The 57,437-nt window shown below is 43.9% G+C and overlaps 1 protein-coding gene across 1 annotated transcript; it reads left to right on the top strand.

The window, feature by feature from the left end:
- The first annotated feature begins 20,114 nt into the window (after positions 1-20,114).
- DRGX (dorsal root ganglia homeobox) lies at positions 20,115-56,993 on the top strand. Its single transcript, XM_088139502.1, has 6 exons — positions 20,115-20,374; positions 20,722-20,881; positions 21,054-21,155; positions 24,956-25,128; positions 32,711-32,823; positions 53,997-56,993. The coding sequence occupies exons 1-6, from the start codon at positions 20,115-20,117 to the stop codon at positions 54,266-54,268; spliced, it is 1,080 nt and encodes a 359-aa protein (XP_087995628.1). The 3' UTR covers positions 54,269-56,993.
- Positions 56,994-57,437: the final 444 nt, after the last annotated feature.

Here is a 57,437-nt window from a genome sequence, read left to right as displayed (position 1 = left end):
GAAACAATGCCCCCATCAAGTAATGCAATGTAACATGTAGGATATGTTTGGATCTCTGAATGTAGAATACCAATAATTATATTATAAAAATTAGAATTTTTTTTTTAATCATTTGAGGGTGCTACAGCTCTTAGTTTGACTTCGTGTAGTTTGGTTTTAGTTCATGTCTGCTAAAGCCTAAAAGACGAAGGTGATAAATGTCTGCTTTAGAAAGAGCTTTGCAGCACACACTGTTTTTCTAGGGTGTTTTTTTGCAAGGCACTTCAGTAGCTACCGTAAAGGTAGACAAATGGGAAAAAGAGGTTCAATTAAAACATAATACATGTTTTTGCTAAATATTATATAACCATTTGCTTGCCCACTCTAAGCAAAATATTCATGGCCAAGTTCCAGCCTTCAACAGCACACTGTAAATTACCATTTTTCCATGCACCACTCAACATCATCTCACTATGCCCCATTAAACACTAATAATTAAAACAAAATATATTGGAATTGTTTATCCTGAACTGTGTAAGGAAATGAAGTCCATAATAATGGTGAAGTGGGGGGAAAAACATTCCACCTAAATTTCCACCAGTCCAGCTAGTTAAATGAAGCTATTTATAAGTTTCAGCAATGTAACTCTGTGGCCCAAAGAACAAAAGAAAATATTTTGATTAATTCACAGCCAAGATCTGAGGGACAAACTCTTTCAGACTGGAATGAAAGTTGGAAGGAACCAGTTCAGAAGTCTTTAGGAAAGTACAGAGAGAAAAACGAAAGAGGAAAAAGAGGAAATACATTTAAAAAATTAGGATAGAACTTGACAAGGAGAGGGGAGGGGAGGGGAGAGGAGAAGACAAGACAAGACAAGACTTAGGAAACTTAGGTGTTGGAGGGAAATTGAAAGGGAAGGTGAGAGATGGCCCTCTTGGTAGGGATGCTTTCTAATCCATGGACACGCTAACATTTCTTCTTTCCAGTTGGTCTTTGGCTAACCCTGATAGGTTCACCTCTGTTAGAAACTTCACTTTGCTTTGGCTAATAAAATGGAGGCAGAAACCTGAAAAAAAGTTTTCTATATTTATTGAGCCGATAGAACTTTATAAAGGTCATCTAAAGCTGCTCAACATGGGAAATATTCACCTGTTATCTTCCTTTCAGATAATAGTCCAATGTCTTGACTTGGCATTCAGCTTCGTTAGCAACTCTTCTGTCTTTCTCACATTCCAGAACTCAGGCTCAAAAACCATAACTTTTTTTGAACAGATTTTGAACATATTTGTTTTTCTTATCACCTAATTTACAATACAAAACTGGATTTCAAAGTTATAGAATCACATGGCACAGCTCTCAGAATTATTGTTCCATTGTTTATTTTCTTTTATCTGTTCCCAGGCAGAAATCTCCGTACAAGAAGCTCCAAGCCTCTAAAGCTGGGTTTAGCTGAAATCAAGTCCTATGACAAAAGGGCATTTCTCTTGTTCCAGAAGGACAAAATATCACAAATGATGTTGGTCTTTATTGCATTTTAGAGTCCCAGTGAATTTGTGACAGAGAACTATGGGAGTTATTGAACTTATAAAATAAAATAGGAATAAAATAAAATTGGCTTGTTTTCTGGAGATCATACTTGGTTCCTAACTCCTCAGACGATCTTTCTATAGCCTTGACTTCATCTTATCATTGAATCTCCAGAACCTCATGATGTTCTCTATTTTCCCAACTTAGAGTGCCGAGCAATGCTACAGGCTCTTGTGACATTTCTCCACAATTGGAACTATCATGGATAAAGGTCATGGTTGGAGGAGGCTAATGACAATTTGGTGATCTTTCTATATTAAACCTTAAGGATCATCAAGACATTGGAGGATGAGATACAGAAAAGGCTGAGACATGGAAAGTGCCACAGAAATATGTTTTTGAAAACTGAGAGTGAAGAAAAGTTTCAGAGAACTCTAAGAAGACCCATGGTGATTTTCCATTTCCAAGTAATAAGGGAAAGATTAGTTTGGGAGGCTTTCAGAAACTAAAATATTACCCTGTCCTTCTTCAGCATGTAAGTGAGCTTCTGAGCTATTGCAATAGTTCCATTCTTGCTATCCAACTCAGAACTTCTATCAATTCTAGAAGAAAATCATACTGTCACTAAAGGTATCATCTTTTATTTTTAACACCAATTAATACATTTGGGAACTTTCACTTCTATGTCAATATTTTTGTAGGTAAGGCAGAATTGCTTACAGCATAAGGGCTCTGTATTATTTGTCCCTTGCTTATTAATGTATGAGAAATCTTCTATATTTGGTCTAAGTGAAAGATTAATTGATTTAGCACAGCTTTTAATCTATTTTCATTGGTGGGATTATCATCATGGAATAAATCTCTGTCTAACAAAACACCTTTCTCCTTCCATTCCTTAAACTGCAGGAAAGTATTCAAATGGTAGATCAGAAGATGGTATAAAGAGTATGGTTGAGGGGTCAGAAACTTTCCCCATCACTGCCCCCCCACCCCTTTGTAAGTGAATTATTCCTATAAAAGGGAAATAACACCAGCTGCCTTCCTGTTGAAAAGAACAGAAGGAGAGAACTCCCCAAGGCAATGGAGAGCACCTATTTCAATTGCTGGCCCTGGCCAACCTTGTTGAGGACAATTATCACCATATTCCTCAAATGAAAAGTCTCTAGATGTTACTGTACATTGGGAAAAACTTGTCCCCCTTTTGCAACTAGCTGATTTAGAAAACCTTGCTTTTTTTCAAGTGCATGTAAATTTATCCAACATGCTTTGTCATTTCTTAACTTTAGGCTGTGCTGGAGATAAAGGAATTAAAAAAAAACCCTGTTTAGCATATGCCACCATTTTTATAGAAACCAGTCTGCTCAATAACGCAAAATGCAGTGTCTTCCATTTCTGTACTACCTTCTTTAGTTACTTAATTATTGAATTATAATTCCAAGGCAACATGTATTGAATAATATCTTGATCATAATAATCCTGGTTTAGTTATATTTTGGTTTCGTTAATTTAACTTTTTTCTATGGTTTTCATTAGTTTATGGACTTTTTATTTGTATACTTTTTGTTTATTATATATTCCTTATGTATCATATCTGTACACTGTCAAGAGGCCTTAGGGATTCAGCAGTCTATAAATGTAAATACTACTACTAATAATTCCAAGGACATTACACTTGAAAATGTTGTTACATCAACTGATTAACAAGTTGTTGTTGTTGTTTAGTCATTAAGTCGTGTCCGACTCTTCGTGACCCCATGAACCATATTGCGCCAGGTCTTCCTGTCCTTCACTGCCTCCCTGAGTTTGCTCAGTTTCATGCTCATTGCTTCAGTGATGCTATCTAACCATCTCATCCTCTGCCGTCCTCTTCTCCTTTTGCCTTCAATCTTTCCCAGCATCAGGGTCTTCTCCAAAGAGATCTCTCTTCGCATTAAGTGACCAAAGTATCTGAGCTTGAGCTTCATTATCGATCCTTCCAATGAGCAATCAGAGTTGATTTCCTTTAAGATTGACTGGTTTGACCTCCTAGCAGTCCAGGGGACTCTCAAGAGTCTTCTCCAGCACCACAGTTCAAAGGCATCAATTCTTCGGCGCTCGGCCTTTTTTATGGTCCAGCTCTCACAGCCATACATTACTACTGGAAAAACCATAGCTTTGACTATGCGGATCTTTGTCGGCAAGGTGAGGTCTCTGCTTTTTAATATGCTATCTAGGCTTGCCATAGCTTTCCTCCCAAGGAGCAAGCGTCTTTTAATTTCATGGCTGCAGTCTCTGTCTGCGGTGATCTTGGAGCCCAAATAAATGAAGTCTGTTACTGCTTCCATTTCTACCCCTTCTATTTGCCAGGAATTGATGGGTCCAGATGCCATGATCTTAGTTTTTTTAATGTTGAGTTTCAAGCCAGCTTTTGCACTCTCCTCTTTCACCCTCATCAAGAGGCTCTTTAGTTCTTCTTCACTTTCTGCCATTAGGGTGGTATCGTCCGCATATCTGAGGTTGTTGATGATTCTCCCTGCAATCTTAATTCCGGCTTGTGATTCTTCCAGCCTGGCATTTCTCATGATGTACTCTGCATATAGGTTAAATAAGCAGGGTGACAGTATACAGCCTTGTCGTACACCTTTCCCTATTTTGAACCAATTGGTTGTTCCATGACCGGTTCTAACTGTTGCTTCTTGTCCCGCATACAGATTTCTCAGGAGACAGGTAAGGTGGTCTGGTACCCCCATCTCTTTAAGAATTTGCCACAGTTTGTTGTGATCGACACAATCAAAGGCTTTTGCATAGTCAATGAAGCAGAAGTAGATATTTTTCTGGAACTCTCGTGCTTTCTCCATGATCCAGCAAATGTTGGCGATTTGATCTCTAGTTCCTCTGCCTCTTCGAAACCCAGCTTGTACATCCGGTAGTTCTCGGTTCATGTATTGCTGAAGCCTAGCTTGTAGGATTTTGAGCATAACCTTGCTAGCATGTGAAATGAGTGCAATTGTGCGATAGTTTGAGCATTCTTTGGCATTGCCCTTCTTTGGAATTGGAACATAAACTGACCTTTTCCAATCCCGTGGCCACTGTTGCGTTTTCCAAACTTGCTGGCATATTGAGTGCAGCACTCTAACACCATCATCTTTTAGTATTTTAAATAACTCAGCTGGAATACTGTCATCTCCACTAGCTTTGTTGTTAGCAATGCTTCCTAAGGCCCACTTGACTTCACTCTCTAGGATGTCTGGCTCAAGGTCAGTGACCACACCAGTATGGACATCAGGGACATTAAGATCTTTCTTGTATAATTCTTCTGTGTATTCTTGCCACCTCTTCTTAATCTCTTCTGCTTCTGTTAGGTCCCTGCCTTTTTTGTCCTTTATCATGCCCATCTTTGCACTAAACGTTCCTTTCATATCTCCAATTTTCTTGTAGAGATCTCTAGTCTTCCCCATTCTATTGTTTTCCTCGATTTCTTTGCATTGTTCATTTAAGAAGGCCTTCTTATCTCTCCTTGCTATTCTCTGGAAATCTGCATTCAGTTGCTTATATCTTTCCCTTTCACCCTTGCTTTTCACATTCCTTCTTTCCACAGCTATTTGTAAAGCTTCATCAGACAGCCATTTTGCTTTCTTGCATTTCTTTTTCTTTGGAATGGTTTTAGTTGCTGCCTCCTGTACAATGTTACGGACCTCTGTCCATAGTTCTTCAGGCGCTCTGTCTACCAAATCTAATCCTCTAAATCTATTCATCACCTTCACTGTGTACTCACAAGGAATATGATCTAAGTCATACCTGAGTGGTCTAGTGGTTTTCCCTACATTCTTCAATTTAAGCCTAAATTTTGCAGTAAGAAGCTCATGATCTGAGCCACAGTCAGCTCCTGGTCTTGTTTTTGCTGTCTGTATAGAGCTTCTCCATCTCTGGCTGCAAAGTATATAATCAATCTGGTTTCGGTATTGACCATCTGGTGATGTCCATGTGTAGAGTCATCTCTTGTGTTGTTGGAAAAGAGTGTTTGCTATGACTAGCTTGTTCTCTTGACAGAACACTATTAGCCTTTGCCCTGCTTCATTTTGTACTCCAAGGCCAAACTTGCCTGTTATTCCGATTACTCCTTGACTTCCTACTTTAGCATTCCAATCCCCTATGATGAAAAGGACATCTTTTTTTGGTGCTAGTTCTAGAAGGTGTTGTAGGTCTTCATAGAAGCGGTCAACCTCAGCTTCTTCAGCATCAGTGGTTGGGGCATAGACTTGGATGACTGTGATATTGAATGGTTTGCCTTGGATACGCACTGAGATCATTCTGTCGTTTTTGAGGTTGTACCCCATTACTGCCTTTCCCACTCTCTTATTGACTATGAGTGCAACTCCATTTCTTCTAAGGGTTTCTTGCCCACAGTAGTAGATATAATGGTCACCCGAATTAAATTCACCCATTCCCGTCCATTTCAGTTCGCTGATTCCCAAGATGTCGATGTTCAGTCTTGTCATCTCATGTTTGACCACATCCAGCTTGCCTTGGTTCATAGATCTTACATTCCAGGTACCTATACAATATTGTTCTTTACAGCATCGGACCTTCTTTTCGCTTCCAGATACATCCACAGCTGAACGTCCTTTCGGCTTTGGCCCAGCCGCTTCACTCTTTCTGGAGCTACTTGGAATTGCCCTCCGCTCTTCCCCAGTAGCATATTGGACACCTTCCGACCTGAGGGGCTCATCTTCCGGCGTCTTATCTTTTAGCCTTTTGACATTGTCCATGGGGTTTTCTTGGCAAGGATACTGGAGTGGGTTGCCATTTCCTTCTCCAGTGGACCACATTTTGTCAGAACTCTCTGTCATGACCTGTCCGTCTTGGGTGGCCCTGCACGGTATAGCTCATGGCTTCACTGAGTTACGCAAGCCCCTTCGCCACGACAAGGCAGTGATCCATGAAGGGGGATTAACAAGACATTTATGAAATAAAAGAATTCTAAATATTTACTTTGAAATGGTGAACATATTAAATAATATTAAATAACTGTAGTACTGCTTTTAGAGGACTAGAGAAAAAATTATCATTTGCAAATAGACTAATAGTATTAATGTTTTCATTAATTAGTATTTGCTTAATCTGGGAATCTTCTAATCATCTTAGCTGATTGCTCTAATGAAGCTGCCAAAAATGAGTGACAGTGAAGAACCCTGCCATGTTCCCTGTTTGATGTAAAAAAGCCCCCTCTGAGTTACTATTATTAGCACAGTCTGACACTTTTGAAGTACTGTTTTGCTGACAAATCAGTGCCATAAAGCTACTCTCCAAATTTGATATTTCTGTTAAATGGGGTGCATGTGTAAAATGGCACTATTGATGCATAAAATGACCAAATGGAATTTTACACACGTGGACAGCAGCAAAGAGATTTTGTTCATAACACCCAAAGTCCGAGCTATGTTCCATTAAATTGTGGCTTTGCTATATTACCCATTAGGGCTGCACAGATTGTTAAAGGACACTTTGCTTTAATGAAGGCTTGAATGAAGCACCCCTAAGACCTAAGAGTGGCCACACGCCTGCATTTTGCCTCCCTTCTGAGGCTCCTGGTCAGTGCGTAGAAGCCCAGGAGAAGGCTCTGCGTTTGAGCTGCACATGTGCAGAAGCCTCTTCTGGCTCTGGGAATTGCTGGTTGAGGCTCCAGGCAACGGAGGCCCTGTCTCAACTCCTCATTTTTATGAACACGCTTGTGTTACTTCCATGGCATTTTGCCTCACTGAAGCCAAAGCAACAGCCCCACCAAAGGCCTATTATCAATTTGCAGTTCTTTTAAATCAGCTTGATTTTTATTTAATTTAACACACTGCATATGCTTTACATGCTCTTAGCACCTGTCATTGTAGTTCTCCCATTTCCTTAATAATTGCTAATGGTTCGATTTCTCTTTATCTCTCTCCTTTTTAATTTGAGCATTACTGAACCCAGAAACCTTCTACCACTGCTGTCATTGTATCCCAAACTAGTGCTTTTGGGAATATAAATTGTGGATTCTGTTTGGGAAAAAAAGAAGGAAAATCTTAATCCTACCTCATATAGATTGTTTGAATAGTAAAGGAAGAATTTAGCTTCCAAATATTTTCTTTAAATTTAGTTTAAAATAAGCATGACTGAAATGTCATAATTATTCAATAGTTTTAATAGCATTTCCTTTACAAAAATCCAGGGGTGTCTGTAGGATATGCTAAAAAGAGTAAAGATGGCAGCCAAGATGGTCCACCTGTTTTTTTATGTGCATCGATGGACATTGGCAGACACCCCTGCAGAAGTATCTCAGAGTGGTTTGCCAAATATAAAATACACAGTGACAATAAAAACTGCATTATCAAAAAGAGGGGAAAGTGCAAAAACATTTATGCAGAGAAGCCCTGGCTGGAGAAAGAGTTCTTCAGCATTGGCCTACAGCTAGGTCCCTCATAACTTTCAGGGAGAGCATTCCAGAATTCAGGTGCCATCCATATAGATAAATATATAGATAATTACTGCAAGATGACGCTCTGCAGTTCTAGGTTCATATAATAAAAGCTCTCCTGAGGTGTAACAGCAAAAGCAGTCCGTCAAACATTCTGTTCCCAGGTTGTCTCAGTGTCTAACTACAACCCATCCATTGCTTCAAGAAACTTCTAACAAGGACACAGCCAGGCATCCCACTTCCACCTGGCTGCTGCATTCTTCACTAGCTGCAACTTCCTGACCAAGGTCAAGAAGGGCCTCAAACAGAGCATGGTACAATAATCAAAGCACGAGATTAGCAATGCAGGCTCCAGAGCTGGTATGCTGCCCCTGTCCAGGAAAGGCATCGTTGGCAAACCAATGCTGGCATCAGATATTCCTGGCCACAGAGGTCACACTTGGGTCTCTAGCAATGAATTCAGGACCCCCCCCCCCCAAACTACAAACCTGCTGAGGGAATGCGATCCCATTGAAAACAGGGACATTTCCCGATTTCTGCTTCTGGGACCTACTGACCCATAGATCTTCATTTTCTTAGAATTCAACTTCAGTTTACTGGCCTTCATCCAATCCATCATGCATCCAGGGACCGATTCAGAACATGCACAAGTGAAGAGGAGCCATATAAGATTATTGTACAAGAAGATACTGCTATTGGAACTTACTCTATTAGCTGATTGTTTCTGACCTTACCTAGGACTAATTTTTTTAGGGAATGTGGCATAGCATTCTTCATCATCCCTTTCGTCTACCTTTCTTCTCTATCTACTTGACTCTTCAGTCACTCTGAAAGTTGTATCTTGTACCTGACTAAAAGGTGGAAAATAGAACGCAATGAGATGCTGTAAGAGACAGGCACTGGGGACTCCTCGGCATAGCCAAACCCTAAAGATTTGTTCATTCATTCAATTTATATGGCTGCCCATCCCAAACAAGTGACTCTGGTGGCTACCAACAAATTAAAAAAAGATCTAGCAAAAATGCAAAATAGAGAATCGGCAGCTGACATTTTAAAAAAAATCAGTATAGATACAAACACTTCAATAAAATTAATTCACCAGCTCCAACATATGATGCTAAACATGTGACAGCTATTAAGCAGTGGACCAGCCTGTCTCCTGAAGTGATGAGTGCACTTTCACTGGGGGCTTTCTAGAAAAGACTGGGCAGTCGTTGGTCTCGGACTGTATGGAGATTCCTGCACTGGGCAGGGGGTTGGACTAGATCGGTGGTTCCCAACCTTTTCTATGCCCCACACCTCTAGGAAATGTTTGATTAATGTTCGCATCCCCTACAAAAGTAATATCACATTTGAAGATGAAGAAGTCTAATTTCTAATCCGGGTGAACAAATTGAACTTTAAAAAATAAGCTTTTAACTCAGTGCATAAAATTGTCACACCACCTGAAATTCCATCTCGCACCCCCTGGGGGTGTGGGCACCCCAGGTTGGGAACCCCTGGATTAGATGATCTCCAAGCTCCCTTCCGACTCTATGATTCTGTGATACCTGCCAGAGGTGTGATTGAAGACACATAAGCCTGTCTTTCTATCAGAGTGTCTACTCATTAAATTGAAAGAACTCTCCTTCTCTCTTTCTCTTTCCAATTTAAGTCATAGACCAAAGAACACTAAGAAAGTAGATAAAACAGGTAAAACAAATTGCAGTACCTTAAGAATAAATATAAAAACCAAGAGGAAAAAAGAAAAGTAGTAATAATAATATTAGTAAGAATAATAGACCCTCTAGACCCTCAAAAGCTGATGTGGGAATAGGGGACCCAACAAGTGTCATCAATTGCGATTGCTATGGCACAGAATCTTGCAACTTTCATAGAGATTTCCCAAGGCGAAATGCTTAGTAGGAAAGGCATGATTTCTGGTTGGGCATCAAATAATCAGATTAGCTTTAGGCCCCTGGTGTGGGACAGAGGCATCTCAGAAAAACTTGTGGGATTGACCCAACTTCTGTGACTGAACATACACAGGAGTGTTCTTGATCAGGAATGTACTGACATCCATCACTTCGGAGGGTAGGGTGTCAAATCTCGCCAAAGCAAGCACCCTTCCGTGTGGCACTAAGAAAGTATTAGAAAAATATATGGGGATAAAATAAGGAGTGCTGATAAAGATGTTAGAGGTGAAATGATGTTCTAGCCCTGTCATTTGTGGTTTTTTCTAAACCTAGCATATGAGAGTCTGTAATAAACCAAATCAGCAACTACTTGTTTTTTCCAAGATGAGGACAATTTATCATCCAGGGCAAACTGGGCTAGGGACCATCCCTCAAACACTTGCTTCAGCTGGCAGTCTCATGTGGGTCTCTCACAAGGCAGCTGAGCTCCAACTGGAGTGTTCACCCCTGGAGATGGAGTGGGAGTGGGGATACATAAGCAACATGGATCTTAGGTCCTTAGACTGGATTGCTTCTAACGCAGATTAGACTCTGGATCATACAAGGGGAGGCTTATTGCCTTGGCTTTGAATAGTTTTAGTCCTGCGAGGATGCACTTATTGCATTTCACCTCTGTAACATCTTTATGGCTGGTAAATCTGGTTACAGCATCGGTGGTCTTTGCGCCCATACTGAAAGGTTGCAGATTTAATGTTTCCACTGGTGGAAGATTGGCAAGGCCTAGATATCTGAAGGCTTTGACTTGCTCAGTTTGGATATTGTTGATTTTCCAGTTATGCAGAATGTTAGTACAATGCTTTGTGAATACAACCAGTTCTGGATTTTTTTATTTCCAGCTATTCATCTTGACAGTAGGACATAATGGACATAGGCTTCAGTGCAGGCTCATTTGGGACGCAGATAGAATGACAGCATTATCAGCATACAGAAGAATCAAAATTGGTGTGTGGATCAAAATTGGATGGGAACTGCTTGGAGCTGATCGTAATAGCTTTGTATGTTATTAAGCATCTGCCTGCACAGCTGCAGTATTTCCATCACCACAGATAGAGAAGTGGAATATCTGAACATCTGTTGGACCTATTTTCTATGATTTATTGTAGTCTAATATCTGATACAAATAACCAATATATAAATGAATTGTTTATTACGAATTTTTAGTGAAATTTTATCATGTGGACTTCACACTTTCCATGCATCTGGCAACCCCTATGTTTTATTATATCTACTACTCATGGTATGTTAGCATGATCAGTAAGCTGAGTCATGGCATGTAAAAATTCCCACCACTGTAAGCACTAGCAGTGTGCAGTGTGCAAAGATCAAAAAATATGTTGGTTTTTTAATCAAGATCTCTTGTGGAACCCCCGGCAACATCTTGCAGAACCCTAGAGTTCCATGAAGTTCCTGTGATGGCAAAGGCTGCTTTAGAGCGGTATGTCTCGACCGTGGCAACTTTAAGATGGGTGGACTTCAACTCCCAGATTGAAGTCCACACATCTTAAAGTTGCTCAGGTTGAGGCACACTGCCTTAGAGTCTTTACATCCTTCTTAACTTTCTGCAGAGGAGTATTTATTTCTTGTATAAAGAGATAATTAATCATATGATGATCTCCTGAGGTATCATGACCCTTTAAGAAGGATTCAGAGAAAGTGAAGCAGATTTAAAGAAGGGCAGCTGCAGAGGATCAGAGAAATAAGACCTAAGATGGAAGGAAATAAGAATGTTTTCCCTTGAGAAGAGAAGACTGGGGGATCAGATAGGGGCAACAGGGGTAATTGTATCTGAAGGGATGCCCTATGGACAAAGGCCAAAAATGATCTCCGTTAACCTGGGCGGGGGGAAGAATAATGGAACAAAATGTCACAACAAAAGCAGATGAATATTAAGAAGAGAATAAGGACCATTAAATAGTAGCGCCAATTCCCTAGAAATAGGGTGGCCTCCCTTTCACTGGAGATGTTCAAGCAGAGACTAGAGACCCTTTTCCTGTGGATTATTTACCCTGGATTCCTGCGTTGAGCAGGGGGCTTCAATTCCATTGCCGGGATGTTAGGGTCCTTCCAGCTCTAGGATCCTGACTCTTAGAATATCAAGGCAAGTATAAAGCATAATCTTCACAGGTGTAGCATAAGCCCAGTTCTTTTCTTTTCTGGACGGGTGCAGTGCCATCATCCTGACCAAGGCCTGTGGCTGAAGACACATCACAAGAATCCTTCCTGGCATTGATTCCTCTGCTTCTTTTCTTTTCTCCTATTCCAATTTTATTTTATTTCCTTCTTATATTTATACATTTCTTACTGTTCCACTCTTCATTCCCTCCTCCTGCCGTTCCCCCCCTCCAAAAAAATCATTACAGTACTGCCCATTTGTCTACTAATGGCTTATTTGATCAAGATTCCATTATTTCTATTTTCTCTTATATAACAGCCATATTTTTTGTACTCCACTTTGTGGTCCATTTTTTTTTCCAAATTAGAGTTCTATCTTGTTGATATAAAGTAATAGTCAAAAAATCTTTAACTACATCATCCTAATAAAAACAATTCAATAAACATTTCCTAATAATAAAAGAAATAAACTAAACTCTGTATCCAAAACATGGATGAATCATTAATGATCAGTAGCAATAAATCAGGATCTTGAAGAACTGGACTGGGTAAGGAGGCAAGTCCTCAGTCATAGATGTCAGATGCCAGAACAGTAACTCACTCCTGGCTTGGCAGCAGATTTCTTCCTCTTGATGAGAAGAGTATTAAATAGTGCTTCTTTTTCTCCTTTTGTGTATCTGTAGCACTAATGCCTCCCATTAATTGCTTTTACTATTAGGAAGAATGCAATTTCTAGATCTTAAATGATTTGTCTGTGTGTCTGTGAAATTCATAGCTAAAATTCTTTGACAAATATTAGTTGACCCAGCTGCATTATTTATGAGTCTTACAACATTAATTGGCTTGATCCTAAAGGTACATGTTTTAGGATATGTAATTTTTTTTCCAGGTCATATGCCAAAAAAGTAGTGAGCCAGGGCAACAATTAAATTGTATTTTGTTTACATTTCATAAAAATTAAATATAGTTAATACAATTGCTCTTCAGTCATGTTTTGAATAATTCCCCCTTCTGCCATCTTAAATATTATAACTTGATAACTATATTTGGAGGTGGCTGGGTTGGCAAGTGCCCCCTTGATTTTGAAATAATTTGTACTGATTTTATTGTAAGGGTGTTTTGGATCACAGCTCTGGAGCCTGAGTCTCTCCAGATTCATTCTGGTACAAATACTGTGGATTTAATATGATTTTCCCCCCTATTAAATCAACAGTAGTGCATAGCTTAGGGATGTTTACTCAGAAAAGATCTCACTGTATTTGATGAGATTTACTCTCAAGTCAAGTTGAATAGAGTTGGAGCCTCATATATTTTTTTCTTTGCCTAATCCACTGACAACAACAACAACAATCTGGTGAGGTAGGCTTGTTGGGAGGGAGTAATTGGCCCAAAGTGAAATCCATGGTTGAGAGGGTCCTTGAGGCTGTCTCAGGGTACAATACCTTCTCCTCTACACCTTTCTCAGTGCATGCCTTATTCTGGACAATTTGAGGAAAATAATGGTGGGTTGTTGCATGTTGTTTACCACAACAAATTATCTTCCACTACTAGGCCTCCCTTGCTGTCGTTGTGACTTAGATTTCTTCTGCTGAGTAAGGACTTCTGTGCATTCTTATATCTTCCCCAAAGTTTTCTACAAATATCCAAATAAATGTTACTTGTAGATACGAAAAGGCTCATCTCTAACTTTGTAAGGGAGCAGATATTTTGACTGCCTGTTCCCTTCGATCCTGCCTTTCTTCCCAAGGGATCAGGGGGTGCCAGAAAGCAAAGAAGGGCCGAACAGATCTCGCCAGTGGCATTTTAAATAGATGTGTTTTGTTTACAGCTGGGAAAGTTGTTTGATCACTGTCCTTCCAGAAGGGCCTACAAGATAGGCCACAGTTAGACTACTCTTGTCCTGAAGGTAGCAAAAGCTGGGATATTAAGTGAAAAAGCTGGGGCCATTTTCATTTCAGTGGTTTCATCCTTTTATGGTCATATTTAATACCGTTTACCTACTCTAATGACTATCCCTTACATTTCGGCATCTGTTGGCTGAGAATAAAAATGAGAGTCTCCTCCCTACTTTAGCTTGTAACCAAGGTCTGTTGTGGGCCCGTGCTTGCAGTTGTCTGTTCTCCTTTTCCGGGCTCAGTGGCCCAGGGTCACAGTCTGCCCTTCCCTGCCAGGGGCCGGACTCCCTCAAGCCCGCGGGCCTGCTGGCTCAAGGCCGAGGGCCGTCCTGCCCTGACCCCGGTGGGGCGGTCGAGCGGGAGGGAGGCGGCGAGGAAGCCCGCGCGCAGCCCCTCCGCCTGGCCCCGGGCTCCATCCGGGGCACCCGGGAAGCGCCGCCGCCGCCGCCGGCCAAGCCAGCCGCCCTGATACCCGCGCCTGCCGGGGAAGCAGCCTGCCGATGCCGGCCCTTGCCGTTGTCGGAGCGAGGCTGCTGGGATTCCGCTTTCCCCCCCTTCCCTCCGGCCGCCCCGGAGTCCTCCAAGACCGCCTTTCGCGCGTTTTAATTTGGGGACTTGTTCCATTCGTCATTAAAGCCTCGGCTGTTAAAGCAGAGGGTCATAAAGAATAAAACATAGGATTGATTCCTTCATTAAACTGATGATCCGTATATGAAGCCAATTAACATTATGAGTCTGGTGAACATCAAGTGTAAAAAAGGTTAGAGAAAATGAAGAACAGTCACCTTGGTCTTTAGAGAAAGAAAGAACATCTTTGTGTTATAAATTATAAGCGAGTCCAAGCGGGACAAATCTGCAAATTTGACTAATTGGAAAGTATATTTTACTGTGCACGGATCAAGATAAAATATAAACTCTTTGTTACTAGTTCTGGCCGTCAACGACGCTGCTAAATAATAGGAAAATAAAAGCTGTAATAAGAGCCCTAAATAATGGGAATCATAAACAATAAGCCTCGACCGCTGCGCCAAATTCACTTGGCCGGGGACCGAGTTAGCAAGCGGGAGAATCGGCCGATCTCGCAATGAGACGTCCACATTTGAGCCTCCTGGGGAGGTTTGCTTGCGACTTCTGGGCCCACCTCCACAAGCCTCTTAATGCCCAAGCATCCCCGCCGCAACTGCGCTCTTTGGAGTGGTCCGTTTTCTTGAACCCAAGGCAAGATGGTCCACATTTCCTCCCCCCCCCCCCGCGCCCCATCTTCTGCCAACAAAGGTCAGCTGCGCCCCAAGTAATGCGACGCTTTTCGGCCTCCCTTCCTTTCGCTCCTCTCTCGCCCCCCCCCCCCCCCCAGCGCGCAGGGGTCGGGAGCAGCCCAGGCTGGGTCGGGGGCAGTTCCAGGCACCTTCCTGTGTTGACTGTCCAAACGGGATGCGACTGTCGAGGTGTCCGAAATGCCCCCCTCCTTTCCCGCCCACAACTTGACTATAAGCTGCCCTGAACCCTGGGTCGATCTGCCTGCCCGGAGACCGGGGCTGGGGATTCCTAGACCGCTGCTGGTGGAAGTAGCACCCCCTCTGCAGACGCTGGCCAGACCCAGCCCTTTCCTCCCCGAAGGACGCCTTTGCGGAAGCTTCCTACAGCGCAGTGTTTGTCCGACCACTCCTTGAGCGAGGAAGGGTGTCGAAGGTGCCTTGGGAAGAACGGGGACCCCATCCGAGCCATGGCGCGGCTCCAAGGTTCCTACGGCCAAGCCTTCCAGTTCCGCCCGGTCAGGTCTCCCGGGCCTCTGTCCTTGGTGCTGAATTCGTGGTGCTGAAATCTCGAAAGCAGCCCCCGGCAGAGAGGCCGGAGTGGCTCCGGCCAAGGTAACGGGTGTGAAGGTCGGGGGTAGCTCTAGGCCTCTCCCCCCACCCCGCCCCGCTCCCGGAGTTTGTGATCGGCTTGGAGGAGGTTCTCCTCCATGCTCCCTCAGGGAGGCGATCGCTCTCACTGGCCTGAACGTCCCGAGCCTTGGTAGATCAATGCAGCTCCAGCAGGCTGGAACGGGACCCTAGAGAGGCCTTGCGTTGCTCTGCGCAGAGGAGACAAGCCGGACCGGAGCCCTGCACGGAATACGCTGAACTTGCAGACTCGCCAAGCTACGAAGCCGCGAAGGGCAGAGGCGAGACGCGGAAGCAGCAGCGGAGGCGAGTGAGGCATTTCCTCCTCCCTCTTGACAAGAGCCAGCCTGAAGAGTGCCCTAATGAAGTTATGATTATTTTATTAGGGTTCTTAGGAAAGCATCCTCTTCCCTCCACCCTCTTCAGCGAGAGAAGGAAAAGGCGCTTCTGCTTCCAGGCAAGGGCGCCCGTCCTGGGAGGCGCTGGGGGAAAGGGGGCACCGCGCCTGCACGCGCGCCTCGCTGGGGCCGCTTCGACCGTCCTGGGCTTTGCTGAGCCAAACGGCATCAATTCTGACCGCGTACGCCCTAATTCTGGCGGTCCCGATCCCGAGAAGTCAATTCAAACCTGAACCACCTGCTACTTGTCGGGCCGGTGAGTCAAGAGCAGAATCGCTTTTCCGGTTCAGTTTTTGCAGAAAGCTGCGAGGAGAGAAACCTGCATTCAGGACCAGCTTCCAGATGTGCAAAGGGGGGGGGGATTTTCAAGTCTAGTTTCTTTGACGGCCCTCCGCGGATTCGGAACAAGATTGTTGAGGGAAGAGCTTCTTTCTCATTTCCAAAGCCTCTGGGGTGTTAAATCTTGTTTCTCCAATGTCTCTCTCTTTCCTCTTCTTGTCCTGTGATAGCAGAGTACCCTTTACATTTTGTGTTTGAGAAACCACGGTTTTTACAACACGTTTCATTTTTCTAACTTTTTCAAAAGGGGATTGATCCAAATCAAACAGACTAGACTGAACAGTCAGGTTTATCAACAGTTGTTTGACTTGCATCTTCTAATGCATCTTGAGAGGGTCAAAATACCAACTTTATTTTCAGTGGTGCATAAATTAATTACATGCATTTAATAACCCAAATATCATTAGATCCCCCTTTCACATCGTAAAGGCTTTACGCTAGGGAAGCACTTAATAGGGCAGGGGGCCATCAGCAGCTATTATCTTGGTGTATCGCTATTATGGAACCAATTATGCCCCCGTATCCCGTTTCCCCACTTCTCCGTTGATGTCTTTTCATCCAATCCCGCGCCCCCCGAATTTACATGTTCAGCTGGAGGCTTCAGAGCCTCATTTTCACCCAGGCATCGGGGTTGAGCCATCTCTCTCGCCGCCGAGCGTCTCCAATGCGTTTTAAAAGTAATTGCGAAGGGCCCCACCGCCTCTCATTTGCAGACGGGAAACGAGCTTCAATCCGGAGACCCCTCGCTGCGAACAAAATCAAACCTCGCAACGGAAAGGCGAGGCGGCTCCTAGAAAGCCCACCGAATGGCCCATTAGCGCTCCCGGGAACGAGCGCGCCAGCCAAGCACAAGTGCCAACGCCGCCCCCCGCCATAAGCGGGGGCGGGGTCCGGGAGGGACCCGCGGGCCCGGGAGCCTGGTGCGCGCCGAAGGGGCCTGGGCGAGGACGGGCGCGGAGCGGGCTTCCCCCCTCCCTCCCTCCCTCCCTCCCACGGCTGGTGCTCGGGGTGTTGACTGAGAAATGACGTCGGTTTCCCCCCGCCACACACCACGTGGGTCATTGGGAAGGCCCAGTAGACCTATCCAAGTTCCTCACTCCGTGCAGCGCCGGCAATAATCAGATTAAGGCCAATTACGCGTGAGATTATAAGAGCAAGCGCGGGGAGGCTGAGCGGGCTGGAGACAGCTTTGCAAAGACAGCTGCCCGTTGGCACGGCTCCGTCAAGGCCCCGCGGCTGCCTCGACGCCGGCAGCTGCTGCCGCGCCTCCCCGCGCCGGTTAGTAAGGCCTTTTTCCCGGGTCGCCGCCGGGGCTGGGAATCCCTTTCTCAGGCCGCCAGCAGGGGAGGTCCCGTTCACCCACGAGGCCCGGGGGCGCGGCCGCGGCGGCTCTGCAAGGAGAAGGAAGCGCTCAGTCCCGGCCTCCGCTCCCCGAGGCGCAGGGAAAGCCCCTGGGGACTCCCGGCCCGGGAGAGCCTGGGGCTGGGCGGGCTTCATGAAGCCTTGACCGGCGGCGCCTCGGACTGTTCCGTTTAGGGCAGCCGAACCTGGGCAGGTTGGAGGAGTCCTGCCCCGGGGCCCACCGCGCTTCTTTGGCCGTCGGGACGAGGGAGGCCGAGCCTTCCCGCTCTGCTTCCCTTTCTCCTGCGTCGGCTCGCAGGCAACTTTTTCTGGAACGCGGGCCTGGCAGAGGCGCGCCCTCCCCGGAAGAGGAGTGGGTGCGAAGGGGCGCGGAGTTGCGGGGAGCAGGTCGCCCTTCGGCTCCCGGCGGGGTCTGACTGCCAAGCGAGCCCGCCCCGCCTGAGGAGCGACGCCGTCCTGTCGGCGCCAACCTCCTCCGTTTGTTCCGCAGCTCCAGCCAGCTCGGCCGCCGCCTCCAGCCGCCCAGCCCGGGCCCGTCATGTTCTATTTCCATTGTCCCCCGCCGCTGGAGGGTGAGTGTTCGCTCGCAGTGCAACCGTAAGTAGGCGCGCAACTTTCTCCGGCGGGCCGGCGGGCGAGCGGGCGTGGGGCGGGCGAAGCGCCTCCTGGGCGGCAGCGTGGCTGCCGAGGCCGGGCCTGCAGGCCTGCGCCCGAGGGCCTAGGAAGAGGGGAGACCGGCCGTGCGTGCAACGGCCCCGACCTCCGCCTGGGGCCTGGACGCGGCCGTTGTGGGAGGCGAGCGGGCTTCCCCTTGCAACCGGAGCCGCTTGGCCCGAGGGCAGCCTGCTGGTTCCGTGCCGCCTGTCCGTTGGGGAAGCGCGGCCGAACGGGACCCGCCTGCCGCCTCGGCCCGTAGTTCCGCCTGCCTGGCAGCCCCCGGGCCACCTGCTTTCCGCCGCAGTCGGAGAGCCGCGCGCGAGCGCTGGGCGGCCAGGCCCGGAGGCTCTGGCCGCCTCCTGCCGCCCAGATGTTCCTGTTTCGCCTCTAATCGGGAGACGCCGAAGGTTGGGGGTGGCTCGCCTGGAGGCAACATAAATCTTCCATTCTGGAAACAGGCTGGAAAGGAGCTGGGCCCGAGACGAGGAGGAGGAGGAGGAGGGAAGCCTCCTGTGGGAGAAAGACGATCCACTTTCGGCCCCTCCGGCTTTCTATTAGCGGCAGCCTCCTCCAGATTGATCAGTTTTAAAAATATTGTCGGTTATAAAAATAGGCGGAGGCACAAACAAATGGGTAAATCATCCTACTGATACCCAAGCATTTATCTCCCTTCAAAGAGCCTGGAGAGGCGCTCCTAAAACGCTCCTGATCAGCGCTACCGGCGGGGTCTCCCCCACCAGACGCGCGCGGCGCATCTTCCCCCTGAAGCACCGTCTCCAGGGAAGGGGATGGGGCTGGCAACTGTGGCGCCGGGACTTCTGCTCAGCAGAGGCCGTGGGTCCCAGCGGACGAGCTCCACTGAAAGAAGGGGCGCCGCGGGCCCTGATGTTTCTTCCATCCAGACGAGCTGCCCGCCCAGCTGCTCCCTCCGGCCCTGGAGGGGAGTGGCAAGAAGCTTCCTTGCAGCCGGAGCCTGGGCCGCCGGGCGAGGCCGCGCGTGGCCAGTTCAGCGCATCGCAGGGCCAGTGCGGCGCCAGCCGTCTAAGCAGGCCGCCCGGCGAGGCTTCCGCTGCGCCCCAGGACCTTTTGGCCCTTGACTGACCCTCAAAGAACGGGCCTCCTTCGCGGCAAATGCTCGTCTCTGCAAACGAGGCCGGAAGGCCCGGGAGGCGGCCTCGGAGAACCCACCCGCACCCGCGGCCGCTGCGTTCGCTTCCGCGCGGCCTTCCGAGGGAGGTGCGCCTTAGGCGGCGGCGAAGTCCGTTTGGGAGGAGATCCCCAGAAGACGCGAAAAGGACCCGGATACTGTGCGGTTCGTGGAGCAGCTGCATAGAGACGGCGGGAGGGAGTCCCCGTGGGAATCCGAGAAAATCCCACGGGGGCCGAAAGGTGGCGCGTAACGGGGGCGTTCAAGTGGCGCCTGGAGAGAAGCTCTGCGCGATGGCGCGGTCGGTTTCGTTTAGTCGATCCGCACCGCGGCATCTCCAGGCCTCCGAGGCCTTTTCTCTTAATTCGGGCAAAAGTCAGCCCCCAGCCGGAATTTCCCCTCGGCCCTGCCGGGTGGCTCTGTCTCCTTAATGGTTCTTCGGGGCCAGAGCGCTTTTTCCGCACGAAATAGGGAATGGAGCGGCGCTCGCCTGGACGTGCGTTCCCGGGGAGGCCCCGGGGCTGACCTCGAGGCCCGCTCGGAAACCCGGCTGCGGCGCCGCGGTTCTGTTGGAGGGGAGCAGGCCTCGCCCCCCACCCCTGTTGCGTCCGGCGGTGGCAGCTCGCCCCCCATGGGCCCTTGCCACTGGCCCGTCGTGCCTTCAGGCCGGGCTGGCTCCCCTTCGTCCGAGTAGCATCTGGCCGCCTCTTGTCCGGAGCGCAGCCCGTCTGGCGCAAAGCCAATCCGCCCGGGACAGGATCGCGGAGCTCCGCTTCCTTCCCGGGCGGATTTCATCTCCGCCCTCCGGCTCCCAAGGGCGCCGAGCGCGCCTCGCTCAACGGAGCGGCCGAGTTCCGCGGAGACAGCGCGCAAGCGAGGGCTCTGCTCGCCACCACCTCTCTGGGTCTGGCTCCTTAGCTGGGGACCTAGGCCGCGAAAAGGCGAGGCCTCCCGACCTCGGGGTACAGGCGCTCCGCCAAACGGTAAGCGACAAGTTTGGGAACCTGGCCGGGGGGGCCGTCGGGGCCTGCTAAAAGCTTCCGGCCACCCCGAGCTGGAGCGCGCCTCCCTGCTGACCGGGGCCTCTCTCCTCGATCAGGTGCCACGGCCTTTGGCGGCCCCTCCACGGCGGACTTCGAGGACGGCTTCTTGCGCCGGAAGCAGCGACGGAACCGGACCACCTTCACGCTCCAGCAGGTACCCGAGTCGCGTGGTGCGCCTCTCCCGCCCGGTTTGGGAGTGGGAAGCCCGTCCTTGCCCGAGGAGCCGCTGTGGGCCGGGCCGGGCCGGGCCGGGGCCGGGCGGAACCCAGCGCCCGGGACCGTTCCCCGAGGCCCCCTGCCCGACGCCGCTGCTTGTCTCTCCGCAGCTGGAAGCGCTGGAAGCGGTCTTTGCCCAGACTCACTATCCAGACGTCTTCACGAGGGAAGAGCTGGCCATGAAGATCAACCTGACAGAGGCCCGCGTGCAGGTAAAGGAGGGCTGGCGGCCCGGAGCTGTCCCTTTCCTCCTCTTGCTTCGGCCCCTTTTTCTCTGCATCCTCTCCTTTTCCTCGTGCTGCCTGCAAGGAGGATCCATTTGCACATTTGGCCAAAGAAAATAAATGAAGCCGATCTGTCATTTTCATGATGCACTTTAATAACATCAACATAATGTGGAATATTAGATTAGGTTGATTAATCGGTCATTCATAATTAACCAGTGATAATGTTCTACACTAATTTGTCCGTGTCTCCAAGGTACTAAATTACATCAGTGCACATCCATTTCCTTGCATTGGAGGGTTGGGGAGAAGGGGTGGGGTGGGGTGGGGTGCCGCTGGGGAAGGAGGAGGCAGACACTCCCAACGGCTCTTCCTTGACAGTATGCAAAGCTGCTGTCCGGTGAACCTGATTAGCAAAAAAACAATTTGGTTTGATCTGAATGGAAATGGGGACAAAGAATGAATCTTCCCTAAGAAGGAAGCTCCTCCGGGTTAGTTTCTTGTCAAATGAGGCTCTATGGGATTGATCTTGGTCTTGAACAAGCTTTAGTTAGAAGAGCATATCAATTTCCTCCCCAAGCTTGCACATCTGTGCTCATCTGCTTCCATTAATCATTTTGGGGAACAGTGCAAATACTTTTTTACACACAGAAGATATAGAGAAAAAGATGCCGTCTCTTTTAATCCTGCAGGAAGTTTGCTGGCTTGTCCTGTGTTCTGGGTATCAGGATGATTGAGTATGAAACACGTTAAAATATATTCACGTTTAGCAAAATGCGTTAATAAATAGCTTGTTGAAGAGTAGACTAATTTTATTGCTTTACATTGGATTAGTATGTCTTTGGCCACGATGGAACTGCTAGTTTCTCTCCTGAATGTATCAAGAAGCAACTTCTCTTAATACCAGCAGACATACAGTAATTCCTCCCAGAAACCTTCCTCTGCGTCAGTGCTCTCTCTTTATGAATGCTTTGATGTCGGGTGTATGCGTGTGCGTAAAACATGGCAATGTCTTGTGGCAATATGCCTAGGCTAAAATTGTTTTTTTAATATAATTTTGTTAAAACTTTTAAGAAAGAAGATAAAAGACTGATAGAAACTAATAAAGTAAGAAAAAGAAAAAAGAGATCAAGGAAAGAGCAAAAAGTGTAAAAGTAAAGAGAGAAAATACAAAGCAGTAGCTTCCAATTTTCTTTACAGCAGTTATAAGTACAATTATAGATTCACCTCTTGCTCTGTGGTTACAAAGTAACTCATTTTTTTTTCTATAATGTGTCCTATCTAAACATCAACACCATAAAGTTCATTTTTTTCTGTTTCATGCAAAAAGTCTATAAGGGGTTTCCAGTTAGGAATAAACTAGAATAAGCCAGTTTGGTCTAGTGGTTAAGGCACCAGGCTAGAAACCAGGAGACTTAGGCAGGAAGGCTGGCTGGGTGGCTTTGAGCCAGTTGTCTCTCTCAGCCCAATTCACCTCACAGGGTTGTTGTTGTTGGGAAAATAGGAGGAGGAAGGAGTGTTAGGTATGTTCGCCACCTTGAGTTACTTATAAAAATAATAAAGGTGGGATAAAAAAGCTAAAAAAAAACGTAGATATTGTGTTTTCTCTAATTGCCTAGGCTAAAATTGTGTGCACGCTTCATTGCAAGCCCGATGAGGAAGCTTATCTGTTGTTTCCTGGCCCAGTCTCAGAAAATCTGGGTGAACATAAGGGCTGTGTGTCTTTTCAAGGGTCTGTCAGGCAAGGCAGGAAGGAGGAATGGGGCGTATAGTTTTATATGTGCAGGTGGGTGGAGCAGAGTCTAGGGATGAAGCCACAGGTGTGTCGTCTCTCAGTGCCTAATATATTTTTTTCCTTCAGGGAAACTGGTGATGGAAATGCAGCTGACAGCAAGAACATGGCAGGAAAAGTCCACAGGTTTATCAGTGCAGTGGCCAGTAAAGTTTCAGACCCGGTTGCATTAAGCATGGATAGATTTTCTTTTAAACTGCCTGTTCTGAAATAAAGTGAAGCACATTCAACACCGAAAATGAGCTTCCAGTACATGGGAAGAATTCTCCTTTTCGGTCAGAAGGAGAATCTGTTCTTTGAGGCAGAAAGGTGTAGTTCAGCATTCCCCTTTCTAACAATGGAGCTTGAACAGGTAGAGCCCTGTTAAAAATGGAGCCCGCCCACCCTTACATCCATCTGGCTGTATGTTTTCTCTCAGTGAGAACATTTCCATGTGCAAACAGATCTCAGAAGCGGGAACCAGGTGCGGAATAGCTCCACATCTGCGCATGCGCGCACACACACGTACACTCCTCTTATTTAGTAAGAGCCAAGCTTTTTTTAATGCTCACATATGTTATTTATGGGGCTTTTCCTGCCTGCTGTTTCTGTCTTCTTTTTATGTAGGTGCTTGGGGTTAAGATTATGCAAAGATCTAATTGTAGGAAATATAATAGCACGCCTTTCTTTCCCCAGGGTCATGTTAGTATCTCTTAAAACCCAATGGCTGAGGAGAGATAATGGAATTCACTGCAGTAAATTGGGGATTGTAAACAAATTATTTCTTCTATAATCAGATTATGCAACCATGATTATTAAATCTGAACATGAATCACTGGTCATGTGCAGGGAAATTAAACTGATTATTATTATTTGGACATTGAAATCTCCCTTTTGCCAGTACGTCGGAGGTACATTGGTTTGGAGTTTTCCCTCCCACCATTTTAGCAATTGGTGCCTAAAGACTGTGCTGCAAATTGAGATAAATGGGACAATTATGGAGCATTCAGAACTGGAAGATCATAACTTCTCCCTGAAAGGTGCAAGGGCGAGATAGGGGTGGTGACAATTATAACGTTTAGCCTTGTTGTCGAGTATTATGCAAGCAGACAATAGAGTTAGGGTTTGCTTTCATGCTAGGACATGGGGAGAAGAAGCCCTGTTTACACTATTGCCCTCTGCTCATTCAAATATGATTAATGTGCTGAAAGACCATGCCTTAATCGAAGATGATGTTGTCAAACAAAAACTAAATACGAAAATAAACGACTTCATCAGGCTCTTTCTTCAGAAGCCGGCAAACTGTCATTGCAAAGTCATTAAAATATGATAATGAAAAATAGCTCAATTAAATGTTGTTATAGCTGTGACCTTCATTCAATTAAGGCACAAGGAAGTGTCTGCAATTGGCTTTGCATTTAACTCTCCTAAATTTGGAATGCAGATAAAATCATTATTCAGCCTTTGCTGATACATGCAATTAAAAGCATGCTAAATAAAAATGGAGTGATAATAAGAACAGTGATACTCAGCACACTGTAATCATCTTTTAAATTGTGTGTTTCCTTAGCCATAACTAAGAAAGCCCAATTTTCAATAAACACAATAACACAACCAGGTTAAGCCAAACTCTCAGTTTAAAATAATCACATTCTCATTTGCAGTCCCAGTTCTTTGGAGTAACATGGACAGTGTACAAGAGATTCAAACTACATTAAAGTCTCCTTTTTATAAGCATTTTTAACAATTTTGCAGTAATGGTGGCATTTCCACAATCGCATAAATGCACACACGTACATACATATACGTAAGCATACACACATATGCTGTTTGTTTTCTCCTGTTCTTTGAGGATGATTAGCCTTCAAACTATTGGCATATAAAGATGATCCTCTCCCAGAACCTCAGCCTTTTTAGAAGATTGTCTTTCCAAGTCAAAGAGAAGGCAAATCCACATGTATGATTTTTTTTAATGTTCATACAAGGCTACTCAGTGCTAATCCCCAACCTGATTCAGGTCTGGTTCCAGAACAGAAGAGCTAAATGGAGAAAAACAGAGAGAGGATCTTCTGATCAGGAAGGTTCTAAGGAGACAGTGGCAGAAGTGACACCCCCTGGAAGAAATTTAAACTCTCCCTCCCCCGCTGATCAACCTAGGAATAAGAAGGAGAGCCTGGAGATTCAACAGAGGTAAGCTGCTGCTTCTAGTTCCTCCTGTTTGATTTTATATGTATTCAGAATTACTCATATCTGGAGTGCCATGCAGAACACGAAAGAGTGGGGAGGGGAGCTCCACAAGATATTTCTAGAGTCTTCCTTGGTCCCAAACATCCAATTAAATCTAACAGAAGTGCCAACTAATGTGAACAAATTGATGTCATTTTGATTTGAAAGAGGGAATGTCCTATAACACTGAGAAAGATTTTCAGATGGCTCCAAAACAAGGTCATGCTAAGCAGATAACATTAGGGAAGATAGAACTATATTGGCTGCTTAGCTTGGAAACTTTGGTCCTGGGAACATACAATACTTAGAAGAAAGTGAAAAGAACTTTCCTGTTTCTATGGAACAAGAGAGTGAATAAGGACAAGCAGTGATACCCAGGACAGCACTGATGCAAAGAGACATCTACATGTAAACAGAAGTCAGGGGAAGCTTTTCTTTCCCCAAAGCATACTGCATCCACAGGGTATAGTCAAGGTCAAGATGGCAGCTGCAGTGGTGCGATTGAAGTTCTGCCTGAGACCTGGTGCAGTTCCTGTGTCATTAAATAGTTGTCAGTGAACTGCATGAAAGGTTGTCTTGATTGGCACGCGGAAAGACCATAGGTATGCATACAGAGGAAAAAATGTGAATGATGGCATTCAGAGGCTACATTGAAGGTAGTGGGAAGCTCAGAAAAGCCCAAATGCACCATAAAAAAGTGATCCATAACTAGGTAACATTTTTTTTAGCCGTTCCACCTCTTCAAAACTTGTAGAATAGAAAATCTGAGTGAAAGATTTAAAGACTCTGCATTTTTTAATTATTCTATTTATGTGGCTGAGATAGTGACCAACGTATATTTGAACATCAGGTTTAGAATGATGGGTGTGGTTACAATTTTATAATTATACGAGAACAGTTATTCTTGTATTAAATGGGTGTTATTTCTGAATAAGCACAATTCTGGCATGTTAGGTTTTGTGTATTAACTCAAACTGTTCATTAGATATTTTGGTAAACCATGGTGGCATTTCTAAAGAAAAACATAGTGAAAAAAATAGTATATTTAGGTGAAAGATTTTAAAGTTATCCCTCAGTGTAAACCTTCAAAGGTGATATATACCACAAAATCAGAACTATGGAGGAAAACAATGATGAAAATAAATGAACATTTAAAACAAGAATAGCATTACAGAAAGAACTGACTCCCATGGAATCCTGACTTTGGTAAAGGCCGAGATGAACAGATAAACTCTGTCATGGTGCAATTTGGCAGACGACGGTTCTGGGAAAGGCTTGCGCAGAGTGTGCGGGGGAGCCCTGTCCATCCCATCCTTCAGTTGAGTTGCTCTGACAGGCAGACGTGCACAAGCGTTGATCTTTGACAGCACGCGGGTAAGGATGGGAAATGAAATCCTTCAGGTTCCCCCATTCAAGTAATTAAGACCAAATTAAAAAGGGTTGGTTACTAATTCTGCCTCATCACTTGCCCACTACTGCTGTCATTTGAGCTTCACATGGAAATCAAAGGTTCCGGTATAAAGTACACAAGAATGCTGCACTGTTGGTGTGAAAACATTCAGCTGTTCTGTGTGTTAGTCTTGGTTGTAATGTTGCTTTCTGTTTAGAAGTTGTTTTTTCCAGAAGATTCAAAACATCCGCACAGGAAACTTGGGGGAAGTGGGATGGGGAAGTGTGGGGGTAGATTTAAAAAACTCTCTAGTTATTATGGGAAACAGAAAGCCAAGCTATGATTGTCTAAAATATCGAGTGAATTATAGAATTATCACCCAGATTAGAATGATATAATCACTTATATATTAAACCTCTATCCTTGCGAAATGTGGCTTTCCACTACTGTTTGCTTCACAGCAGAGGATTAAGAAATAAATAAGCTTGGTTGGCATTGTATAGGTTAAGAAAATTTGGGAGGGTTGGACCTCCCCCCCCTTTCTCTGTGCACCCTGCATTGCTTAATTTAGAATAAGGAAGGCAGAGAAAGTTAGCTGCACACTTTGCATTATGCAGCTAAGCAACAAAACAAGCAAAGAATGGCTTTAGAGGAGGATTCAGAAATGGCTATTATAGAGAACCTGCAAAGGATTTAGAAAGAAAAGTAGCAAGAAAATAGAGAAATTACCAATGGAAATTTTAAAAAAGCAGAGAAATGGAAACACCGTTAGTCTGTGGAGAAATAGGTAGTGAACAGAACCGGAATTTGTGGATTTTGTAATTTTGGTTGGTGGCCTTGATTTTCTCCCCTAGCTAATAGTCTTGCCAGACAAAAGAAGGGTTCCTACGAGGAATGTTGCATTTCCCCTTCTAAGACTGAACCTGGCATTCGGTTCCTGCTCCTGCCTCCCAGCCAGGCACTGCAGCTGGCACTGCCGGAGGTCAGACTGGGCCTGGACTGGGAAGCCTAGCAAGAGATGCAGCCGAGGGTTGGTGAGGTAGGGTGGCTTCGCACCTTACCAGCCTGGGAAAAGATTTCAGCCCCGGTCGACCTCCCCTTTGCCTTTTTAAAGTAAAAGAAAGAATAGGACCACATGCTTAACTGCTTTAGCCAGTTTGCAACCAGGATGGCTTTGGGCATCATTTCAGCCCCTCCTCAGGAATGGTCTCCCCATAAGCTGGGGAAGAAAGGAAGTAATCAAAAAGGGCTGTTTTCATAGGGGAGGACAGGGCTGTCTGCAGGGAGGGGGGTGAAAAAAATTAAATGGCGGGCACCACCAAGCAATCAAAGCCACACCCCTTTTTTTGCACATTGAAAAGAGGCAGGGCTTTGACCACTTGATGGTGGCTGCCATCTTGACTTCTTTAGCCCGTCCCCTGGGAGGGCAACCAAGAAAAATAGAGGTGCAGTTTGGTGGAAGCAAGGAGGAGAATGGGATTAAGCTTGGAGACTTGCTTGCCCCCTCCTCAGCCCCCACAGATGCAGTGCTGGGCTGAGCAAGGGGTAAAATAGAGGAAGAAACCTAAAAGGGGCAGCCATATATTTAGTCCACAAGACCTCCAGTGGGCATTATGTCCTTCCCCAGGTAGTATGTTTGATATAACAGCGATAAATTATCTCATCTCACCTCAGTGTCTTTAGGAAGCCAGGAAGCTGAGGAACTGACCACAAACACACAGACTGGATTAAAAAGAAAGAGTCTGTATGAAAGCCTTGGTTACTGTCTGGCAGAAGGCAGAGTTTTTGCTCCCCAACGTACCCTTGACTTCCTAAAGTTGTCCCTCTTCTCCAATTTTGCAGTTACAGAGGATAGCTGCAAAAATGGAGAAGTATTACTTCTTCTCTCCTAGTAAAAATGAGCATTAGGCATGTGCAGATCAACCCAATTGAATTTGAACTGGAGGTTTAAAGAGGGCATGATTTGATTTGAGTTGGTGATTTGAGGGCAAACTGAGCTGCTCTGAGATACAAGATACAATTAAGAAAAAGATTCATCCGCAGCTATAGTGGGGAAGCAGAAAAATGCTTGCAGCTGCTTTAATTTTTGGCAGAATGGGGTGAAAGTACCAGGGCTGGTGGACACCTCAGAGGAAATGTTTTGCAAACTTTTGGTTGGGTAGCTTCAACAATTTGTTTTTGAAATATTCCCGCTCTACCTTTTTTAAGGCAGAGATAGCAAGGAAGAGGAAAAGACAACACAGTAACCTCTGGTTGCCTAAGAGGAGGAGTTGTGCTGAATCAGTGCAGAGCATATCCTGCTACACCATAAAAATAAAGATTTTCAAAAACTTGTTTGAAAAGTAAGCTTTCTTCCTCTTACCTTTCTGAGGTAACAGGCTTGGCATGACACTAAAGAACCAACATTGACATGTCCTTACGGATTGGGGCACAATTTAAAAGTAAAGTTTAATCCCTGAGTCATACTGGATGTGCTGAAAGCTGAATTTGCTCCCAGTTGTGTTAGCAAGACCAGCAGAGAAGTGTATTGTTGTTCCATTATCATAAAAATGTGCAAAGTTAAAGTTTGTGGCTGGCCACATAGACAACACTCAGAGCTCAGCAAGTGAATGAAGCCAAAACAAGGCTATCTTTGCTACCCAAAGAGCTCCGATCAGCAGTGAATTTAATGAGATATTAAACTGATTGGCTTGCTGTTGTGTCAGTATCAAAGAGGCCATCGCAAGAAGTGAAGTTACAGGATTATATATTGCTTCTCACAACCCCAGAAATGGCAGAAAAGCCACTGAATATGCAGAGCTTTCGGCAAGTTACCCGATTCCATGCATGGCACTGAAACAAGTCTCTGCTTTGGTTACCAAATCTGCTTCGATGTGGCAGTTCTCTCAGAGCTTTATTAAGTCCAAGTAACCCTTTGCGGCTTTGCAGCACCCACTTAAAAATGTAATAGGTTGTCCAGTTTTGCAGCCTCTGAGTCACAGATCACAAGCTTTAAATGTTCAAGGACCAAAAATTAGGAATAGTATAGACAGAATATAACATATTATTATCATAATCTGAATTCAGTTGCTGTATCTCTGGTTAATGCTGAAAGTGTGACTCCACTGCTAAGTATGGCTTTAATACGATTTAGCATTCAGGTGAAAAGTGTTTGTCTGATTATGGTCTTTTGAGCTTTTTACTTTATACTGAGTGAACTGCAGTGATGTCCAGGGATTTGTTTCCTCAACAAGGAATGCAAAATCTCCCGTCCATTCTGGCTTAGAACTTCAAAATGTACATTTCTCACTTTTGGCAGGACCTTCCTTGAGCAGAAAATAGGATTAGGCCTGTGATTCTAGGCCATGACAAATGGCAGCATCAGAATACAAAAGACGCTCTGCAGGGTGATGCCCACGACGCTGTCTTCAAACATGAATGAGCTTCAAAACTTCAGGCATGAATGAGAAGGAAAATTACATATGTGTGGCCTCCCTTCTACAATTTTTTTAAAAAAATCTTGCAGACTGAAGATTAATAACATACTCACTGTAGTGAGGCTGGCATCGCTCTGTGATGAAGTATGATGTGTAAAAACTTTTGTTCCCGCTTTAGAGCAGCAGAGATAGTTATTTCCTGCCCTAGTTGCATTCTGAGATTGGGGGAAAATAGGATGGAATTGGGAGAACATTCCCATTTCTGTTTCCAGGTGCAGAGAGAAGTGGGGAAGAGATGGCTGGTGCTCTGACTTCCAACAGGGAGAAGTGCTCAGGGGACCCCCCCCCCCATTGTACACAGATGGATTCTCTGCTTCAGCTGGAGCCCACCTCTGTATCTCTTGCCTTCAGGAATGAGAAATGGGGTTGAGGATTTGGGAGTTGTATTCAGAAGAGAGGTTCTGGGCCCTTTCTCCAAGCAGCCATGATTGTTTCTCTTCTGCCTTTCCTGTAAGAAAGCTTGTGTTTGTGTTGGAGTCCTTTGCTATTGCACAGAAGGAAGAAATTAATAAGGCTCATAATATTCTCTCTCACCCTTCCCATTCTCCTGGGTGAGAACCTCATGGATGGGAAGTGGGAGGCAGGACCAGTCCTTCTTTCTGTAAGGTCCTCTTTATTCTTTTAAAGGTGACCTTGTCTTCTTTGCTGCTCACATCCTTGACAACAGCCACCCATTTTCTTACTTTCCTTGCCATCCATACCTCTTAAGTCGGATGTTCTGCATCTTGTCATCCTGCGCTTCTCACAGGTTCCATCTCCTCTTCTGTGCAAGGCCCATATCCATCGCTCTGTCTGTCCTAGTGTGTTTGTTTGCCTTTGCTGCGTCTGGCAGGCATTTCCCTGACTCACCAAACCACCAGAAGTTCAAGGGGAGAAATTGTCTGGACACTCTGTGCCCCATGGGAGGATGCCAGATGCACCAAGCACATGGATGCCAAGAGAAACAGTTGCCACAAAGCCATGTGTAGTTATCCTAACATAGAAATGGTGGCTTCAAGATACATACAACTAACAGCTGAGAAGAAATCAGAATGAAAGGGACAATTGCATCTTGCAGAGTTAACACAGAACAATAAGTACCTCATATTAAAATTCTATATAGTAGATCCCCTGTGATGGAATGGAATTATGAAGGCCAAACTCAGGGAGGGAAACATGCTCTTTCGTCTCCTGAGGGGCGAGGAAGAGATAAGGGGATGAGGCTGGCACCTCCCTGAGGAATTCACTCTGTTTTGACTGGCTGACTTTGGGAACTGAGGTTTCAGTCTGGGAAGATTCTTGCTAGAGGTTGTAGCTAATAAACATTGCTGAACTGAATCTACATGGTCTCCTGGAGTTCCTTGGGCTAGGCCTGACATCCCCTGAGGAATCAGACAAAATAAGTGAAAGAGTGGATGGACATTTTAATGAATTAATATAAAAATGCACATCTTACCCTTCTAGTATAAACGCGACCACCATCTCTTGTCTAGTTTGCAGTCCACACATTCCAGGTGAAGATGATGCAGTGGAGTTCTTGATACTCTCTGAGCTTGGTAATTTGCTTGCAGATGTTTTGTTACCCAACTCTTGTTAGCCACCCAGAGTCACTGGTCTGAGATGGGCAGCTATATAAACTGAATAAATAAATAAAATAAAACAAACTAGGTAATATCAGCACAAGTGAATGTAGGGTTTGCTGCCTGTTTATATGCAGTAGCTTGCCCCGTCAGTTTTGGTGGGGTGTAGGTTCCTCCTTGGAAGCTTGGTGAAGATGGTGCAGTATAAAAGAGTTAATGAGTCTATAGGTGGGACAATATAAAAGAGATGGGAAGTGTGGATTAAAGTTCAGAGTCAGGATAAGCTCCATATTTATAAGCTGTTTTTAGTTTTTCAATATTTGTTAATTTTAGAGTGATCCTGAAGTTGTGTGAGGCCATTTAGGCTATTGGATCCAACCCCTTGCTCAGTGCAGAATCCAGATTAAAATGTCCCAGACAGATGCTGACCAGCATCTTCTCAAACTCATTCAGTGAAAGGGAACCCACCACCTCTCTAGATCATTGGTGCTACAATCAAATGCTCTTCAGGATATTTCAGGATGGAATCTGCCATCCTGTAAGTTAAATCCATTATTCCATATCCCATACTGCCGAGAAAGCACGAACTTCTGAGTACATCCCCCTGAAAATATATAAATAGGCTGAAAACTAAGCACTAGGTTAGTAGCAACAGACAATCTAAGTAAGAGGAATTAGCAAATCGTCTTCCAAAAGCTTAATGGAATCGGTAAGTTGCCATTTGGCTTTGAAAGAGGCTTGCGTGAACGTCCTCTTGAAGAAGACCTGAGCGTCTGAAGTAATGGGACCCGGGAAAGAGCTTAATTGTTGACTGTAAAGCCCGAGGGGCAATCTAATGGAGAGAGTGCCCTTGGCACTCTGGTTCTAGGCCATTTAGAGTTTAAAGGTCAATACCAGCACCTGGAATGAGATTGCAACACAAACAAACCAGCAGGTTGCTGCCTTAGAACAGGTATTCAATAAGCGTAGCAGTCAATGTCCATCAACAGGCAGGCCACCACCTTCTCAGGCTCTTGATATTTCTGAGGCTGGATGGATAATGCAGAGATCAAGTGAACTACCATCCATTCCTGAATTGCTTGCTTGTAATCTCCCCCCCACCCCGGCCCCCTTTCCTACAGCCTCAGCAGAGCAGTTGGTCCTTCTGGCTCCTTCTTCCCTTCCTGTCTACCAGGGACCCTCCTCAATACAGCGACGTACGCCCAAGCCTTGTCACAAGTAGCATCTCTCAAAGGTAAGAGATTTTATGTATGGCGGGTTTTTTTCCTGTCGTCTCTGGCAATAAACAGCGACCAATTGACTGAGCTGGAGTTCACTAATTGAGTGCCACTGAGTTGGCTGGGATTTCTTGGCAGAGCTGGTGTTTTTGAACATAACGTTTGCTCTTTTGTCCCGGCTGCATGGTTAAATGTTCAGTTTTATTATTATATATTTGGGGCCCAACTCTAAATGAAATTAAATTTTATTAATTTTTAAGATGCAATCTTACTTGAGAGTAGATACAATTAAAATCAATAGAACTTACTTCTGAGTCAACATTTGTGCTGTTACTGTATTTGGCTAAGTGCCTGCATAGAAATGGGTTCTTGGAAACAGAGACCTGATTTGAGATGCAACCGGTTAAACCCTGAGCTGAAAAGGAGAAATCCTATAAAGTCTAGGGGGGACAGCTCAGGTGCTCCAGAGGCGTAGGTGGACTGGATTTGGAATTCTTCAACTATTATTTAAAATATGCTGGGAAAGGGCACAATATCAGCGTTGCACTAAAAAGACTGAGCAGGCCGCTAACTTCTGCCGTCTTCTGTTCCATGGATTCATGTTCTATTACCCATTCTTGCATTTCAGAAATGTATTCTTGTGATGCAAGTTCTCTGGTGCAACTAATTTCCCTGTGTCCTGCTGCCCTCTCTTTGTGCAAAGCTGAATGTGCAGAAGGAACATGAAAGAAAAAGGGCTGTGCTGGCAGAATACAGAACCCGTAGCATCGACAGAAGCTTTGATTTAATAAAACATTAAATCTTGCATCTAAATTTATCCTGCAGTAGGATGAATGTATTGCTTCTTGCCCGGTTTCTGGTGAATGCCTTTCCCCTAACCTCTTTCTTAATTCTCTTCAAAGAGTTTGAAAAACTACCTTTTGTCATTCCTCTAAAGGATTTTCCCAGGGAGCTTTATTTCCATCTTAGAATTCACCTAAATCCTTGCCCTTTTCCCTAACATTTTTGTATAATAGTTCTGTGCAAAAGTCCTCAGACTTCCAGAACCTGTAGATATTTTTTTAAATGACCATGGTAGATGGTGTGGCTAGTCTCAGGCAATTGGGAAAGGTCCCACCAACGTTTAGTCTTTCAGTGTTCTCTCTCTTGTGAATGGGGAAAAAATGAAAGAAAGTAAAAAATAGAAAACTATGGAGCAACAGAGCAAGAAAAGCAAAAAAAATCTGAGAGAATGTGAAGGAAAACATACTGAGGAAAAAATGTGATGATTTTTCAGTAGGAAGATATTTCCTCTCATTCCGCAGTTCTGTTGAATGAAGGAAAAAATCCTTCACTGCTGAAGAATGGGCTGCAGCAGATAATGTTCTCCAGGAGTTCTGGGCAGAAGGCGACCTTCTCCTCTACTCCAACAATGTTCAGTGGGGACTGTGCCCCCCCCGACTTGCACCTCAGGAAAATGCCTGGATGGGGGTGAAGCTTATCAACTGTTTTGTTAAATGGAGTTGGAGTGAGCATTCAGCTCATTTTCATCAGGAGAGAAGTTTTCCCTCTGTTCGGTCAATGGAATAAATTACTCCACTGACATTTTTGTTTAAAAAGTAGCAGGAAGACCACTTTTTGCCAAGGACCAAAAAATGCATAGCCCTGGAGATCCCCCTTCCTCCCCTTACACTTATGTCAGTGTAGCAAAATTCTCGATTGACTTTAATGGAGCTGAAAATGCCTATCCTACTGAGATTCAGTCCGGGCTGGCTGGGTGGGCTGAGAGCTGCCCGCCCTCGGAGCCCCTCCAGCTCTTGGCGAGGAGGGTCCTCTTGCGTCTCTTCCCAGCTGTTTCCCTCTGAGTTGTTTTCCCTTTCCAGCCTGGCAAGTGCAATAGACATTTGCAGCCCACTGCGGAGATCCTCACCCTACAGTCCTTGTTTCTTCTTTTATTTCAACAGGATGTAACAGTCCTAGTAACTTTCTGTGCCTGAGATGTGAACTGTACATTCGATGTAAAGAAGGAGGTTTGCAGAGGTGTCTCCAGGCCTTGGCAGCCGTGAGAGTGTGATCAGGGCTCCACCTGCTTTTTAATGCATGTTGCATTCTCACGGCTGCCATCATGACGTTCTGGACCGTACCTCATAGATGGCTCTGGAGATTTGGGTTTGTAATGCCCAACATTGCCTTATTTGTTTATACGCTGCTTCATGTACGCATGCATAGATAGCCGCAGTGTTTGCCTTTGGAAAGAGTTCAGTTTGTGTATCGATGCTTCTGATGGCGCTGGGACCTGGCAGGAATCAGCTGTGTCTTTGTTTTGCATTTCAGTGCAGGAGTTTTTGTTCCAGAGGCTTGCTCTTGTCTGAAAACAATGGATCCACTATCTGGTTTTTTGCACTTCAGTTCCTGAAGTGTAAAATGTTTGCAGAGCGCTATAGACTAAATTAAATATCCTCATTAAAATGCTTTTTGAAATCCACTTGTAGAAGTCATCCTTCCTTCTCTAAGTTTATATCAAGTTGTGATTTTCAGCTGATAAAATATCAACCGTTTTATCATTGTTAAATATTGGTGTGTTATTTAAAGCTTAGATTAAAGGCACTGCTAAAGGCAAATTCGCTGAGTATTTGTTTGCATAAGTAGCTTGTGGATTTGACTCTGTGTGACACTTGTTTTGCAAAACGAGAGTTATTATATGTGTATTTATACAATGCACCTACAAGGCATAAATATTCTGATTCAGAGATTTGCTTTCATTTGAATGTCTGAATTGAAATGACAAATGGATTCAAAGTGTCAGATCAAATTGGACATTGCGGAATCAATTTGGGTCAGCCTGAGTTGCCTTTAGTACAGGTACAGCTGAACTGAGTCAGCCTGATTCAATTTGATTCAAATTGACTCTGAGGAAGTGAATATAGAACTTCATCCAGGAAATTCTGTCTCTGGCATCTAGTCTCAGTTCTGTGCACTCTGGGGATCAGAGTCCAAACGTTGAGTTCCAGGGTCTGTAACTCTTACCAGCTGTGCTGGCTCCCTCTTACTGTCAGTAGACTTTATTACTGTCCACAACAAGGGAGAAATCCAGAATTTAAGTGCAGCTAAATGATAGATGCCAGCAGTGATAGGAGTTCATGCTGCTTCTAGCTCAAGTCTTTTTTTCTGGGGAGATAAATTAAAAGAAAAATAGAACAAGGTGTTTTTTTTAAAAAATGATTTATACACACAAGTAAATCCCAACATTATGTTCACGTTATGATTTGTTGACACTGTGGTAGAGTATAGGTTGCATCAGCCTTGCAAAGTAGTACATCGTATTATTGCTGGGAGGTAGGAAATGTGATATTAGATACTGTGCAGTGTGCAGGCCAGTGTGGTTATGCACCCACTGGAACAAAGGAAAGAAAGAATGGAGAGAGGGATTTAGACTGTAATTTTACCCAAATTTTCCCGAGACTCGTGGATATTGAATAAAGTTGGTATTTTTAAAATGTAAATATAGATAAAATTACGCTGCAAACTTGCAGGTATATTTGCATTTACCTGGTATTAAGCCCGATTAAGCTCAGTGGTATTTAGCAAGGGCATGTGTAGGGAAGTCAGTGCCCTAGACTTTTTGTCTTAATGATCATGGAGAAGATGGAAGCCCTTAGATGAGGTATATGAGAAACCAGAGCCTTGTTCAAATGTTGAATATTCAATAAGAGTTTTAGAAGTTGATGTTTGTCTTTAGGAGTTAGCTTCCGTTTATTTTGCAACAAGAAATTTCTCAGTGGGAACTGAAAGTATCTTGTCTATTTTAATACTTTAATATTTATGTTAAGAATTTCTTTTTTAACTGAGAGGCCAATAAGGCTGAGAGTTGGAGCCAGGCCAGGATATTGCCATGAATATCATAGATGGCCCACTGCAGGAATCGAAGGTCTTGGGCCAGCCCAGTGCATCTGTCAGTCTCTTTCCTATACTGTCATGACTTGCTTATTTTATTTATTAAAAAAATATTTCTGTATCACTTCCCATTAAAAGAAGTCTCAAAGCAGTTTACAATTGTCTGTATCACTTTTTATAATCCAAAATCCAGAGGCAATGTGTTTCTTAGGAAATGGATGCTTTACAAGAACGTTGAAAACTTTAAGTGTCAACAACTTTCAGGCTAGATCAGTGCTTCTCAACCTCAGCAACTTTAAGATGTGTGGACTTCAACTCCCAGAATTCCCCAGTCAGCATGATGGCAGCCACAACCACACAAACAAAACCCCACCCCCTTTTATGGGCATTGCATATGCAACTCTCATTAGAAAAGGGGTGTATGCAGGGCTTTGACCACAAAATCGTAGCTGCCATCTTGACTTTTTTGACACCCAGGCTCTCCCACAGACACTACCACTCCTACTAGTGAAATAGTTTAATCATTTTAACAGAAGAGGCTACCTAAAAGCTCCCTTTTTAATATCATACCATGAGTTTTTGTTAATACCCTTGACTCTCAACCCCTTCTTTGTCTGGGACGTCCATCTTGTCCCTGGAAAAAGGAGGTGCGTTATCAGTAAAGAACTTCCAAGGGGAAGGTTGAGAAAGGCCTACAGAGTTAAGATTCCTGCCAGGCTTGAAAGCAAGGGTTCCCAAGAAGCAAATACTTTCTGGGCATACCTTCTGCCCTTGATAAGCAGCGGCTGGTGGTAGCTGTTTGTTTTCTTCATGTACACAGGAAGTGCTACATAAAGGAGAAGAAATGTGAAAGACAGTTCTGCCCAGGGACATCAGCAGGGTGGGGTCAAAAAAGTCAACGTGAGAGCTACAACAGTGCAACCGAAACTCCATGACACACATAAAAAGTGGGCAGACACCATCTTGATTATACAGATAGTCCTCGTTTAGCAACCACAATTGGGACTGGCACCTTGGTCATTAGGCAAAGCGGTCACTAAGTGAAACCGTGACTGTGCTTACAATCTGACTTCAGCTTTCCTTTGCTTTACAGACTTGCGAAGGTTGTAAATGTGAGGATTGGTTGCAAAGTTTCCTTTTTATCACTGTCATAAGTGCGAATGGTCGCTAACTGAGGACTAACTGTACTGTCACAGACACCATCTTGACTGTTTCGACCATACACTGCAGGTTCTGCTACAAAGTGTCTGCCTTCCATCCTATGCAAATGACAAAAGATTCAGGCCTGGGGGAGGAAGGGTGATACACGTTGCCTGTTCAGCTCCAGTTCTGGAGTGCCTGGACCAGGACTTTGGCTCTCCAGGTTTTGAGCTAAGCCAGTGCTTAGGTTTGGAAAAAATAACCATATTTCTTAGCCTTTCTAATGAAAGCTAAAATTGCAATATTAGTTGAGTCAGTACTGGGCCCAGTTTCCAGGTTAGGAAAGAGTTAATTTGTGTCCCCACAGAATTTTGAAAGAGCTGGATTAAACAAAACCCTACTACAATATCCTGCTTGCTTAATTCCAACTTTTTGCTTGCAAGGGATCCACTGAAATCCAGAAAAGTCCAGTGAAAATGTGTTCAGGTGAACTCCGTGAGCATTTTTCATTAGCTCGGGCACAGGTCTAATATTCATACCTGTCAATGAGTGTATTTAATCTTATTTTAAAAGCTGAACTGCTTTGGGAGTGGGCAGTTGGGAGCAGTGAGGGATCATGCTTAATCCTTTAACCATCTGCTGTTTTTCTATGTGGATCGCCCCATGGGGCTTCCCTCACTAGAGGATGCTGAAGATTTAATAAATGGATGCTAAAGCTTTACTTCCTTAGCCACAAACTTTATTGAAAGTGGGGTTTCTCTTTGAAAAGACAAGAGGTCCTCAACTCTTGGTGACTACACCCAGTTAGCCTCTCTTCCAAGTACTAATTAACCCAATCCTGCTGCGTTTCTGAGATCAGCTGAGGTGGTCAAATGCTACCATTTCAGGAGCATCTGTGGAAGGGGGCTCAAAAAAATCAAGGTGGCGGGTGTGACTACACAAAGGTTTGTCCCTTTTTAATGTGTGTGCTCCATTTGCTCAGTTGCACCCGCTACCCGTGTCACTTATTTGTGTATTCCGAGTGTGTGTCGATTCGTAATGTATACCTCCTAGTTGGTGGGATGCAGACAACTTCTTGGCCACAGTATGTTGCTAGACATGGATGCAGGTGAGCTTTTTCATGCTGATGCTGCTGCGTTGTTGGCTGAGAACATTTTCAGCAGAAGTTCTCTTGCAAAAAGGAGTCTGGATCTGCAAATTCATAGCTCAAGGTACTTGTGTTTGACAGGAAAAATAGAGTGAGCGGTTGCAAGGTATACATAAATGGTAAAAACCTGGAGCATGGAAATGAATTTGTGTACCTTGGCAGAATGTTTATTACTGGGAAAAAGGATGGAGAAATTTTAAGGCATGCAAAAACTGATAGAAGTGTAGGACATACGTGGTGTGTGGTGAGGAGAGAATGTCAAAAGAAGTGAAATGGCTTTGTATAAGAGCACGTTTCTGCCTGCTCTGTTACAGGGAAGTGACAGAAAGGTCAGGGGAATGTAAAAGTAAATTGAATGCAGTGGAAATGGACTACCAGACGAGTATATTATGAGTGTAATATACCTAACAAGTAGGATCAAGAATACCCCAAAAGTAGGATCAAGAATGAAGGGAGGTGAATGAATGCCAGTGAAATTCAGAAGACAGGGCCCAGCTTGAAGTGGTTTGGTCACATAGAAAACATGAATTGGAATTGAATTGTGAAAGAAATATGTGAAGGGGAAGGCTGAGAAAGTTGTGGTTGGAGGGAGTTAATGAAATAGTGAAAAAGAGAGGTGAGAACTAAGCGCAGTGTATAAAACAGTGCATACACCTTGTGGAAGGAAAGATAGCTTGTACAGATCGAACAATATGGAAGGCATAGTGAATGGTGCTGGAGTCAATAAGATTTAGTGATATTTCATTTTCAGATCTCAAGCCCTTCATCTCCTTAGCTTAGTAGTTCATGCTCCTTTGTGGTGCCCTCTATAACATTGTTACCCTGGAAAGGAATAGGGTGACATGTTAGGTAGGTTTGTATGGCTGTATCGATCCAGGGTTTTTACCCTTCTTTACAAGGGTGCCTGATATACACACATCCAAACTCTTCCAATCAGAGTTGCTGTTATTGCCTAAAGGGAAAATCCCTTACACCAGTGTTTCTCAACTTCAACTCTAAGACGTGTGGACTTCAACTCCCAGAATTCCCTAGCCAGCATGCTGGCTGAGGAATTCTGGGAGTTGAAGTCCACATGTCTTAAAGTTGCTGAGGTTGAGAAACACTGCCTTACACCACTTGTTTTATTTATGCACTATGTGGAGACATGGACTTACCAGTATAAATTAGCAGGCTTAAAAGCAAGTGCCCCGGAGCAGTTCCTTAATGGACAGAGGCAATTCATTAATTGAAAAATCATTAATGGAGGCAAACAAAAACCTTTGGCTTTCAGTTCTCAGTCACTGTGGGAGAATCTCACTCTCCTCACCTGGAAGCCCCTACTATCTAGAGCAAGTTGGAAGGAAAAGAAGAATTCCCCTGCCCAGGGAATGACTTGCATCGTGCCCCCCGCCCCCATTGTGGCAGCGGTGGCTGCTCCCTCTCGTACGTGGCTGCTCCCTGCCCCGCAGAGCAGCCTCTGCCATTGATGGGAAAGTAGCTTTTTGCATTATACATCAAAGCAGCCAGTGAGATCGATCAAGATCCTGCAGGGGTTACTGCTGTGATTGCAGAAGGGCTGGCGGAGGCTTAATTGTGGTGCTTCTAAGGAAGAGAAAGGGCTGAGCTGTAAATTACCCTGGATTAATAGAATTTGTCAACTCATCCAACCCCTTACAGGCAGGAACAAAACAGGGGGCTCTGAGTAATCTGGAAAGGGTGTCGCGCAGGCAAAGCCAAGCAGGACATTCTCTTCTCGACAGAGTTTCTATAGACTATCCCCTAACTCCTCCTTGATGGCAAATTTATGCCTTAGAGAAAGAAAATATTTAACATTGGAAGTCGTTTCATGAATTCGCAGGAATTCCAGACTGTTTTGAATCAACTAACACAGCAAATTTCTTGCTAGTTGATTCAAAGCAGTCTTTATATCTTTGTTAAATTTTTAACTCTTATGGTTACGTGGTTCTGAATATATCCATTTCAGTCAGGGCTGTTCCTAAGCCTTTGAATCAGAGACTTTGTCTTTTTTGTGAGTATTCACAAGTCCAGGTGAACCTACAGAGATATAGAAAGGGAAGTGGTGTCAGTTTAAAAAACGGTTTCATGAAATGAGATGGCTCTTCTAAATACATCTTTTTGTTTTTTGCTTTTGGGGAGAAAGCCAATTGCTATAGTGGTGGAATTAGCTAGCTAATCCTAACTTTAGTGGAAGCAAATTATAAAAATAGTAAGTCACAAGATAACTTCATACATCATGCTAAGCCAGAATGTGGTTGGTTTGATTTTGAACATCATGTTTCAACCCAGCTGTTTGGACCCAGCTGTTGTGGTTTGTTAACTATGGCTCCTGGCTTACTGCAGGCAGACAAACTTTGTTCATATCAGCTAACCCACACATGCCGCACATACCATATAAAATTTATAATACAAAATTAAATTTTAATTAAAAATTGAACACATTTACGTACATGCATGTAATTAAGTAAATAGATAAATACATTTCATGCCCATAATGCTTTCCAGTTCTATTTATTTATCTGCATTTCTTTAATTTGGTACCTTTCATATATTTGGCAGTTACCCTCTTTGGTTTTTTGCATGTCTTTGCCTTATTTATTCTTTTGATGCAAAAAGAAAGGAAAAAAAAACAAAAAAGACAGACACAAAAAACATTCAGCCAGTTTTAAAAAGAAATAATACTTCCTTTTCTTGACATACTAAACAGTATTCACCAGTTTTCCACTGTGCCAAGAGAATGCTAGTGCATTCTGTAATCCCAGATTGAATGTCTGCAATGTCTCTTTCTAACTTTGAATAATTATCTTCTTTGTTATCCCCATGCTTGATATTAATTTGATGCATATCAAATTGATATTAACAGTGATGCATTCCAGAGTTTCAGTATGTAATTCAAAAGCACACGCACATCTTTGTAACACCATAAAACACATTTGTGAATATCAAGCCAAAATGGGATATAAATTGAACAAACTGATATCATATGTTTAAGTATTCCCTCATCCATATTACTCTTCCAGCAAAACAGATTTGGTAAATTTCAGACATTCTTTGAAAAATCCAGTAGACGTGGAAAAGAAGCTTTAGTTGAGTTAGTCTCATCTTAAGATCATACAAGGTATACTTCATATTTTAAAAACATATTGCATTGATTTACTGGTATGGAATATTTTAGCTCCTTATTCCAAAGGTTTAAAAGATAAGTAATATCAACTGTAGTAATAATGTGTATTATAAAAGGTTGATGTAGGTTTGGATGTAACTGAAACACATTCCCATTTGATAATACTTTAGGAGCTGTAGATGTAGCTAAGGCACCAGGGCTAAACTGCAAATTCAGGACGGGTTTTAACTGAATATACCGTCATTTTATAGTTTTAATTCCTCCTGTAATATCCCAAATGGGTTAAAAACTTGATTTGCATTTCATTTCACCCTCAGTGCTGGCCATTTGTGGAAATGAAGCAAGAAAGCCAGGATTAAGAGTATTGTGAAAATAAAAAGATCTCTGATTAAGGTACTGAATTCTGAGCAGGTGAATTCCTTGGAGCTCTGGATCTGTGAACCGAGGGAAGGTCCTGCAGTCATCTTTGGGGCTTTTCCTGTTTGTTTGTTGGGAGCTGAGAGGGAACTAGAAACTTCTTTTCCTCTTAATTTTACTTCAGTTCAGCACTTTCTCCTTGGTGCTTTCTGAGTTCCGTGCTGGAGCATCCACCAAGATTTAACAACTAAGATCAAAAAATAAGAATAAGGGTTTTGGGGTTTTTTTAAAAGAAGGAGTGGAGCATTTTTTTTCCCCTTGCAGCCATAAATATAAGGAAAGGGGGAGATTTTGAAGGAAGTTGGTGAGATGTAGCATAGTTGAGCCAAATTTAGCATTTCAGAAAATAGCCCATTTGGACTTGGATGGAATAAGAGGCAACCTTGAGTGAGAAGTCAGATTTGGAAAAATGAGGCTTTCCTCGTGACTAGAATGGAAAAATCACAGGAAATTTTCAGAGATGAAATGTTCAGGTACGATGTGAGGGGATGGAACTCAGCCAATATCAGGAAAAAAAGTGGGGAATTCTGGAACTAAGTGTACAGTAGATGTCGGTCTAGGATAAAGTTCGATGTGAGTGGCAGGTCCTTCTGAGTTTACCACGTGTGCCTAGTCTCAGACTGATAAGTGCAAGGAGGACGTTCACAGGGAGCAACTGAAAATGAATGATTTCTGTGTCTCCCTACTTGTTCCAAGGAAAATACCTATGAAGACTACAGACTGCGTAGTATATGCTGAAATGCAGAAGGAATCGGACCTAACCTTTATATAATGTGGTTGTAATTGTTTTGGGCATATCGTATCATTTGGACATATGTGCAGGCCAAGTGTTCAACATTGCATTTCCCAAGCATTATGACAGGAGAGCCTCTGATTAACCGGTACCTGAAGTGGAAGTCATGTTTTTTGCAGGTGTCTTTCTCCAGGAGTCACGGGCTGAATTACTTTACAGTCCTCGTCTGTTTTAGCCTGCCTCATAAGGATTCTGCTCTGTTTCATAAAGGCATGGTGCTGATCAGAAGCAGCCTGATTCACCTGGGATTCAGCCACGTACCACTCATTCTCAGTGAATAGGGCACTCAGTGTGGGGTTAACTAGGAATCTCAGTGAAATACGTAGGAACCAGTTTGCCTCCTGCCCCTTTGTGAGTGATATGGAAATTCCTTTAAACCAGAGGTGCACGCTTTCATTGGTTCTTGGGCCATACAGGGCTGGGCCCCAAAACGCATTTCACCCCTTTAAAAAACAACTCTGTAAAGCTTTAAGCACCCCTCTCGCCCCTTAAAATATCCTCAAGCCTTCCCATATATGACTTCTGGGGAGCCAGACAAGGATCCCATTGTCTTGCAGTTTTGCATCCCTGCACCGAACTCCTAGGATGGAGAAATGGGGTAACAGTGAGATACCCCTTAAAATCCAAATCAGTGCCTCAACTGCTCCAGTTTTCCTTTAGTGGTAACTGTGTAAATGGGATCCCTTTGTGAACCAAGCTATAATTCAAGTACCTTGAGTCAAAATGTGCTTTTGGCAGAAATGAGGCAGGACTAATTTAATTTTTCCTGTCAGTCTGTCTGTCGCAGATCAATTAAACTGTCAAGTGGATCAAATATTTCAGACTGTATTTATTACATTAAGTATTTATGTCCAAGCTCTGCCTTTCAAGCATGATGTAATATAGCAACAGTAGGTGCTCTAGATCAATTTTGCAGAATTTGCTCTAACCTAATGGAAAACTAATTGTGTATTTGTAATTTAGAATATAAGAGATGGCAGGTTCTTGGAACGAATGAGCAAAGGCCCAGTTAAGACTGGGGCTCCAAATACTTTTTGCTCTAAGTGTCCCAGGGGAGTTTTGAGAAATTTGTTACAAGGCATACCTGCTTATGAGGTGACCTCCTAGTTGTGGGGGGAGGGGAATGTGGGAAATAGTATGCTGGCTTGTAACGTAATCTCTAGATTAGAGGTCCTAGCTCTCTTAGAATAACGTGAGGACATTTGAGGTAAAACTGGATTTTGGTTGTGTTTGTGGCTTACTGGCCAGAAGTGCCCCACCGACAGTGTTGTTCCCTTACTAGTAGCAAGGAATGCTGTATGTGACAAGGATACAACTAAATCCGGTAGCCTAAATGTCTCTTAACTTCGTAAAAAAAAAAAATTATCTGAAAGTCTCAGTTGACCAAGGCTGTGATGGGTGGTGGAGGTCAATAGTCATGAGCCCATCTGTTTTAAGGCAATAGCAATAAAAGCAGGCCGTGCTGTTCCTGCACTAAAGTGCCTACTTTGTGCATGGGTTCCTTGAGATAGGCTTACATGTAGTGGTAGAACCATACTAGTCAGGCAGTGTGGTTTAGCTATACTTGCTAAACCACATTAATAACCCACCGGACATAAAGATGAGATACAAACTTCGTTTATGCTTTGCCTAAAATGTAGTAGAATTTGATTTTTTTAATGATTTTTCTTATTTTTTTGTCCAACATTAAGAATTTTCTGAAGTGATGCAACCAGTCAATTAACCTGCTTCATAATCAGAAATCAACTCTTGAGAGTATCAAATGCATGTAAATAAAAGCCATCATTACTGTACTATTCTATACGCGGCAAAAAGCAGGAGAGCAGCTGAAAGATTATCCATCACGCCGACCAGAAAGGCACCCCAGTGTTATTATGCCCAGGAGAAAAGAGGATAGATGATATATGGCAACCCTGGGTTATAGTCCAGACGTATCGTCCACACTCCTGATATGTTGGATTTTGGGGGGAAACGTACTAAGGGTAAATTCAAGTTGATGATAGTGGTAGCAGAAGGCATTAAAGGCTGGGGGGGGGGGGGGTTACTGATGTACATATCCAGCATGTAAAGCAGGTTTCCCTTTTTCTTTTCCTCCTGTCCGTCTGTATTACATGGGACCCTTCCCTCTTTTTTAGGATTTTCTCCTGTGCCATGGTAGTTAAAGCCTTGCATTGTGACGATGCTGAGTCTCTAGCATTTTACCTACAGGGCAGAACTGAGGGCTGGAGGGGCTCAGACCAAGTGCTATTAAAGTCAGGGAAAGTATTTATTAGATGTATACCCTGCTTGACTTCCCAGGTGCTCCCAGGAACTAGCAGTAAGAAAAATGAAGATGAAAAAGAATTAGAATTAAACAGGTCAGTTAAACAGTTAAAATGCATTAATGAAAAGAACCCCTTCATGGATCACTGCCTTGTCATGGCAAAGGGGCTTGCGTAACTCAGTGAAGCCATGAGCTATACCGTGCAGGGCCACCCAAGACGGACAGGTCATGACAGAGAGTTCTCACAAAATGTGGTCCACTGGAGAAGGAAATGGCAACCCACTCCAGTATCCTTGCCAAGAAAACCCCATGGACAATGTCAAAAGGCTAAAAGATATGACGCCGGAAGATGAGCCCCTCAGGTCGGAAGGTGTCCAATATGCTACTGGGGAAGAGCGGAGGGCAATTCCAAGTAGCTCCAGAAAGAGTGAAGCGGCTGGGCCAAAGCCGAAAGGACGTTCAGCTGTGGGTGTATCTGGAAGCGAAAAGAAGGTCCGATGCTGTAAAGAACAATATTGTATAGGTACCTGGAATGTAAGATCTATGAACCAAGGCAAGCTGGATGTGGTCAAACATGAGATGACAAGACTGAACATCGACATCTTGGGAATCAGCGAACTGAAATGGACGGGAATGGGTGAATTTAATTCGGGTGACCATTATATCTACTACTGTGGGCAAGAAACCCTTAGAAGAAATGGAGTTGCACTCATAGTCAATAAGAGAGTGGGAAAGGCAGTAATGGGGTACAACCTCAAAAACGACAGAATGATCTCAGTGCGTATCCAAGGCAAACCATTCAATATCACAGTCATCCAAGTCTATGCCCCAACCACTGATGCTGAAGAAGCTGAAGTTGACCGCTTCTATGAAGACCTACAACACCTTCTAGAACTAGCACCAAAAAAAGATGTCCTTTTCATCATAGGGGATTGAAATGCTAAAGTAGGAAGTCAAGGAGTAATCGGAATAACAGGCAAGTTTGGCCTTGGAGTACAAAATGAAGCAGGGCAAAGGCTAATAGAGTTCTGTCAAGAGAACAAGCTAGTCATAGCAAACACTCTTTTCCAACAACACAAGAGACGACTCTACACATGGACATCACCAGATGGTCAATACCAAAACCAGATTGATTATATACTTTGCAGCCAAAGATGGAGAAGCTCTATACAGACAGCAAAAACAAGACCAGGAGCTGACTGTGGCTCAGATCATGAGCTTCTTACTGCAAAATTTAGGCTTAAATTGAAGAATGTAGGGAAAACCACTAGACCACTCAGGTATGACTTAGATCATATTCCTTGTGAGTACACAGTGAAGGTGATGAATAGATTTAGAGGATTAGATTTGGTAGACAGAGTGCCTGAAGAACTATGGACGGAGGTCCGTAACATTGTACAGGAGGCAGCAACTAAAACCATCCCAAAGAAAAAGAAATGCAAGAAAGCAAAATGGCTGTCTGATGAGGCTTTACAAATAGCTGTGGAAAGAAGGAATGCGAAAAGCAAGGGTGAAAGGGAAAGATATAAGCAACTGAATGCAGATTTCCAGAGAATAGCAAGGAGAGATAAGAAGGCCTTCTTAAATGAACAATGCAAAGAAATCGAGGAAAACAATAGAATGGGGAAGACTAGAGATCTCTACAAGAAAATTGGAGATATGAAAGGAACGTTTAGTGCAAAGATGGGCATGATAAAGGACAAAAAAGGCAGGGACCTAACAGAAGCAGAAGAGATTAAGAAGAGGTGGCAAGAATACACAGAAGAACTATACAAGAAAGATCTTAATGTCCCTGATGTCCACGCTGGTGTGATCACTGACCTTGAGCCAGACATCCTAGAGAGTGAAGTCAAGTGGGCCTTAGGAAGCATTGCTAACAACAAAGCTAGTGGAGATGACAGTATTCCAGCTGAGTTATTTAAAATACTAAAAGATGATGGTGTTAAAGTGCTGCACTCAATATGCCAGCAAGTTTGGAAAACGCAACAGTGGCCACGGGATTGGAAAAGGTCAGTTTATGTTCCAATTCCAAAGAAGGGCAATGCCAAAGAATGCTCAAACTATCGCACAATTGCACTCATTTCACATGCTAGCAAGGTTATGCTCAAAATCCTACAAGCTAGGCTTCAGCAGTACGTGAACCGAGAACTACCGGATGTACAAGCTGGGTTTCGAAGAGGCAGAGGAACTAGAGATCAAATCGCCAACATTCGCTGGATCATGGAGAAAGCACGAGAGTTCCAGAAAAATATCTACTTCTGCTTCATTGACTATGCAAAAGCCTTTGATTGTGTGGATCACAATAAACTGTGGCAAATTCTTAAAGAGATGGGAGTACCAGACCACCTTACCTGTCTCCTGAGAAATCTGTATGCGGGACAAGAAGCAACAGTGAGAACCGGTCATGGAACAGCCGATTGGTTCAAAATAGGGAAAGGTGTACGACAAGGCTGTATACCGTCACCCTGCTTATTTAACCTATATGCAGAGTACATCATGAGAAATGCCAGGCTGGAAGAATCACAAGCCGGAATTAAGATTGCAGGGAGAATCATCAACAACCTCAGATATGCGGACGATACCACCCTAATGGCAGAAAGTGAAGAAGAACTAAAGAGCCTCTTGATGAGGGTGAAAGAGGAGAGTGCAAAAGCTGGCTTGAAACTCAACATTAAAAAAACTAAGATCATGGCATCTGGACCCATCAATTCCTGGCAAATAGAAGGGGTAGAAATGGAAGCAGTAACAGACTTCATTTATTTGGGCTCCAGGATCACCGCAGACGGAGACTGCAGCCATGAAATTAAAAGACGCTTGCTCCTTGGGAGGAAAGCTATGGCAAGCCTAGATAGCATATTAAAAAGCAGAGACCTCACCTTGCCGACAAAGATCCGCATAGTCAAAGCTATGGTTTTTCCAGTAGTAATGTATGGCTGTGAGAGCTGGACCATAAAAAAGGCCGAGCGCCGAAGAATTGATGCCTTTGAACTGTGGTGCTGGAGAAGACTCTTGAGAGTCCCCTGGACTGCTAGGAGGTCAAACCAGTCAAGCTTAAAGGTAATCAACCCTGATTGCTCATTGGAAGGATCGATAATGAAGCTCAAGCTCAGATATTTTGGTCACCTAATGCGAAGAGAGATCTCTTTGGAGAAGACCCTGATGCTGGGAAAGATTGAAGGCAAAAGGAGAAGAGGACGGCAGAGGATGAGATGGTTAGATAGCTTCACTGAAGCAATGAGCATGAAACTGAGCAAACTCAGGGAGGCAGTGAAGGACAGGAAGGCCTGGCGCGATATGGTTCATGGGGTCACGAAGAGTCGGACACGACTTAACGACTAAACAACAAATGAAAAGAAGAGAAAGCCCACCTCAGCAAGCCTACCTCCAATGTAAGTGAGACCAAGCAAAGGTACAACTGAAGATACCACAAGGCGGCCCAGTATAGAGTGCATGACAAGCAATGTTAGATGAGGAACGTCCCACCATGGCAAGAATACGTGTGAACCTGTCCACATGCAGCTCTTGATAAATGTGTATAAGATTCATCATTTCCTTAAAGCTGGAGTCCAGAGAATATATAGACCTCAGCAGTCGTTCCATTCCTATTATTTGGTGTAGTTTGAACTAGCCGAGATTAAGCATCCGTTTGTTTTCATCCATCCAATTTGTTATTTACAAACAAGATTTTGACAAAACATTCTAAATACTCCAATCACTCAAGGTCCAGTCTGTCTGACTTAGTAGATCTAGTTCAGGCTGCTCAGGCACAAGAATATCCAGAAGTGTTAGACTTCTTCTATGATGATATTAACAGGTCTTTTTTAATTAAATGTGCAACCAAACACAAAATGTGCAGTTGCAAGAGCATTTAGTCCCAAGAGAATTTGTGCATTAATACAAAAGTTTGCTTGGTTAGCTCATAGAAAAGAAGTAGCTGATCAACAATGTGAAATTAAAATAATGTCCAATTCCTGTCCAGTATATGCAGTTGTGTTCACGCAGAAGACAAAGGACAGTGCCCCACGGACTCCACCGCTGAGCCTTACAGAATGTTCACCCTTGTTTTGAAGATGTAGGAGGAGACTTGCAGTACAGTGGAAGACTTTCTGCTTTTCATGCAGAAAGACTCAGTTTGAATGCCTCTGAAGAGGGGTTGGCAGGCTCCCCCAATGCTGCCGTGAGCTTTCCTGAAGCTCAGCACAACGTGGCTAGGATTAAATCTGGACTGCAGCTCAAGAATTGTAGTTATTATAAACACTAGAACGATTAAGCCTGATTTCCAAGCTTATTCAAATCCAGTGCCCACTGTCTCCTCTAACAGTAATCTGGCCTTCTGTTTCCTACGCTTGCTCATTTGTGATGGGGGCCTATTTACATTTTCCACATTTCTCTTTTGGGAATTTGTAGCTACTAGCAAAACCTTGACAGGTATGCTGCACCAAGACATGCTTTACTTACAGATTAATTAAAGCTTTAAAGCTTGCCCCCCAAAAAGTCAAAAATGTGAATCCACATACTCTTAGAATCATTATTGTCAGTAGAAGCTCCAGGAGGACAAGAAGCTCCAGAAGGACACTTTTTTCCAGCTATGGCCAAGTTGCAATCTAGGCTGGACAAGAATAGCATGGTCATAGGAATCCATGTATTGGTAACCTCAGGATATGTATTGTGCATGGAGCTTTCAAAACTGGCCTCGAAGCTGCAGCTGATGCAGAATGGTGCAGCTGTGGGGTTGCTGATGATGACAGGCTCCCAGTTATAGTAGTTTTGAAAACTACCCTGCCGGTGTGCTGAGCCAAATCCAAGAAGCTTATGTTGGACATATAAGTCCAAATGGTGCAGATCTGGATAGTACTGGATGGATTATTTTCATTAGTCTGATCATTAAGTTCTGATGGGGATATCCATAAATGGAGCGCCATTTAGTATGGGACAACCTGAGAGGGGACCTTTTGGAGAGTTGTTTGCCCTACCAACAGAATTCCCTGCTCAGTGACAGCTGGTTGCAAGATGGGTAAACTTTTCCACCAGCTGAAAATGTGTTCACCCAGGCTTGAAACTTCATCTGTACGCTCATCTCATTATTCTTGTTTTCCTGGTTTGTAAGCTCTTGTAACTGTATGTGCGTACGGCTTTGGGCGTTGCACTTTTGTAACTTTATGGCCTTCACATTGTTTTGTACACTTTGAGATTATCACATAATAGTGAAATGTAGATGATAAATGTGGTAAGTAAATAATTTAACAGTAAATAACATCAGTGACCTGTTGTCAGCCTTACGAGGTGGACTACACAGGAAACACAGCTAGATGAGCTAATTCTACTTTATTTTTAGGTTACATTAACAGGATCTTGCAAGTCTGAAAGAACATCTCTCCCCCATTGCCTTTACAGCCCAAAAAACTAGGGAGGGTCCCTTCTGAGCCTCTTGCCCTGCCCACATTCCTGCAGCAGTCTCAGCTGCCTCTTAACTGACTGTTTCCTTGGCTGTGTCTCTTTGCCTCATCCCCCAAGATCATTGCCACATACTATTACACCTGGCTTTCTCCATATGCAGAAGAAAAGGCATGATTGGACTGCCTTTCTCTCTTTTGCAGGTAGATGGCCATCAAGAGCCCTTTCCCCCAGCCGATTCTGAGTCTGCCCTTTCTTCCTCCCTCTATGTGGAGGAGGAAAAAACATGGTCTCCATCAGTGTCTGCAAGGTGGGAGGGCCTCAGGGAAGTCTGGAGAGGGAGACCTTTGGCATGGGCTCAGTTCCCTTCCCATCTTCAGATTGGTGCCTTTTCCCTTCCATCCTGAAAATGTAGAGCCACAGAACCCAGGAGTTGGTGCTGGCTTCCAGGAGAATTCCTCTTAGCTGTCTTCAAGGCATGCTCAGGGTCAGATGTTTCATCAAACTGATGAAAGTCCCATTGTCCCATCACAGTACAGACTCCTCCCCTTTCCTACTTGCGTCTACAAAAGGGTGGAGCTTGCAGCGTGACATTGCTTTTGTCATCTGCCCACCTTTGATCCCCCCAGGATGCTTCCAGTCAAGGGTGTCCTCAAGGAGGAGACAAAAATGTCAAGATGGTAGCCACAACCACGTGATTGAAGCCCCGCCCCTTATTTATGTGCCATGATGTTTATAAAAGGAAGCAGGGCTTTGGTTACATTGTGGCAACCATCTTGATTTTTTGATTCAACCCCCGGACATCCCTGGGCTGTGCCAAAGGCACATTCCTTCAAAGTAAGAGGCACATCTCTTGACACCATATTCAGAAAACTGGATATTCCTTGCCCCCATCATCAGCAGAAACACCCAGGCTCAGCAATCCCTAAAACATCTCAGCAAAAGAAAGAAAAAAGTCCATATAGTTCTGTCACTGGATTTAGTTGTCATCTACATGAACTCCAATACAAATTGATTAACCTTTGATTTATAGCAAAGAATACTGCGTAGTTTTGGTGATGGAGACTAAAGATGCATTTGAGGAATAGGAAAAGAGATGTTGAAAGACCACCATGTTAATACTTCCAAGACTGGAAGTTGTGAGGAGATTTATTGGCACACCACATTGAAGCTATAGGGGAGCATCCCTTGTGTTCAACCCTACATAAACCGAAGCCTGTATTTTGCGTAACATTTTACTCCTGGACCAGTCTTGGAGAGGGGCCAGGGCAAAGCTATTTGCACTAACGGGCTTGAGACCACTTTCTCAAAGACGGAGGTTGACTTTGTTCCCCAGCTGTAGGGCCACCTCTTTCACTGCTGGGGAACAGTCCTGAGATCAGGACTGAAAGCAATGGGGCAGCTGGACATGAAATCAGTTACATTGGCCTTGTCTTCATGGAGTTAGGCCTGTGGGGCAATCTGAGCTGGAAAAATGCTGCTGCTCTTCTTCTGAGACCAAAAGCTTTTCTGTAATTCAGTCCATTGTAGATGAGACTCCACACAACACCGACGCCTTGTCTTGGGGATTCTCTCAGGGACTGTGGAAAGGTTCTTATGAAGCCTCCTTAAAACTCACGTAGCTCTCCTCAGTCCACAAAAGTGATTTAAATTCACCAAGCAAGATTTATGAGTTCCGTCGTAATGGGTACAAATATCTATTAAGGGATCATAAGTATGTAGTTCTACTTAAAAATGAAAAAGGTTATTGCGAGATCAGACTACTGCCTACCACATTCTGTTTCTTCCATGAATCCTTTAGAACAGCTCATGTTATGTCAGGGGACAGCAACTTTATATATATTCATTCACCATCTCAGTGCGGTGCCTGGTGGTAATGCTTCCTAAGGGGATAGAAATGTCAGCCCTCCTTTTTCCAATTATTTATTTATGTATTTATTTATTTTAAAGTAAAATACATGCATTAAGTCTGTCAGAGGCATAATTCACCTGTTTTCATATTCCAAGAGAGAGAAATGTTAAATGGACATTTGCACTGCCATTATTTCTCAGTCTGAAACCAAATTTCAGAAGAGGAACCTTTGGCACATCCAAAGGGCTTCCAAAACAAGACTGGGAGCTAGATCCAGTATGTCCCCAGCCCCTCCCTCTGCCCTTCCAGATTAGGGAATCTAGTAAAATTTACCTCCCTTCCCACCTTTTAGCCACCCCTGTTGAAGCAGGATAGTTAGGAGGCTGAAGCAGCAATTTCTGTCCTAATGAAGTTCAGTGGAGGGATCTTGGACTTGGTTATTAACTTAAGGTATACTGTAGTTTATTATGAATGCTCATTGTTACTGATTTTAAATTAACATTTTCCCCATTTTAACATTTCCTAACTCTTTCTGGACATGTTATCACATTACTGCTGCCGTTGATTACAAGGGTTGGATAACAGCCCCCTACCTGCATCTAACTACCAAAAAGGGGCAGATGTTTATTGCTCTCTGTAAGACTCATCCTTTGTTTCCCTTGCCTTAAACTGTAGCAAAAGAGCATATAGGCTTTCAGGTTTTTCATCAAGTGAGAAGAAATAAATCCAAGATTAGACCAGATTGGGTGGCCAGTGAGATCTTACTTATTTTAGGTAAAGATTTTGGAGTGAAGGAATGTGTTACTGCTTGGTGTTGCATATTGATTATGTCTAGGAGCAAAATCTGATTCCCAGTTCTGAAACTCTGAAGGCTAGCTGTAATCCAGACCTTACTCCACCTGTTCTACAGTCTTCCACATGGTCTAAGAAGTGCTCCAGGATTTCCCTGATAGCAGTGGATTCTGATCCTGCTTTGCAAATATTTCCACTCCATTGGAGCTATGATTTCCGTCAGATTAATATTCAGCATGTGCTTTTCTCTATTTAAAATTGCCTATAACTGGATAAGATTCTGCTGTTTCCTCTGGCTCATGTTTTGAGATGTGTGTTATAGAGTCAATCCATTCTAGCTCCTTCTGATCATTCTGGTAGCAGGTGATTTTGTTTGTTTCTTTTTTCTTCCCCCTCAGGTAGCCCACTGTGCTCCTGCTGTGTTCCTGACCACATGGGTCTCTCCTTCCTCCCCACATATGGCTGTCAGAGCAATCGCACAGCTAGTGTGGCAGCTTTGCGCATGAAAGCACGGGAGCACTCTGAAGCTGTGTTACAGTCGGCTAACCTTCTGGCCTCCAGCAGCCCCAGCCCCACCCCGGCTTCAGGGCCAAAGTCGGGCTCGGAGAATGTCTTGGACAACAAGCCTCCCTTGACCATGGAACACAATGAAAGTGAGAAGAGTGTTTGAGACCCCACCTTCTATATCACAGTGACCCCTAACATCATCCAAAGCCAAGTCGAAATTCAGCTACCTGGGTTGTTCTGCAACTGGGAGAAGACTCAGTTGCTGCAAATTAGCAAGATGTAGGCACACACTTTTTTTGCCCATCTCTTATTGATAGCTTCACTTCCCTCTGGATTTCCTCAGGTTTCTTATTGCTCTCACTAAATCTGTTGGCACCTTCTGCCACTAGCTCAGTTTAAGGTGGAATTAGATAAAGGGATCTTGCCTGTGGAAGAAGATAGAAAGACGTATCCTAATGCCTCTTTTACATGTAGTGCCTGTGACCCTCTTCCATTAAGAAAAACTGTTATAATAAAAATAATAGAAAGATGCTGGCATTTCAGATTGCAGATCCTGAGATTACGAGAACATTATTACCACAGTTTAGGAGACTTGACTGCGTTGATTGACCCAAGCATTTCTGGGCAATGATCTGTAATGTGCAGAAAGGAAAGCAAGTCACATACCTTTAATAGGCTTAGCCTTATTGTACTGATGATACTGAATTACTATCCTTGCACAGGAGAGGAGGAGGACACACAACAAGAAACATATTGAGTCTGAATTATAGGAATCAGAGATACTTTCATGAAACCATCTCCCTTCTGGAACTCAGAATGACACGGACATCAGTGGTGGTACATAGTAAGTGTCTACCCAATGAACGTTTGAATGATGATCCCAGCCAGTACATTTATGTGTAATCTTTTTGAAAGGATTTGGCGGGGGAGGGGGGGGGGACGACTATTTTTTAAGTTTGCAATATTTGGAAAAACAATCAGACACCATAGACCAGATTGTAAATTATAGGTAATTTTGGATCATTAGAAGCACAATTCAGTAGACATATTTTCAGAAATAAGTTTCACTAAATTCAGTGGAGATTCCTTCTAGGTAAGTGGTTATAGGATTACAACCTAAAATGTTTTGCAAATGAATCAATTCTCAAATCAATTCTTTCACAAAAAGGCATTGCTTTGCTCTCATTCAGTGTGCTTCCCATACTAAGAACCCCTTTTCATTTCAATGTGATTCCTCTTGCTGCAGCAAACTGTAAATTTCACACTAACACATAAGGTTCTGCCTCAAGATCACACTGATTTGAGAGGCTTAAACACCCTTGTCTACAGAGCAGGAGGAAGAAAAGCCACTAAAACAACCATCCTCAACCAAAGTTTGATTCATGATTGTAATTAATTAGATCCTGTGGTGCTGCAGTCTTTCCAGATCTGATTCCTGCATTGTCCTCAGTCCTCTGGGTGTCTTCTGAGACCAGTTGTGCTTACATTCCCCTTTTTGTAGGAGTCATCTATTAATGTGAAGGCATGGCTTCTCTTCTGCGGTGGCAAAGTTTTGTTGGTGTTAGGAGTAGCTATTCAAGACCCTGTGTTCACTTATGGAGATATGGTGGCTTTGCATCTTAGCTACCCATTACAAATACTTTTAGCGCCCTTCTAATTCCTATGGCAGTTTACAGTACAAGAACCAAAAGTATGTCTTCTGAAGATGAAAGTCCCTCTGAGTTCAGCAAGACTTACTATAGGCATCTTTAATGTATAGAATTACAGACCTAAATATATAAACCAGAGATGAAGAGACTCTAAAGAATTGAGGTCTCTGGTCATGAAAGAAAAACGCACAGTTCCCCAACTGACATGATATCTGTATTTCTTAAATAGCTTGGTGACCAAGAGAGTATCAAATATGTACCAACCACACGCGTAGAGCATTTATCTGGAACAAAGAGGCGTCATTTTGGCTGTCTTCTTTAGAAAGTTGATGAACACCCATGCAGCGCCATGTTTTTCCAGAGGATGGGGTCAGTGCCATCCCATCCATCTACACCCCCCCCCAAAACTACGGTAGGGTTATTTATTCTCTGTGTAAACTTGATCCAGATCGACTTTTATTTTTGTCCCTTTATCCACTTGCATTCCCAAAAGAGAACAGGTAGTTGCAGAAAGCATAGAACCTTTCTGTGTTTGGAGTTAGCCAAGAGTCCAACTTCTCTTCACCTCGAGCCATGATGCATTGATCTGAAGAGCAACAAGAGTAGCTCTTCCTGCCAACGAAGCTGCATAAACATCCTGGGAAGAAAAAGAACCCTGGCCTCTTTTCATGATCATCCCAATCATTTTAGATGTTTGTTTTTATCCTTTTATTTCCAAAAGTTCCACCATCAAAATGGATTGCCAAACATGAGCAATTTCACTTCCATTGCAGCATAATTACCGATCACTCAGGTGAATTTGCCCCTTACATATACTACTCTCATTCTAATGGTTTGATTAAACTCATTTTTCCACCAGAAAGGTACATAAATAAGTGAACTGTTGAGCAAATTAAGAACACTTAACAGCATTGCATCTGAAAAGTAGTTATGCTGATTAAATTTTCTGTCCTTGAGGATTTTCAGGAAATTACTTTTGATCGTCAATAACACAATTAAGTAAACTACACACACATTAGCATGAATAATTGATAAGAAATTATGTATTACCACGAAGCAGTGATTTAATAATTCATGGTGTGACACTCTAGTGACTGTGCAAAACTGGAGGCCATCACAAAGTCTGCCTGATGTAGTTGGAAAATCTGCCTGGCAGTTTCGCTGTATAATAATAAGAAATACTCCGCATGATGTATTTTCTGTTGGTTTAATAAAAAAAATTACATTCAGAAAAAAAGGACCCCAAAGACAATTCTGTAAGTCTGTTTTTTTTCTCCATTTATTATTGGTCTGGCTGATTTCATATAGGTATATGTGTGTGTGTGTGTGCATGTGCGTATAAGTGCACAGACATAGCTGTGTGTCAGTAGTCCTTCAAAGCAGTTCTAATGTAATTCTGAAAATATTGACATAAACCACATTAATGATGAAACTCATGCAGAATCTCAGCTTTGTTACTGTGAATGAGATGAAAGAGAGGAGAAATGTCAATGATGAATTGATACAAAGGCATATTTTAGTTTCAATTTTCTGACAAACTATTAATCCAAGAAGGCAAATTTGAAAATCTTCAGCCTGCCTGAATGAATTCCCTGCTTTGGACATTGATTCACCCAATCCTGTGCTATTTGCTATAATTGACACTAATTCTCCAAGATCTCAGGCAGTGATTTACTTTCTGTC

This window comes from Python bivittatus, unplaced genomic scaffold (genome assembly GCF_059951505.1).
Source record: "Python bivittatus isolate LINGU-HERP-01145 unplaced genomic scaffold, Pbiv_v1 ctg000210_np1212, whole genome shotgun sequence".
NCBI lineage: Eukaryota > Metazoa > Chordata > Lepidosauria > Squamata > Pythonidae > Python > Python bivittatus.
The sequence above is the reverse complement of the archived record's forward strand: the minus strand, read 5'-3'. Positions and strand labels throughout refer to the sequence as shown.

Excerpts from the sequence above, each read along its gene's own strand:
- DRGX (XM_088139502.1), top strand. The coding sequence starts at position 20,115 with ATGGTTCTTCGGGGCCAGAGCGCTTTTTCCGCACGAAATAGGGAATGG. Across the intron at positions 25,129-32,710 it reads AGCCTGGAGATTCAACAGAG|CCTCAGCAGAGCAGTTGGTC; the intron begins GTAAGCTGCTGC and ends CCTTTCCTACAG. Across the intron at positions 32,824-53,996 it reads ACAAGTAGCATCTCTCAAAG|GTAGCCCACTGTGCTCCTGC; the intron begins GTAAGAGATTTT and ends CTTCCCCCTCAG.